The 61,325-nt window shown below is 44.8% G+C and overlaps 2 long non-coding RNA genes across 5 annotated transcripts; both read right to left on the reverse strand.

The window, feature by feature from the left end:
* Positions 1-26,252: 26,252 nt before the first annotated feature.
* LOC110343637 lies at positions 26,253-55,906 on the reverse strand. 4 transcript variants are annotated; one of them, XR_005870406.1, is made up of 10 exons: positions 54,430-55,906; positions 53,203-53,479; positions 52,521-52,602; positions 51,918-52,041; positions 50,507-50,658; positions 46,197-46,267; positions 32,409-33,884; positions 31,779-31,901; positions 31,416-31,491; positions 26,253-26,659 (listed from the first exon to the last, which is right to left on the reverse strand). It is a non-coding gene; the product is annotated as an uncharacterized LOC110343637 (long non-coding RNA). The 4 variants fall into 4 exon arrangements; XR_005870408.1 differs by having other exon boundaries at positions 52,521-52,729; XR_005870407.1 differs by lacking the exon at positions 52,521-52,602.
* A 140-nt stretch (positions 55,907-56,046) lies between these two features.
* Positions 56,047-60,623, reverse strand: LOC106022372. Its single transcript, XR_001197370.3, has 3 exons — positions 60,408-60,623; positions 57,748-57,835; positions 56,047-56,841 (listed from the first exon to the last, which is right to left on the reverse strand). It is a non-coding gene; the product is annotated as an uncharacterized LOC106022372 (long non-coding RNA).
* Between the last annotated feature and the right edge of the window lie 702 nt (positions 60,624-61,325).

The following is a 61,325-nucleotide window of genomic DNA, read 5'->3' on the forward strand; positions in this document are numbered from 1 at the left end:
CCAATATTTATTGGACCTCTTCCATTGGCGTGCATTTGCTAAACACTTGTGCATATATTATCTCACTTTATCTTCATGGCAAGCCTCTGCAGGAACAAGTATCAAGACCCACTCCACAGATAAGGAAATTAAGATCCAACAAAGCAAGATTAAGTAACTCACTGACTATCACATACAGTGCTTTCTCCACACAATCCTCCTAGAAAACGGGCTCCTTTGCGCTCCCAGCACACAATGAGGGGTGGTCCCCGGCACCCCGAATGGATAGCAGCACCATACTGCAAGCCTGGGAAGGAAGAGAGAGCAAGGGGAAGAGAGAAAGTAGGACAGTTCACAGGAGACTGGCCGTCCCTTGGCGATGGACTGGGCACTGTGCTGGTGAGTTTTCACTGTCAACTTGACACAACCTAAAATCACCTAAGCAGGGAGTCTCAGCTGAGGAAGTATCTAGATCAGGTTGGGCTGTGGGCATGTCTATGGGGGATTGTGATGATTATTAATTGATGCTAATTGAATGTGGGTGGTACCATCAAAGGTGAAGGAGGACAGCTGAGCACAGCACTGTTTGTCCAGTAAACATTTATACTCGTCTCTACTCTTGACTGTGAATGTAGCATGGCTAGCTACTTGAGTTCTTGCCTTGACTTCCCCCAAAATAATGGCGTAGGACTTGGCATCGTAAGCAAGAAAAGCCCCTTCCTTCCTAAAGTTGATTTTGGTCAGAATATTTCCTCACAGGAACAGAAATAAAACTGGGGCAAAGAGTTCACTTGCAAGACAGTGAGCGGACAACGCAAGAGGAGCAATGGAGGCTGAACAAAGTACAGTAAAGGGTCATACTCAGGATCCGAGCCATTAAAGGGTCACACTCAGGATCGGAGCCATTAAAGGGTCACACTCAGGTTCGGAGCCATTAAAGGGTCACACTCAGGTTCGGAGCCATTAAAGGGGTCACACTCAGGTTCGGAGTCATTAAAGGGTCACACTCAGGTTCGGAGCCATTAAAGGGGTCACACTCGGGATCGGAGCCATTAAAGGGGTCACACTCAAGATCGGAGCCATTAAAGGGGTCACACTCAGGTTCGGAGCCATTAAAGGGGTCACACTCGGGATCGGAGCCATTAAAGGGGTCACGCTCAGGATCGGAGCCATTCGGGGGGATGAAACAGCTGGTGACACACCACAGAGTTTGTGAGAGCGAGGAACGGTTACAACCACAGATGTGACGTGCATGGGCAAGATGATCATCGGGCCTCGAACAAACTGGAGCTTACACTGAAGGAGAGGGCTGCTGCAGCTGACTGGCGGCACTTGGCAGATGAAAGCCCTCTGTGGCGGTTTGAATAGGTGTGGCCCCCATAGACCCACGTGTTTGAACGCGTGGCCCGTAGGGAGTGGCACTATTAGGAAGTGTGGTCTTGTTGGAGGAAGTGTGGTTTGGCTAGAGGAAATGTCTCACTGTGGGGGTGGGCTTTGAGGTCTCCCATGCTCAAGCTTTCCCTGATGTGGAAGACAGTTTACTTCCTATTGCCTGCAGATCAAGATGTAGAACTCTCAGCCCCTTGTCCAGCACTGAGTCTGCCTGCACACTGCCATGTTTCCCATCATGAAGACAATAGACTAAACCTCCGAAGCTATAAGTCAGCCTCAATTAAATGTTTTCCTTTATAAGAGCTGTCGTGGTCATGGTGTCTCTTCACAACAATAGAAACCCTAAGATAGCGTCCTAAGATTCATATTCTCCTGCCTATGACATACTAAGTAGAGTCTACCCCTGTCACCAAAAGACCAGGAAAAAAGAAGCAAGACAGAAAACACTGTGCATGAACTCATGTGCTCCAACAAAACACCAATGAGCAGTGGTTCTCAATCTGTGGATTGCAATCTTAAAAGACGCTCGCACAGGGGTGGCATATCCGGTATCCTGACCATCAGATATTTACATTATGACTCATAACAGTAGCAAAACTACATTTTTGAAGCAGCAATGAAAATCATTTTACAGTTTGGGGTCACCACAACATGACGTACTATATTAAAAGGTTGCAGCTTTAGAAAAAGAAAAAATGTGGTCCTACCCATTCATGCCAGCAGAGGGCACCTGAGAGGCTAGTAGCACCCACCCATGGAAGCCTGTACTGAGCCATGCCAACCACCACCTGAAACTAAGGTGTTGTTAGAGATGACTGGATAGGAGCCAGGAGTTTCCTCTGCTCCAAAAGAGTTGCATAGATAGCCCTTGGCCTCCCTGAAGTGTTGAGAGGGGACGGGGACACATGGATGTCCTCTTCCTTGCTGGTAGTTATGATGGGAATGGTGTTCCCAAAAGTTCATATGCTAAAGTAGCAATGCCTTGTGCCTCAGAATGCGATTTTGTCTGAAGAGAGAATTTCCGAATAGGAAGTTATGGTGAAATGAAGGCATGAGGTCGGGTCCTAATATGTACAACTAATGCTCTCGTGAGAAGATTTAGACACAGATACATGCACAGAAGAGAAGTAAATGCACACACAAACAAAATCCTGCTTATAAACATAATACAGAGAAGTCACCCAACAGACAACCATAGCCCTCAATAAGTAACAAAACCAAACCTGGAGATGTTGAAGCTTATTTCCATGTTTACCACATTAAAATATTTATGGCACAGATTTTTTGTTTTTTAGCAATCAAACAAAAACCAGTATGCAAACAGATAAAAGCAAATTGTGACTATACAAACACGGAAGAAAACTTAGGGAAACTATTCCCAAGAAAGGCCCAATATCGGATATGCTGCACAAAGACGTTAAAATCTAATATGATTTTTTTTTTAAAGAAAACAGCTTGAGGAAATCATGTACCAAAAAAAATTTAAGAGGCTCAGCATGGCAGTGGATGCCTGAGATCAGCACTTCCAAAGCTGAAGTAGGAGATTTGGGGCCAGCCTGGGCTACATAGTGAGACTCTATCTCAGAGAGAAAAAGAGTGTTGGAGAGGCCGTGCGGAGAGAAGGATTCTAACACATTGTGGTGGAAATGTAAATTAGTTCAGCCTGATTATCCTGTTTGGAATATGGAGATTTCTCACAGGGAGCTAGAAATAGAGCTACCAGATTGTCTGACAATCCCTAGTATATCCACAGAAAATGAACACTACAGCACTGCTCCCAGCAGCCAAGATAAGGAGCCAATCAGAGCTTACATCATACGTGTCAGCTTTCCACTGCTGTGACAAAACACCTGAAGTGAACAGCTCAGGAAAAAGACAATTTGACTGTGGCTCGGGATCTCAGAAATTTCAGTCCACGGTGCTTTGGATGGGAAGCCAGATTTGACAGCACAGAGAACCCGGAAGAGCACGGCACAGTGGCCAGGCAGAGAAGAGAACAGGAACAAGACGTAGTCCCCAAAGTCATATCCCCAAGGACTCATTCCCTCCAGTTAAGTCTCACCTCTTAAATACTCTTCAACTCCCAATAGCATGCCAAATCATGAACGCTTCTGTGAATTATCATACCTATGCGTCAGAGGTCTTATGATAGAATTACTCCTCCAGAGCCCTACCTCAGAACATTAGCGCATTGAAGAACACTGTGTTCTGATGGGGGAAGTCCTGTACATTTGTTAATAAAGCACTGCTGGCCAATAGGAATCTAGATAGGTGGGACTAGGAGTCCAGGAGGATGCTGGGAAGGAGAAACACAAAGAGTCAACATGTAACTGCCATGGGGTAGGAGCCCAGAACTATTCTCCGGTAAGAGACATACTTAGATTAACAATTATGGGGTAATTACTTAAAGCAGAGCTAGCCAGTAAGAGACAAGCAAGGCCAACAGCTTCATAATTAATATAGCCTCCTGTGTGTTTATTTGGGACTGATGCGGCTCTGGAATCAGGCTGGCGGGAAAGCTTCTCACAAGAAAAAGCTTCCCTTAACAGTGTTCAACAGATGAAGCTTTAGGAAACATTCCTGGTCCAAAACAGAGAGAACGGGTATGCAGATAAAGAAACTGCAGTGCACACAAACAATGAAATACTACTCAGCCATGAAAAAGATGATGAAATCCTGCCATAGCATCAACCCAAGTGGAACTGGAAGTCATTATATTAAGTGAAACAAGACACAAGGGCGAAGGCAAATATCACTCGTTCTTGCTCATTTACAGAAGCTAAAAAGCTAACATCAAAGAAGAATAGAGAGGAGCAGTGGTCCATAGAGTTGGAGAAGGACCAAGGAGAAGGGTGATATTCTATATGGTCTAGAGAAAGATGTGTCATAGCTGAGCTTTCCATTTTAGATGTGTACCTTTTTACAACAGAAAACAAACAAAAGTAAAACAATAAAAAATGAGTAGCTGGTATATAGAAAAACACCAACAAATTAGACACACACAATATCAAGCAGAGATTACTGGAGTAGCTCCCCTGAGAGAACAAATAACAGGTAACATTATCAAACCAGGACCTACAAACATCCATCAGACAGACATCAACTGCAGAAGCCCTAGTGAGGCAGCCAGTAGTGGTTCCTGATCAAGTGTCCCCAGGTAAACCAGGAGGTGGTGGTACATGCCTTTAATCCCAGTACTCGGGAGGTGACAGCCAGCCTGGTCTACAGAGGGAGTTCCAGAAGTAGAGTGTCCTCTCCAGTGAGGCTTCCAAGTGAAAGAACAAATAACAGCAAAAATATAATGCCATCAAACTAAGTGCTTACCACCATCCAGCCTTCTCATTCCAGTAGACTGAGTTTTCTGTTCAGCCTGGTCCTGCCTCCCTTCAGCCCCAAATAAACACAGAGACATATTAATTATAAACTGTTTGGGGGATGGCTTAGACTTCATATTGGCTGTCTCTTAATTATTAACCCATTTTTTATTAATCTAACTATTTCCACATGGTTTTATCTTACCAGAGAATATTACTCCTTCCTTGGCTACATGGTGTCTCCCTCCAGCTCCTCTCTGCTTCCTCTCCCCAACATTCTCCTAGTTTGGTAGCCCCACCTATACTTCCTGTCTGGCTACTAGCCAATCAGTGTTTTATTCATCAACCAATAGAAGAAACATATATACAGAAGGACATCCCCCATCACATTCCCACCATAGGCATTTTTATATTATGAGATAAACAACAGTACCCTCCATTCAAAATAGTTTATCTTTTAGCCATTCTCAAGGACACAGTGTTTCTTGGGCCATCTTGCCTCTCTTCTCTAGCCTCAGACAGAGCCAGGAGGTCAGACCATGCATTCTCAGACAAAAAGGTCTTGAAGGACATTTGAAATAAACATCCTGGGTCAAGGTCAGAATCCTCACTCTCAGAACCACTGCTGCTCTGGTTTGAATGTGAAATGGCCCCCGTAGGTTCATGTGTCTGCACACTTGCTCCTCGGATGATGGTGTCATTAGGAAAATTATGGAGCTTTGGAGGAGTCCAGGCTTGCTGGAAGAAGCGCATCTGGGAGCAGGACTTTAGGCTTTGCAGCCTGGTCCTGCTTCCTGTTCTCTGTTTCCTAGCTGCTGATGCAGGATGACCAGCCAGCCTCGTGCTTCTGATGCCATGCTCTCCCCCTCATGATGGACTGCAGGCCCTTGGCATTGGAAGACAAAATAAACTCTTTCTCCCTTAAGCTGGTTTTGTCAGGGCGTTTTGTCACAGCAGCAGAAAAGTAACTATGCCACCATTCAACAAGCTCAAACAACACACGACTACTTAAAATACAATGTACGTTTCAGGTGAACAGAAAGAGGTTGACCCACAACACTGATGCAGAGGAAAAAATACTATCAGTTTTATATGTCACAATAGGGGAATTAGTGCCTGGGGCACTATATGGTGTAATTCGAAATAATTAAAAAAGAGAGTACAGAAATTACCAACATAGAAGTGATTAATATTTAAAAATATGCTTATTATCCTGAATTGATCATGTCTTATCAGTTAAGTATACTGAATTGTCATGACTGTGCCCCACAAATATGTACAAATCCTCTGTCTCAATAAAGAAAAAAAATTACAGTAGCTTACATGAAAACTTTAGTAAATGATTCAATAGCGGACCTACGCAGGCTGGAGGGGAAACTAGGAGAGAGGTCAATTCATCCTGTCCCACTGGAGGAGGAAAAAGGGAAAACAGCCCGTCAAGTGGCCAGAGCACCCGTGGCCTGGGAAGCAGCACATCTAGAATCTCAGAGGCAAAGGAAAACAGAAGAACTGCCAGAGCGTACCCAGAGAAACAGCGGCTGAAAGGTCCCGAATGTAATGGAAGACACAAGTCTACACATCCAGAAAGCTCCACAGACTCCAAGTAAACGCGGAGCTGCATCCCAAGGCACAGTGTACAAAAAGACTAGTGAGGAGTCTTGAAAGCAGCAAGAGAAAAGATAGGACAGGTAGGACCACCACGTGGGGACGAACGGCAAACAAACCCTAGGAGCTGAACCCATCACCCATTAGAAGTGCATTTCATGCAGCTTTGTCTTGAAGTGCATTTCATGCAGCTTTGTCTTGAAGTGCATTTCATGCAGCTTTGTCTTGAAGTGCATTTCATGCAGCTTTGTCTTGAAGTGCATTTCATGCAGCTTTGTCTTGAAGTGCATTTCATGCAGCTTTGTCTTGAAGTGCATTTCATGCAGCTTTGTCTTGAAGTGCATTTCATGCAGCTTTGTCTTGAAGTGCATTTCATGCAGCTTTGTCTTGAAGTGCATTTCATGCAGCTTTGTCTTGAAGTGCATTTCATGCAGCTTTGTCTTGAAGTGCATTTCATGCAGCTTTGTCTTGAAGCACCCGACAAGGCTCAAGGCGGAACTTTCTGTGGAATAGGAGTTTGATGTCTGTCTATCCCAAGCAAAAACTGGTAGGACTCAAAGGGGCCACACAGATGATAAGCAAAGACAATTGGGATTGTTAACGAGGAACAGCTTCATCCATAGACTTCTCAGTAAACTCCCAGAGTTGACTCAAATGTTAGATCACCTTTCTGAGAAAAGGCATAGCATTTGCTCTTATTTGAACCAAAAGTCACACGTATGATTGAACGATAAGTTATTACCTTCCTGCTAGATTTTTGGAGATAGAACTTCAGATGTGTGGGTTGTGACAATGGTTGCCTAGGTTACTTTGCAAAAACTTGAAGGCGTAGGCTACTCAGCAAAATCTGTTCTAAACCACCAGTTCCTCATTGGGACCCACAGACACCGGCAATGCCCAAAATGGGACAAAGGGCTCCATGTTGTATCACATGTGGAAGTAACTCAAGAGCTGAACATTTCCCAAAAGCAGATAATCCAATTAAATGAACTGGGGGAGTGGAAGGAACAGATTCTTCTCAGAAAACAGAGTATGTGCATCCAATAGATACGTGAAAAAACAATGTTCAGCATTTTTAGCCACCAGGGAAATGCAAATCAACCAAAAAGAAGAATGAAAGCATGCCATTTTCAGGAAAGGGGGTGGAGCTAGGGGTGGAGCTAGAGATCACTGCATAAGGTGAAATAAGCCAGGTTTAGATCTATGTCTCATGTAAGGAGTGTGTGAGAGTGTTAGTGTGAGTGTGTGAGAGTGTGAGTGTGTGCGAGTGTGTGTGAGTGTGTGTGTTGACACGTCCGTGACATGAAAACAGAAAATGGACTATGAGAGCCAAGGAAGAGAAACAAAGGGAGAAGGTAAAAGATGGTAACAGAGCCGGGTGGTGGTGTACACCTTTAATTCAGGAGGCAGAGGCAAGTGGATCTCTGTGAGTTTGAAGACAGCCTGATCTACAGAGTAAGTTCCATGATAGCCAGGGCTACACAGAGAAACCTGTCTCCAAAAAAAAGACATAATGGGATATATGAGGTATGAAAGCAGAAATAGAGAGTAACTGGGAAGGAAGGAGTTAGACAGGAAAAGAAAGAGACAGGAGAAAGGCAGTGGAAAAGGAGAATTAACAAAAACAAAGCATGATGACAGATATGTTTGGAAAATGCCATCAGAAAATCTATTACTCCATATACTGACGAGACTGATTTAGAAATAAGGGGTAGGATGGCTATACTGAGATTCTCTGTCGCCCATCAGAATGATTATAATTTCAAATAACAAATGCTGGGGACAACACAGAAACGAGAAAACTTTATACACTAAAAGTGGGACTAATACAAACCAGTGCAGTCACTCTGGAAATTGGTGTGGAGGTTCCTCAAAAAACTCAGAATAAGACAATATATGATTCAGCTGTACTATGATTGACTGTAGCCAATGGAATCTCAGACTAAGACAATATATGATTCAGCTGTACTACTGATTGAGTATAGCCAATGGAATCTCAGAATAAGACAATATAGGATTCAGCTGTACTATGATTGACTATAGTCAATGGAATCTAAGCAGAGTGTAGAGCCCCATGTTCATTCACATTTGCTATAGCACCATTCATAATAACCAAACAGTGGAGTCAGCCTCCTAAATATCCATCCACAGATACATGGACAAAGAAAACAGCACACACACACACACACACACACACACACACACGCGTGCGCGCGCGCGTGCCGGAGTCTAGTTTTCCTGTAAACAGTGACAGCACAGTGTCCTTCCAGGAAACAGGTGGATTTAGGAATCATTAAGCAAAATAAACCAGACCTAGAAAGAAAAAAAAGCACCACTTGTTTCTCTCATGGGTAGAACCTAGATTTTATTCTTGCTTGCATATACACATATGGCATGAAATTAGCAGGGGAGCTATTGAGGAAGAGTAAAGAAACTATTAGGAGGGGAGTAGGAAAGAGGAGGTAAGGGGACATAAATATGATCAAAGGACATGTGAAATCCATTGCTTTGTACAGTGAGTATCAAGGGGTTGGAAATCAATCTATTAAAGCCTTGTCTATGAGCAAAGCAAGCCAACCATACTGAGCCAGCCGAGAACATCAATAGAAGCCCACACTTCCCTTTGTTAATGAGTAAGTGATTGACACTCTGGTCACTGTTCATTCCTTTTTGCTTGACAACTGAAGTTCCAAGAAAGGAGCATTGACCGTACTGTCTGTAAATGAAAATTCCTACTATTTATTATAGTGTATATTGTTCTATACTATATATTTATTCCTACTATACATATTCATCCTATGCAATCTGACCATCTGTTATCAAAGAGACTTGTGACATGCAAGGGACCTTTGATAAGACTAGCAGCCTATCTCTCATCAGAAAGTAGTAAAGTTTCATACTCAAGATGCTGAGAGAACAGAAACGTACTGTCATGGGAGAACTCTATAACCAGAAAAAAACAGCTTTAACAACAATGTTAGCTATGTTCCCCATCCTTGTGACAAAGAACCTAGCAAAAGCAACTTCTAGGAGTAAGGATTTCTTTGGGCTCAGGCTCTGAGAGGATACAGTCTATGTGCAGGGAAGGTGTGGTATGACTCATGGCAGAGAGAGCCTGAGACTGAGATGCCTCATAGCTGGGTGGACCAGAAGCAGAGAGAGCACTCAGACAGGAAGTGGGCCCAGGCTCTAAGCATAAGACCCACCTGCAGCGACCCATGTCTTTCAGTGGAGCTCCACCTCCTGAGGTCCCCGCAATCTGCAGAAACAGAGCTACCGGCTAGGGAACAAGCATTCAGACACATGAGTCTGAGGGGACATTTTACTTCCAAACAATAACAATTATGAAGCAGAAGTTAGGTATTTACAGATACACGGAACCTGAAGGTGCTCGCTGCTACCAGGGAGTCCTCAGACTGAAATGAAAAAACACTGGATGGTTGCTCAAAGCCACAGACATGAATGACATCAAGAAAGATGACTATGTTTGCACGGATAAATATGAAAGTCAGTGTGATACTGAGATTGAAAGTCCTCTTTTGTAAAACATACTACTTCAAAGGCAAATGTGAAAATAGTAACAGCTGTTTGTATATAGTACACAATATAAAAAGGTGAATTGTGGGAGCTGGGGAGATGGCTCAGCAGTTAAGAGCATGTGCTCTTACAGCAGGCCAAGGATCAGTTCCCAGCACTCACATGGCAGTTCATAATCAACCCTAACTCTAGTTTCAGGGCATCAGAAGCACAGACATGTGCACATGGTGTATACATATAAATACAGGCTAAACACACATACACATAAAATAAGTAAATCTTTTTTCAAAAATGAATTGTGTGATGATAATAACATCAATGACGGGAGGGGGCGGGGAAGTACAGGAACCAAGTTTTGTGTACTTGTAAATGGGTACACTAAAGGCATACGAACATTAACGCAACTAGTTGGTTGTAAATGTGACATGTTAATTATAACTCTCATGTTTGTCACATTTGTCATTGTGACAAACACTTGAGAAAGCTTCTTACAGTGTTACAATATTACTTTGGCTCGTGGTTTCAGAGGTATCAGTCATGTTCCATTGATGAGGCAGATGGGCATGGCAGAGAGGAGCTGCCCATCCGATGGCAGTCTGGAAGCAGAGAGGATCAGAAAGCGGTCAGACATACTCCTTGGCAGCTTGTCCCTCAGGACCTGCTTTTTCCACTGGATAATATCTCATTTAACACAAACTTATCATCACATGAACCCATTAGTGAACCAGCTTCCTCGTGAATAAATCACTTGGGTTCCCAGCATGGAGCCAAGCCTGTCAACATGAGCCTTTTAAGGGCATATGTTATATTCTGCCCCATCCCCCAGAAGGCTTATGTCCATCATGATGCAAAATGGATTCAGTCCATCCCCAGGAGTCCCCAACATTTCTCAAAAGTCCAAGTTCAAAGTCACCTCTAAAACTTGGGGCAAACTCTTAAGCTGTGAACCAAGGTAAAATTCAAAAAGAAAATTATATGCTTTCATATACAGAGGTGGAACTGAATATTTCTATTCTAAAAGGGAGAAATATGGAAACAGCAAGGAAGATTGGTACAAAACACAACCCAGTAATACTAAATACTTCAGCTCCAGATCTGGTGTCTGGAAATGCAATGTTGTGATGTGAGCATCACAGCACCCAGACGGCAGACACCCTGCAGGCCAGATACATTCCTCTCAGGCTCTCTCAGCTCAAAGCCAGAAACTCTCCTCAGCGTGTGTTCCACATTCTAGGCATCCAAGCTTCAGGCAGGAGTTGGGAGGGAGGCTGGGAGACTCCATTGTATACATGGCTTCTCTCTCACAGCTCCTGCATCGCCATCTCTGTGACTGCTCACGGGAGTTCCGAGGCTGGCTGGAATTTCCTGGCCTCCCAGGAGTGCCTTTGGAGTCTGAGTGGAAGGCATAACTCTTGCATGTACAAGCCTATACAGTGAGCAGCATGTGGAAGATGCCAAGATCTGCTACCAGCTAACACAGTAGCCAGGTTCCCTTGGACCTGAAATGGTCTCATAGTGCCTGAATGGGTGAACTTAGGGGGGAAGCTTCCCTAGACAACCCTCTGACACCTGGGTATTCTGACTTTATGCATGGGGAAAGCAATTCCTTCCTCATCACAATTACCTTGAAGGTAAGTTAATGATACTGTTTATGGTTATTTGATCCACTTTGGTGGGGGCTGGTTTCTCCAGGAGGCTGCATGCTGTGAATGGATCAATGGATGGTGCTGTTTCTCCCACAGCTCAGAGTCACATGTCCAGAAGTCAAGAGTCTGATGGGAGAGTGGGAGTCCACCCTTACTCCTCAGCTAGACTAGAAGGAATGTAATCTTCCCTACATTACTCTCTCCTGGCCTACAATTATACATTGTGACATCACTATACTGCACTATGACATCACATTATACATTGTGACATCACTATACTGCACTTTAACATCACAATTATTCATTGTGACAACACTCTACTGCACAGTAACATCACAATTACACATTGTGACATCACTATACTGCACTATGGCATCACAATTATACATTGTAACATCACTATACTGCACTGTAACAATTATACATTGTGACATCACCATACTGCACTCTAACATCAAAATCATACATTGTGACATCAATATTCTGTACTATAACATCACATTTATACTTTGTGACATCACTATACTGCACAATAACATCACATTTATACTTTGTGACATCACTATACTGCACTATAACATCACAATCATACATTGTGACATCACTAATCTGCACTATAACATCACATTTATACATTGTGACAACCCTCTACTGCATAGTAATATCACAATTATACATTGTGACATCACTATACTTCATTATAACATTACAATTATACATTGTAACATCACTAAACTGCACTATTACATCACAATTATACATTGCGACTTCACTACACCGCACTATGAAATCACAATTATACATTGTGACATCACTACACTTCACTATAACATCACAATTATACATTGTGACATTACTATACTGCACTACTACATCAAAATTATACATTGTGACATCACAATACTGCACTATAACATAACTAAGATACATTGCAACGCAACAATACTGCACTATACATCACAATCATACATTGTGACATCACTATACTACACTATGACATCACAATTATACATTGTGACATCACTTTAACGCACTATGACATCACAATTATAAACTGTGACATCACTATACTGCACTGTAAATATTATACATTGTGACATCACTATACTGAACTATGACAACACAATTATACATTGTGACATCACGGTACTGCACTGTAACATCACAATTATACATTGTGACATCACTATACTGCACTGTAGCATCACAATTATACATTGTGACATCACTATACTGCACTATGAAAACACTATTATACATTGTGACATCATTATGCTGTACTATCACATCACAATTATACATTGTGACATGACTGCACCGCACTATGACATCACAATTATACACTGTGACATCACTATACGGCACTGTAACAATTATACATTGTGACATCGCTATCCTGACTATAAAATCACAATTATACATTGTGAAATCACTATACTGCACTATGACATCACAATTATACACTGACATCACTATACTGCACTGTAGCAATTATAAATTGTGACTTTACTACACTGCACTATGACATCACAATTATACATTGTGGCATCACTATACTGAACTGTAACATCACAATTTTACATTGTGACATCACTACTGCATGACTACAACAAAATTATACATTGAGACATCACAATACTGCACTATGACATTACAATTATACATTGTGACATCACTATACTGCACTATAACATCACAATTGTACATTGCGACATCACTACACCACACTATGACATCACAATTTTTACATGGTGACATCACTACACTGCACTGCAACATCACAATTTTACATTGTGACATCACTATACTGCACTGTAACATCACAATTATACATTGAGACATCACTATACTGTACTATGAAAACACTTTATACATTGAGACATCACAATACTGCACTATGTCATCACAATTATACATTGTGACATCACTATACTGCACTATAGCATCACAATTATACATTGTGACATCACTACACCGCACTATGACATCACAATTGTACATTCTGACATCACTATACTGCACGACTACAACAAAATTATACATTGAGACTCACAATACTGCACTATGACATCACAATTATACATTGTGACTTCACTATCCTGCACTATAAAATCACAATTATACATTGTGATATCACTATACTACACTATGAAAACACTATTATAGATTGTGACATCACTATACTGCACTATGACATCACAATTATACACTGTGACATCACTATACTGCACTGTAACAAATATACATTGTGACATCACTATACTGCACTATGGCATCACAATTATACATTGTGACATCACTATACTGCACTGTGACTTCACAATTATGCATTATGATATCACTGTACTGCACTATGACATCACAATTATACATTGTGACACCACTATACTGCACTGTAGCAATTATAAATTGTGACTTTACTACACTGCACTATGACATCACAATTATACATTGTGACATTACTATACTGCACTACTACATCAAAATTATACATTGTGACATCACAATACTGCACTATAACATAACTATCATACATTGTGACGTCACAATACTGTACTATACATCACAATTATACATTGTGTCATCACTATACTGCACTATGACATCACAATTTTACATTGTGACATCACTATACTGAACTATAAAATCACAATTATACATTGTGACAACACTTTACCTCACTATGACATCACAATTGTAAACTGTGACATCACTATACTGCACTGTAACATTATACATTGTGACATCACTATACTACACTACAGCATCACAATTATACATTGTGACATCACTGTACTGCACTATGACATCACAATTATACATTGTGACATACCTATGCTGCATTATGAAAACACTATTATACATTGTGACATCACTTTCTGCAGTATAACATGACAATTAAACATTTTGACATCACTATACTTTACTATGACAACACAATTATACATTGTGACATCACTATACTGCACTATAATATCAAAATACTAAATTGTGACATCAATATACTGCACTATAACATCACATTTATACACTGTGGCAACACTATACTGTAATACGGCATCACTATTATACATGGTGGCATCACTATACTGCACTATAACATCACAATTAAACATTGTGACATCACTATACTGCACTATGGCATCACATTTATACATTGTGACATCACTATCCTGCACTACCACAATTATACATTGTGATGTCATTATACTGCACTATAGCAACACAATTATACATTGTGACATCACCATACTACACTATGACATCACAATTATACATTGTGATATCACTATACTGCCCTAATATATTCCAATCATATATTGTGACATCACTATACTGCATAATAATGTCACAGTTATACATTGTGACATCACTATACTGCACTATAACATCACAATTATACATTGTGACATCACTATACTGCACAATAATATCACAATTATACATTGTGACATCACTATACTGCACTATAGTATCACAATTATACATTGTGACATCATTATACTGCACTGTAACTCACAATTATACATTGTGACATCACTATACTGCACTATAACATCACAATTGTACATTGTGACATAACTATCCTGCAATACAACAATTATACATTGTGACATCACTATACTGCAATACAACAATTATACATTGTGACATCACTATACTGCACTGTAGCATCACAATTAAACATTGCAACTTTAAATTCAGTTTCTGAGTAAAAAACACACAAACAGCAACAACAAATGTATGGTGTCTGTCCACCCAGCTCCAGCTTATTTTGGTTAATACAGTGATTTCCAGTTGCATCAATCTTCCTGAAAATATATATATTTTCCAATTTTGGGAGAATATAAGTTTCAAAGTATTTCCCTAATGATTCTCTTTTCTTTATTAGACTCTGTAGTAACCTTCCCTTTTCATTTCTCTTTTCATTATTCTGTCCCTATTTCTTTTTGCTACTTTAATTTTGTTAATCATATTTTTTCCAAGTTTTGTTTGCTCAATAATACGCATTGTAATTTTAGTCTTTGCTTCAATCATTTCTGCCCAGATCGTCCTCTCTTGCCACCTGCTGTTTTGGAGTTTTGGTTGCTGTGTTTTAGGGTATTTATTTAACATCTTTCTTTATATGCAAGCTCACAGCTGCAGACTCTCCTTTCAGAAATAACCTTCGCTCTATCCCAAGGGCTCCAGAAAGTCATGTTCATTTTCATTTGATTCTAGGTCATTTTAATTTCCTCCCTGATTTCTCAATGAGTGGTCATTAAAATGCACTGTTCAATCTTCATGTAGTTTCTGTAGTTGTTCTTGATATTGATCCCTAGTTTTGTTGCACTATGGACTGAAACAATACAAGAGAATCAGTGCTTTTGTATTTGGTATGTCTTGATTTGTGGCTTATAATACTGTCTGTTTTAGAGAAGGGTCCATGAACTTCTGAAAAGAACGCTGTAATGGTTCAGTAATGGGAAAAAAAAACATGTTTGCTGACCTGACCTCAAGCTAAAATTGAAGTCTGCCTTACTCTCAGGAATGCACAGTACTTACATGAACTCATCTGCCATCGTTCTGCTTCCTTAATCACGAGGTTTTCTGCCCCCTCCCTGATCAAACAGTGATGCCATGGTAACACAGCTATGTCCCATTTTTGTGAAAAGCCCATATCCTCTCATGCTTGCCAAATGCCACCTCACCCAAGTCAATGGAAAATGCCCAACTTGTGGCTTTTGCCTTAATTAACCCCTTGCTTTACCAACTTGGATCACCTCTTTAGACCTAGTCACAGGAGTGTGTGCTGCTGGCCAGGTCTGTGTAGCTCAATAACACTTAAAGTCTATAAAGAGCTCACCATAATCTCCTTCTCTTGGATGGGAACAGCCCAGCTACAATAAGTATGAGGACTAAGTAGAGTTATATTTAAGGAATATATATATATATATATATATGTATATAGATATGCATGTAACAATTAATGAAAAAGGAGGACATGAATTTGAAAGAGAGCAAAGAAAAATATATGGGTGTGTTTGGAGAGAGGAAAGGGATGAGAGGAAAGGAGAGTTATAACCTAACAAGGGGGTGCTGATCTGGGTGACAGCTGTATGGATTGGTCTGTTTGTGGGGCCCCTAGCAGTGGGCCCAGGATTTGTCCCTGATACGTGAGCTGGATTTTTGTACACTATTCCCTATGGTGGGATGCCTTGCTCAGCCTTGATACAGGGTAGAGTGTAGCCATACATTCGTCTCCTGCCCATCAGTTCCTGAGTAACCACTCATTAATTATAAATATTTGATGGGTGGCTCAGGCTCTTACTATCTAGCTCTTACTGCTTAAATCAACCCATTTCTATCACATTTTGTTTCCCTGGCGGCTGTGGTGTCTTCCAGACTCTGCCTACTTTTTCCTTGTATCTGTGTTTGGATTTCCTGCCTGGCTCTATTCTGCCTTGCTATTGGCCAAATCAGTTTCTTTATTAACCAATGGAAAAAAACACATATTCATAGTGCCGGGGAGTGGGAGAGGGTGCATGTCTTTAGTAGCAGCACTCGGGAGGCAGAGGCAGGTGAATCTCTCTGAGTTCAAGGCCTGCCTGTTCTACAGAGCAAGTGCCAGGACAGGCTCAAAAGATACACAGAGAAACTCTGTCTTGAAAAACCAAAAAACAAAACAGAACAAAACAAAACCATATTCATAGCATACAGAAAGACATCCCAGGGCAAGGGAGGAGCTTGGACCTGCCCCAACTTGAAATGCCATGCTTTGGTGACTCCCATAGGATGCCTTACCCCTTCTGGATGGAGATGGAGGAGGAGTAGGTTAATCAGGATAAAAGGGAGGCGGGAGAGGGATTGGAGGAGAGGAGGGAGGGGAAACCATGGGCAGTACATAAATTTTTTAAAGTTCCATACAATAAAGGGGGGAGGAATACTGAAGAGATGTTTCGATGGTTAAGAGCACTGGCTGCTCTTCCAGAGGACCCAAGTTCAATTCTCAGAGCACATGTGGTACCTCACAACTGTCTGTAATTCCAGTTCCAGGGCATCTGACACAAATGTGCATGCAGGCAAAACACCATTGCACATAAAATAAAAACAAATCAATAGAAACAATCTGTAGGTTTTTGTAGAGGCATGACTACTCCCTGTGGTGGTTGGTATCATCAACTTAACAGGATCCAACGTCACCAGAGTTGAGTCTCTGGGTGTCTGTGAGGGATTGCTTAAGTAAAGGTAATCGAAGTAAGATGACACACCCTAAAAGTAAGTGACACAATTTCTGGGGGTCCAGGAGAAACGGAGCTAAGCGTGATGGTTAGTGTTCTAAACTGGGCAGGATTCAGAAACGCTAGGAGACCGACCTCTGGGCATGCTGCGAGAGGTTATCTTGATAGCTCTAGGCAGGTGAGAAGACTAACTCTAAAGGAAGGTGGTGCTGTTCAATGGGCTTGGGCCCTGGGGTTCATTGAGAAGAGGAAGCTAGCTGAGCACAAGCAGATGCAATGGGATAGGTGGTGACCTATCCCAAGTTCTGCCCCAAGGATGTCCCTGTCATGATTGTCTGTATCCTTGAAATTCAAGTGGACCTGGACCCTTCATTTCTCCCCTAAGCTGCTTTTCTTCTGTTTTTTATCATAATAGAAGTAACCAAAATGCTGAGTGTTCCTCTCTCTGCTTCCTGTGGTACTATCAATTGCTTCCCTCCTTCGGCAGCTTGGGCAGTATCTTCTTGTACCATGGATGCTAGACTGCAGGGAGGAGGCTTTAAGATTAGATCCAGCTCAAGTCATCTGAATCCTGTGTTCTAAGTGTGGTGCTTTCTGCAATAGAGGCTCACCTTCAACCTCTGAGAGGCAACAAGAGCTCCCTCAATGGTCTGTATTGTGTGGGGAATCATCTGGACTCCCCTGAACAATCATGGGGAAGGAGGATTCTCATGTCTGATACTGGGCTTTCTGTTACTCTGTGGTTCTTATGGGGAGCATCATCCCACCCAAGTGGCATGTCTTCCTTTAAGATGTATACAGTCTGTCTTGATGTCTGTTGAGCCCCCTAGATCTTACATGTAAATCCCTGGAAAACAGAGACATGACACCAATGAAAACAGTGCCAAGTTCCAAGCATGCAGACAAAACTTGGATTGGCCTCAAGTGTCTTGAATTTATTAAATGTCCATTGTTGAGCAAGTTAGAATTCAAGATTGAACCGAGTTTCATAAAGCATCTTGTAAACACAATATGTGAATCTTATCAACTGATATAAAGAAAAAATAATCAAAATGTCATCACCCCTTCCTAACAAAAATGAAACCAGAAGACATGAGAATTCCATACCCAATTGGAGGACTTCACCAGCCCCACACAGATAAGTACCCAGGACTTCACCAGCCCCACACAGATAAGTACCCAGGACCAAATAGCCATTGTCATCCCTGAGGATAGCCCTAACTCGTTTGGAATAAACAAGGGCTTCTTTTTCTTTTTCTTTTCTCCTCATAATTTTTTCCTGTTTTTTATTTAAGTTAGAAACAAGCTTGTTTCACAAGTCAATCCCATTCCTTCTCCCTCCTCTCCTCCCCTGCCCTCCCCATGAGGTCCCCCAGTTCCCCACCCAATCTCCACTCCAATCCCCAGGGAGGGTGAGGCCCTCCATGGAGGATCTCCAGAGTCTGTCATTTCATCCAGGGCAGGGCCTAGGCCCTCCCACAAGAGTCCAGGCTGCGAGAGCATCCCTCATTGTGGGATGGACACCCAAAGTCTATTTGTATTCCAGGGATAAATACTACCCAAGGTCCCAGAGGTCTCCTCACTGACATCCACATTCAGGGGGGTCTGGGTCAGTCCCATGTTTTCCACACAGCCATCAATCTGGGATCCAAGAGCTCCCCTTGTTCAGTTAACTGTTTCTATGGGTTAAACCAACCCAGTATTAACTCCTTTGCTCATCAGTTCTCCCTCTCTGTCACTGGATTCCAGGAGTTCAGTTCAGTGTTTAGCTGTAGGTGTCTGCCTCTGCTTCTATCAGTCATTGACTGAAGGTTCTGTTCCCCAGACTCTCTGACTGTGGGATTGTATGCTGGCACTTCCCTGATCCATGTCTAAAAATCCATATATGAGTGAGTACATACCATGTTTGTCTTTTTGTGACTGGGTTACCTCACTCAGGATGGTTTCTTCTAGAGCCATCCATTTGCCTGAAATTTCAAGATTCCATTGTTTTTACTGCTGAATAGTACTCCATTATATAAATGTACCACATTTTCTTTATCTACTCTTCAGTTAAGGGGCATCTAGGTTGCTTCCAGGTTCTGGCAATTACAAATAATGCTGCTATGAACATAGTGGAACAAACATCCTTGTTGTATGAATTTGCATCTTTTCGGGATACACCTAAGAATGGAATTGCTAGGTCTTGTGGTAGACTGATTCCCATTTTCCTGGGGAATCTCCATACTAATTTCCAAAGTGGCTGTATCAGTTGGCACTCCAACCAGCAGTGAAGAAGTATTCCCCTTTATCCACATCCTCTCCAGCATAAACTGTCATTGGAGTTTCTGATTTTGGCCATTCTGACAGGAGTAAGATGATATCTCAGAGTTGTTTTGATTTGCATTTCCTGGATGGCTAAGGATGTTGAACACTTTCTCAAGTGTCTCTTGGCCATTTTAGGCTCCTCTTTTGAGAATTCTCTTTAGTTCTGTACCCCACTTTTTAATTGGAACCTTTGGTGTTTTGGACACTTGCTTCTTGAGTTCTTTGTAAATTTTGGAGATCGTCCCTCTGTCAGATGTGGAGTTAGTGAATATCTTTTCCCAATCTGTGGGTTGCCTTTTTGTCTTGCTGTGTCCTTTGCCTTACAGAAGCTTCTCAGTTCAGGAGGTCCCATTTATTAGTTGTCAATCTTAGTGTCTGTGCTACTAGAGTTATGTTCAAGAAGCGGTCTCCTGTACCAATTCGTTCAAGGGTACCTCCCACTTTCTCTTCTAAGAGGTTCAATGTGGCTGGATTTATGTTGAGGTCTTTGATCCATTTGGATTTAAGTTTTGTGCATGGCAATGGACATGGATCTATCTGCTGTCTTATACATGTCAGCCTCCAGTTATGCCAGTACTATTTGTTGGAGATGCTTTCTTTTTTCCATTGTATAATTTTAGCTTCTTTGTCAAAGATCAAGTGTTCATACATGTATGGGTTAATGTCAGGATGTTCAATTCAATTCCATTGGTCTATCTATTTTTGTGACAATACCAAGCTGTTTCCAGGACTATAGTTCAGTAATACAGCTTAAAGTCAGGGATGGTGATACCTCCGCATGTTTCCTTATTGAACAGGGTTGTTTTGGCTATCCTGGGTCTCTTGTCTTTCCATATAAAGTTGAGGATTGTCCTTTCCAGGACGGTGAAAAATTGTTCTGGTATTTTGATAGGGATTGCATTGAATCTATAGACTGCTTTTGGTAAGATTGCCATTTTTACCAAGTTGATCCTATGTATCCAAGAGCAGGGGAGATCTATCCATTTTCTGGTGTCCCCTTTAATTTCTTTCTTTAAAGACTCAAAGTTCTTGTGATACAGGTCTTTCAGAGTTTCTACCAGAGAACTCTTACAGCTGATAAATACCTTCAGCAATGTGGCAGGATATAAGATCAACTCAAGAAAATCAGCAGCTCTACTATATACAGACAATAAAAGGGCTTAGAAAGAAATCAGAGAAACATCACCCTTTACCATAGCCACAAACAACATAAAATACATTGGGGTAACTCTAACCAGAGTTTTTTGGGTCACTTATGTAAACTATCATATCATCTGCAAATAGTGAAAGTTTGACCTCTTCCTTTCAAATTTGTATCCCCTTGATTTCCTTTTGTTGTCTTATTGCTCTAGCTAGAACTTCAAGGACAATATTGAAAAGATATAGAGAGAGTGGACAGCCTTGTCTTGTTCCTGATTTTAGCGGAATTGCATTGAGTTTCTGTCCATTTAGTTTGATGTTGGCTGTTCGTTTGCTGTATATAGCTTTTACTATGTTAAGGTAAGTCCCTGTTATCCCGGATCTCTCCAAGACCTTTATCATGATTTTGTCAAAGGCTTTTCAGAATCATGTGATTTTTTTCTCATCTTGTTTATGTGGTTGATTACATTGATGGATTTTCATATGTTTAACCATCCGTATATCCCTGGAATGAAGCCTACTTGATCATGGTGGATGAGTTTTCTGATACGTTCTTGGACCAATTTGCCCGTATTTTATTGAGTATTTTTGCGTCAATGTTCATGTGGGATATTGGTCTGAAGTTCTCTTTCTTAGTTGTGTCTTTGTGTGACTTGGGTATCAAGGTTATTGAAGCCTTGTAGATAGAGTTTGACAAAGACCCTTCTGCTTCTATTGCATGGAATACTTTGAGGAGAATTGGTATAACCTGTTCTTTGAATTTCTGGTAGAATTCTCTACTGAGGCCATCTTGCCCTGGGCTTTTTTTTGGTTGGGACTACTTCTACTTCCTTAGGTGTTATAGGTCTATTTAAATTGCTTGTCTGTTCTTGATTTAATTTTAGCAAGTGATATCTATTCAGAAAATTGTCCATTTCCTTTACATTTTCAAATTTTGTGGAGTACAGGTTTTCAAAGTATGACCTGATGATTCTTTGGATTTCCTCAGTGTCCATTGTTGTCCCCTTTCCATTTCTGATTTTGTTAATTTGCATGTTCACACTCTGCTATTTCTTAAGTTTAGATAAAGATTTGTCTATTTTGTTGATTTTCTCAAAGAACCAACTCTTCATTACACTGATTCTTTGTATTGTTTTCCCTCAATTTGATTATTTCCTAGCATCTACTCCTCCTGGGTGAGTTTGCTTCTTTGTGTTCTAGAACTTTCAGTTGTGCTATTAATTCTCAAGTGTGACTATTCTCCAGTTTCTTCATCTGGGCACTTAGTGCTATGAACTTCCCTCATAGCACTGCTTTCAAAGTGTCCCATAGTTTTAGGTATGTTGTGTCTTCATTATCATTGAATTCTAGGAAGTCTTTAATTTTGTTTTTTATTTTTTCATTGACCCAGGAATGGTGCAATTGTGCATTATTCAATTTCCATGAGTTTGTAGGTGTGGGGATCACAGACCCTAGCCAGAAACCCACCCCTCCATCAGCCTGGGAGCAGGCAGCTGCCAGACAATGTTTACTGAAAACATGTTTACTGAAAACAATTCAGTGCCATAAGCTCCTGATAAGGGCTCACTCACTGACTTTGATCTTCCAGGTGGCTAGCCACTCCCTGCTGTTTTCTGATTCTGGGGCCAGAGATTTAACCACCAGCCAGGAAGGAGGAGTGGTCTGTGTGAGAGGTGTGTAAGAGGGCGGTTGGAGATTTGTGTGTGTATGGATGGCAGAAGTATTTTCTGAAGGGAAGCGTTTTTTCTTGGGAAGTTCTCCTAAGCCGATTTGGGGAGCATAAGGTTTTCTTAACGCAACCGACCGGTCTCTGTGTCATGGATCCTCGCCACATTCTCAGATACAGGCTGCGCAGCAGGCGTGGCATGTAGGGCTTCTGCAATTTGTGTTGTTGTTGAATTCTAATTTTAATGCATGGTGGTCTGATAAGGTGCATGGAGTTATTCCAACTTTTTTGTACCTGTTGAGGTTTGATATGTTGCCAAGTATGCGGTCAATTTTTGAGGTTCCATGTGGCACTGAGAAGAAGGTGTATTCTTTTTTTATTTGGATGGAATGTTCTATAGATGTCTGTTAATCTCAATTGGGTCAAAACTTATATTAGTTTCTTTGCTTCTTTGTTAAGTTTCTGTCTGATAGTCCTGTCTAGTGGTGAAAGTGGGGTGTTGAAGTCTCCCACTATAAGTGTGTGGGGCTTTATATGTGATTTGAATTTTAGTAATGTTTCTTTTATGAACGTGACTGCCTTTGTATTTGGGGCATAGATGTTCAGAATTGAAACTTCATCTCGGTGGATTTCTCCTGTGATGAGTATGAAATGCCCTCCTTCATCTCTTTTGATTGATTTTATTTTAAAATCTAATTTGTTAGTTATTAGGATTGCTACCCCGCTTGTTTCTTGGATCCATTTGATTGGAAGATCTTTTCCCATCCCTTAACTCTGAGGTAATGTCTGTCTTTGAGGCTGAGGGGTGTTTCTTGTATACAGCAGAAGGATGGATTCTGTCTTTGAGTCCATTCTGTTAGCCTGCGTCTTTTTATGGGTGAGTTAAGACCATTGATATTCAGGGATATTAATGACCATTGATTGCTCATTCTTGTTTGTTTTGGAATGGTTCATGGTGGTGGAATTATGTGTGGATTTCCACCTCTTTTTTTCTTTTGGCTGTTGGTAAATTGGGATTATCTACTTCCTATGTTTTTCTGGTTGTAGTTAACATCCTTGGGTTTGGGTTTTTCTTCCAAACTTTCTGTAGGGCTGGATTAGTGAACACGTATTGTTTAAATCTGGTTTTGTTATGGAATATCTTGTTTTCTCTATCTATAGTGAGTGAAAGCTTTGCTGGGTATAGGAGTCTGGGATGGCATCCGTGGTGTATTAGTGTTGGTAGAATATCTATCCAGGACCTTCTGGCTTTCAGAGTTTCCATGCGGAAGTCAGGTGTGATTCTGATAGGTTTGCCTTTGTATGTTACTTGGCTTTTTTCCTTAATATTCTTTGTTTATTCTGTATTTTCAGTGTTTTTAACTATTATGTGGAAAGGGGACTTCCTTTTGTGGTCCACTCTATTTGGTGTTCTGTAGGCCTCTTGTACTTTCATTGACATGTCTTTCTTTAGGTTGGGAAAGTTTTCTTCTATGATTTTGTTGAATATGTTTTCTGCCCCTTTGAGGTGGTTTTCTTCACCTTCTTCTATACCTATTATTCTTAGGTTTGGTCTTTTCATGGTGTCCCTTATTTCTTAGATATTTTATGTTAGGCATTTGTTTGACTTAAAATTTTCTTTGGTTAATGAATCTATTTCCCCTAGTGTATCTTCAATACCTGAAATTCTCTCTTCCATCTCTTGTATTCTGTTGGTTATGCTTGTATCTGTAGTACCTGACCATTTTCCCAGCTTTTCTGTTTCCAGCCTTCCTTCAGACTGTGGTTATTTTTATTGTCTCTATTTCAGCTTTCAACCCTTGCACTATTTGAATTGTTTCTTGCAATTTTTTGCTTTGTCTTTTCCTCTCTTTCTTGCATCTGTTGGATTTTTTTGGTTTGTTTTTTCTTCCATTTTTTTGCATTTTTAGTTTGTTTTTTCTTTTATTTCTTTAAGGGATTGTCTTGTATCCTCTTTGAGGGCTCTCTATCATTTTCATGAAGTGGTTTTTAAGGTCTTTCTCATGTTTCATCTGCAATGGACTGTTCAGGTCTTGACAGTGTAGAGTCTTTATTCTCTGGAAGTGTCATATTGGCTTTTCTGTTGCTGGGTGTGCTTTTATATTTTCTTCCCATCATTTCATTCTGTGGGTGCAGGAGTCTCTTCCTCTCCTGGTGGATTTGTGACCATGGTTCCTTTCCAGTGGGCGTGAGCAGGTCCAATACCCTGGTGTTTTTCCTCTTGTGTGGATGGAGGCCGTCCTAGTATCAGGGCCTTAGCAATCTCTGGGTAGGCTGGACCCTCGCCTGTACTGTCGGTGGAGAATGGGACTTGGATGCTGGCAGTCTCTGAGCGGGCTGAATCCCGTCAGGCTGGGATCAGCTGTGTGCAGTCATCAGGTCTCCGGTGGTTCTGCTCAGGGCAGAGGGTTTCTTTTTCTGCATCCTCTCTACCCTCCATACAATCAGCTCCTTGCTCAAGGGAGGACAAGGTGTACAAACAATCCCTGTACACTTCTGTCTCCTTCCTTTGGCCTCTGTCCATAGCAGTGGCGTCTGGAAACACTCTGCCATCTCAGTTGTCAGCCCATCTCCATCTGGGACACTGCCAGGCCTTCTTACAATGCTGTGGCCTTGGGGAAGAGACTGTGATAGACTGGACTCTTAGAGGGTCTGACTAGGCCTCTAGGGACATCCTGCCCTTTAGCCATCAAAGGCTCCAGAGTTGAACCTTCTTTGTACCCAAAGCATCAGCCTAGATTTAGTTGTCGGAGAGCAGATAATTGGGTTCATAACAGGCTGAGACCTGGAAGGTGAGATTGGAGAATTGTTGTGGGCGAGCAGAGACCTGTTAATGAGGTGGGATTGGAGGATCACTCACTTCCCTATATGTCTCTATCACAGAATGAGATAGAGTGTATTGTTAGCCTATAGCAACATTGAAAGCACTAGCTGGGAGTGGCAGGGAAGCCCTGTAATCCTACCACTTGGGAAGTTTAAAACCATCTTGGCCTGTGCAGTGGGCTCAAGGACAGCCTGAGATAAATAGCAAGACCTTGTCTCAGAAAAAAAAATTAATTCTTTAAACAAATTAAAGGTTTTTGTTACAGCAACCGCTGGAGAATGTCAGTTTGGGTCCAGTAAAATGTGTAAATGCAACCAAGCTTTGTCTTGTTCGTGGAGATTTAGAATCTGACATTTATAGTTCTATTAATCATGGAGGCCAATTGCCACTTTTCACACTTCCCTTTCAAAACATTTTTACACATGTTATCTCCCTGACTGGAGAAAATAACTACTGAGACAGCTTCAACCTTCTTTCGTCCCACTTTAGCGCACGTTTGGGCTGAAACTAACCCCAGGGCAGGCTGGCTAAGCAGGGCTGAGATGGACGCTTGCCTTCACTACTTCCCTGGAACAGGAATGGAGAAGGGGATGCAAAGAGGACTTTGAAAGCAGAAAATAATTCATTTCAGCTTGATTTACTTCATCACTACATTTCTCTTAATCTGGGGTAAAAACACACAGCAGTGGGTTTCATTGTGACGTTTTCATACATATGCTTCAGTACAGTTTGTCCTTTGTCCTCCATTCTTACATTCTTTCAATGTCACTTTCCCAGCTCCGGAGAAAACCAGGGTAACAGTGGGAAAGACACTGTGTACTCTCTCTCCTGTGGCTCCTTTCCCGTCATGTTTCTGGTCATGGAAATAACCACAAATAACTTGCTGAGCCCATCCCGCCGGGAAGGGGAGAGGCCAGGGACCCATGCAAGGGACAAGTCAGCGACCCTGGAAGGTGCATTCCCTTGTTCTTCTAACATCTTCCCATAATCATCCATGCTCAGTGCGGACCAGCCTGCTCCAGGCGGTGCTGTAGGGACAGAAACAAGCCAAATTAAAGTCTGTCCTCGATAAACTTCACTTTGAAGTGGGAGCCATGGGGTCTTCCAGGGAGAAGGGGACAAAAAGCAGGTGGCTTCAAGGGGGAATGGAGCAGGAAGGGGTTAAGTTGAGGGTGAAGGGTGGGGGGTAGAATGGAGGGTGGAGCGTGGGGAAGGGTAATTAACACTAAAGACCTTTGAAAAAGCCACATGGAAATGCGCTACTGTAGAAGCTTCCATAGCGCGTGCGCGCACGCACACACGTATGTACGTACATTTGAAATGAAGTTACACTGTAAGTGGATGGTGGGGGTGGGGGGGTGTCAGTACCTCTTCTAAATGCCACAGGCTATCCAGTAAAAAGTCCAGTACCAGACATGGGGCACCTCTTTTCCAGGTGTTGGCCAGTGGAATCCCATAGAATCCCCCTCTAAAAAACATTAGCGACTACTTCCGTTGCTCTTGGTGACCCGGCCCCCTCCCTCAGAACCTGATGGTAAGACCCTCTGCTGCTGATGCCACCCTTTGAAGAACAGAAATAGGACAAAAATCACAGCCCGAGGATGAGTACTCAGGTACTGTTCAACATGTGTTCCCCACTAACTCAGCCTTGGCCACAGCACAGTGAGATGCTGTTTGTAATGCCTTTGTTTGCAGATAAAAGTTGTTTACAAACGAGGCCAAGGAACCTACCTAAGTTCACACTTTAAACATAAAATTCTTAACCCCAGCAGGAAGCCTCCACACTGTTGTAGGGTGCCACCTTCTGACATATCACTCAAAAATAAATAAATAAAAAAATTCGGCTCCGAATCCACCTCTTAAAGCAAATTCATAGGTTTAATGCAGTATTAGTTAATACTGATGATCATACGACTGACCTCCACAAGCCATGTTGAAACTCATCTAGGACAGTGGTTCTCAACCTTCCTTATGCTGTGACCCTTTACTGCCGTTCCTAATGCTGTGGGTCCCCCACCATAAAATCATTTTCACTGCCACTTCATACCTAATTTTGCTACTGCTATGAATCATAATGTAAATGGCTGATATGCAGGATATATTTTCATTGTTACAAATTGAAAACAACTAAAGCATAGTGATTAATCACAAAACAATATGTAATTATATATTGTGAAATATTTATTTCTAATTACAAACAAATGAAATTTTATCTTGAAGCATGGTAGAGCATTGGCTAGCAGTCTTATAAACTACATTGCTACATTTTGCGACAGTGTAGAGTAAAAACCCAACTGTCAAGCGCACCAAATGGAGCAATTGTTGTGTCAAGAGGTTTGCTAAAAAGACACTCATCTTTAAAGTCCCCATCCCTATTGCACCTCCCGTAAAGCAGTAACTGAACAGTTTGCAGCGTCCTAGGACTCGTCAAGTTGAATACTAAATATTGGAAGCAGAGCAGATTTAATTTCCTGGATTACCTGATCGACAGTATCAGCAGACAGCACCATTAGATAAGGAAAGTGCACTCAACCACATTACAGATTTGTCTCTAATCATAACTCGGTGTCTTTGGCCACTGGCAACAGTAAATGCCCAGCAATGCTGTGAGGTTTCATAGCGATTCTGAGTGCCACCAAGTATGAACTTTCAGTGGCTGCTACGTTTTCTTTGTGACACTTGCCACCATTGTCAAGTCTGGCTCTAAGGTCCACCAGTCTTGCTTCTAACAGAGCTGGTATCCAAGCTGGGGTGCTTGTTATCTAAATGGAATTTTAGTTTGCTTGACTCCATAGATTCTGCTGATAGAGCTTCACAATAATTAACACAGTGCAGTCTCTCAATCCTTGATGTACTTATTGAGATAAAAAGATACCATTAAAAAATCTATGCTTTCTTTTCTTAACATTCTTCTCTATACCATCCATTGATGGTTTCCTAATATCAGTAGCTTTAATAAGATGATAGCTTATATGTGTGTGCATGTGTTCATATACATGTTCATAGTTCAGTCAACTTGGTTCATTGAGCTTTCCTGTATTTACCATTCTGTTTTTTGTTTTTTTGGTTTGTTTGTTTGTTTTTGTTTTTACATACTTGTTACCGTCACAAGTATTCACATTGACACAGTTGACTACAAAAAGACCAGTAATCATCCAGATTAAGTTCCCATGGTGCAGATAATTTTTTTGCAGCCATTGATGATCTTACAGTATATCATCTTACATTTACCCAGCATTTATAATACATTGTCATTTTACCTCCTTCACGGCTGCTTGAAACACAGTAGCTGTCCTCTGTACATGCGTGACTAGTCTGCCTAAGCATGTCATGGTGACAACCCTATCACATACACCTGTATTTGTGCGGGGTGCACGTGATGGGGTTGGCACAATGGTGTATGCAGTCACACTGGGCACTCGTATATGGACTGTCTTCATGTGGGTGGACCCATCTGGAGATGAGAGGACAGATATCTCAGAAATAAATGTTTTCTAATGGCCTCAGGTGATCTCCTACTCATTCTACTCCAAAGGGATCGTGTCTCACATATTGAGAAAAACCAAATCTAGGTGAATAGTCAAGTAACAGTCTAGGTGAATAGTCGAGTAACACATTAGGTCATTTTTAAATCATCTTGTAATATCACATTTCAAATAGTCACTTGACTGCCATCAATTTCTGCATTGAGGGGTTGGAGAGATGGCTCAGAGGTTAAGAGCACTGGCTACTCTTCCAGAGGTCCTGAGTTCAATTCCCAGCAACCACATGGTGGCTCACAACCATCTGTAATGAGATCTGGTGCCCTCTTCTGGCGTGCAGGCAGAACACTATACACATAATAATTTTTTAAAATAAAACTTCTACACTGTTTAGAAATAACTGAAAACACACATGCCGGTGATGTTCTGTGGACTGCACAGGTTGTATTTAGGAATATATACACATACACATGCAACAGCAATGCAGCCGGGAAAGCAGAGTTGGGGGGTTAGAGGGAGGAAAGGGAAGGGAGAAATGTAATTATAATCTTAAACCTTTTTAATATAAAAAAATGAACAAACAAAACAACCACAGAAACATGGGGCTCCAGAGACAACTCAGCAGTTAGTTAAGAGGACTTCCTGCTTCCAGAGGACCCTTCAGTTCCCAGCCCTCCCTGTAACACCAGCTCCAAGGAATCAATCCACCTCCCTCTTCTGGCCTCCATAGGTATCGTGTTCATATGCATGAAAAATAAATCATAAGACCAAAACAACAGCCGGGTGGTAGTGGTGCACACCTTTAATCCCAGCAGTTGAGAGGCAGAGGCACACAGATCTCTGTGAATTTGAAGCCAGCCTGGTCTATAAGAGCTAGTTCCAGTACAGCCAGGGCTACACAGAGAAACCCCGTCTTAAAAAAAAAACAAAAACAAAAACAAAAACAAGGGCCTGGAGTGGTGGCTCAGAAGTTAAGAGCACTGGCTGCTGCTTTTCCAGAGGACCTGAGTTCAATTCCTGGCAACCACATGGCAGTTTACAATCATCTATAATGAGATCTGTGGCCCTAGTCTGGCTTGGAGGTGTACATGCAGACAGAATACTCTATACATAATAAATAATAAATTTTTAAAAACAAAACAAACAAAAGATGGAAGTGCGGGCTAGAGAGATGGCTCAGCAGCTAAGAGTACTTGCTGTTCTTGCAGAGAACCCAGGTTCAGTTTCCAATGCCCACATGGTGGCAACCATCTGTACCTCCAGTTTCAGGGGACCTAATTCTCTCTTCTGAGCTCTGAGGACAGCAGACATACACACATTCATGAAAGAAAAACAATAAACCTTGAAAAATGTAAGCCTAATTAGTGGTGCCAAACAGAAATTCTAGAAATGATGATATGGACTGAATGTGTTGCCCCAAAATCCATGTGTTGCAACGTTATCCCCAATGAAATGGCTTTTGGAGGTGGAGCCTTTGAGAGGTAATTAGGTGATGTGGATGAAGCCCTTGCGAATGGGATTGGCATCCCTATAAGAGATCATGCTGGTACCTGATCTCAGACTTCCACCCTCCAAAACTTTGATAAACGTCTCATTATTTATAAGTGGCTGGGTCTACAGTATCCATAACAGCATCTGAGCTGACTAAGACAGATGGATTCAATTTTTCCTACGTCCTTGATTTCCAGTAACTTGATAATGGGCAGTGCTGAGCACTGGTGTTTTTCGGCCAAGACTCTCCCACCTGCAGAAACGCCTGGCTCTAACCACATAATTTCTGGACTTTCCCTACTAGAATCTGCAGTCTTCTTTCAAGTCTTTGGGCTAGGGAGACTGTTAAGTAGGTAAAGTGCTTGCTTCCAAGCTTGAGAAGAGTTCAGATGTGCAGCAGCCAGATTTTAAAAAAAATCAGAATTGGTATCATGTGCCTGTAATACCAGCACTGGGTGGTGGCAAGAGGAAGATTCCAGAGGTTTGCTGGCCAGGAGTCTGGCCAATCAGTAAGCTCCAGGTTCAGCGAGAGACCCTGTCTCAAATAAGGTGGACACCAACAGAGAAAGACATATGACATTAGCTTTAAAGACCCTCCTGCAGTCATAGCCATTGGTCACCAAGGTCTCTCTGAGGCAGGAAGTCTGTGTCCAGTGGAGATGGGCATCTCAGGCCTGAGAAAGGCTCTCCATCCTGTTCCTCTGACATCGTAACCTCTTGGGTGGGCTCTCCCGGACACTTCCATTCTCATCCACTATGACAAGGGGCTCACACACACACTCCCGCCCGCCCCCAACCCCCAAAATCTTACCTCTTATCTCTTGCTTCTGTCTCTATTTTTGCCAAGTTTTCTCAATCATCCAATCCCATACATCTTAGAAGATATCCTGAGGTCATGAGGAAAGAAGAAAGAGCCATCATAGGTCATTTTGCCCTTTCTAGCTTAATCAGGTTCCTAAAAGAAAATCACATTCATCCTTCTCCACCTGGGACCTCCTGTCCGGGGAACCAGCAGCCAGGAATGCATCTGACAGCTGCTGTCCAGTAGCTGAGAACAATGCAGCACCCTGGACCCCGGGGGGCTTGCAGGGTCACTTCCTGTCCTCGCGCATGGCAGCTGGCAGCCTTCCCTCCCCTCCTGACTTCACCTCACAGGATATATGAGCCATCTCACCTTTCAAAGCCTCCTTGAAGACACATATGGGTGGAGAAGCAGGGAGCGGAGCCTCAGGGAAGCCGCTGCTGTGCTTTGAAATTGGCGCCTTCTCACAGGACAGCTGCTGTGTCCTAGCTGCAACTGTGGGTTCAGAAAGAAAAAAAAGGTCTCTCTCTTACCTAGCAGGGGTTTGTCATCCCTTTTGGGGGTAGGGAGTCATTTCCAAAAACAATGCCCCTCGGGCTGATAACCAGCAATTGGAAGAATAACCCAAATCTTAGTCTTCATCAATAGTGGGTCTCCTCAGGAACTTGGTGGCCAAGCTTTCTGTTTCTTTCTAATAAAACCTCTCTGCTCACCCTTCTTCTTCATCATCATCGTCATCATCATCATCATCATCATCCCACCACTCTCCTCTCATCCCCTACTTGCACTAGATTAAGAGTCTAGTGCTCTCAGTACATTCCCAGTTCTTTAGCACCTTCTGCCAATGTCTATCCATGCACACCTTCCGCCCCTTCCCATCTTAAGCTCCATCTACTTCAGAAAACACTGCGTGAAAAACTTGCCCTGCTTAATACAAAAAGAGCTCAGACCTGGTGACCCCCAATTTCCCCAGACCTCAGCCATCTGGACCTTAGTTCTCACCTGGATACCAGTGCCTTGCTTCATCTTCCAGGGCAGCAGGTTGGAGGGGGGGGTCCTAGATTCCCCTTTTCACCTATTGGTTGTAGGGATGAAAGGAAACTCTGTAGTACTATGCCAAAGTTTCACAATGTGCGTTGCCCCTTCATGATGCTCCTCCAGGAATCAGGAAGAGCCTTTCTCAGTGGCCTCGGACATCCCTCCTGGGTGCCTCGTCTTTCTTCACAGACTGGATTCACCTCAGAGTTCTGAAGAATGTACTTCCCTAGCAAAAAGGCCAGCCTTGGAGCCTATCCTTGGCCAGATTCCATCTTTAGGTGCAGAGGGTGGGTGAGCTGCTGGGCAGCTGACAGAGAAGCTGACGTGGAGGCTAGCAGCCTTCTAAATGCGATCCAGACACCACCTCTGGAGATTGCTCTCCCAGGTCATGGTTCGCTCTTTCCAAGAGAAAACATCATGCAGTAAGTCTTCCAGTGTCTTCCCTTCCGGCACTGACCGTGACTGAAGACTTCTTGTATTGACTACTGAACTGTATACCAGAGTCACCAGCTCCATCACTCTGAATGCCCAGTGGCTAAAGTTTCCTTTAATTCTAGGTGCCAACCTCATCCAACAGGGTGATCACACAGTAACGTCTACAGCAGCCACTAAGGCAGAAAAGGTGGCTGTGGGTGCTCCCTCGGCAGACCCTCTTGGTAGAGTTCCTAGGAGGATCTTCCAGGATTTTTGACTTCTGGAGACCTTGGTCACTAAAGCTCAGTGTCCCCAAGTGGGCATTTACAGTTCTAAAAGTCTGTGTTCATGTTCAAACAATAAAATACTTATGGCTGGGTCAAGTCCATTCTGAGTCCATGGAGTGAGTGTTACCATCCCTTAATACTGGACAAATGTGAGGCCCAGGTGCAACAAAGTGAACTGGAGGGAAGGGGCCTCAAGCCTGCAATAGAATTGTATTTTTTGTTCCAGTGACAAATGGCCTAGGGCTCAGGGGAATTTTCCTCTCCTGTGGAGCCAACAGTTGGAATTCACATAAACTGTCTGAGATCAAGTTTCCTCAAGTATAGGTATTGAACAAGGATGCTGACACTACAATGACTATTGGGAGCCTCACTCGTGGTCAAAGAATGCTTCCATGTCTCTCCCCTCAGATCCTGTGATTATGTTATCATCAAGGGAGAACTGAAGTTGTTGGTAGAATTTCAGTTGCCTGTCTGTTAGCCTTGAGAACAGGCGGTTATCTGGATGGACCGGGTTAAGCACGTTGTCATTCATTATGAGAGTCTCTGAAGGCAGGGAAGGCTAAACAGGGCTAGTCAGAAATCAAAGACAAATCTGAAGTACTGGCTCTGAAGAGGAATGAAAGGGCCAGGAACCAAAGATGCAGGTAGCCTCTAAAAATGTGTCTCTTGAAGGGATACAGCGTGGCTCACATTTGGATATTGTCCCGAGAAGATCATCTCATGCCTCTGGCCTCCGGAACTGGAAGATAGTAAATTGCTACTGTTTCCATTCATTTACTTTATGGCCACTTGTTCTGGCTGACATGAGAAACAAGTTTGCCATCTTCCTTGAGAAACTGTTTCACTTCCTTCTAAGATTTCCCTCCTGGAAGCAGGAGAGAGGCTCACGAGACCAGGAAGGTAGAGAAACTCACAAGGTTCAGCAAGTTCATAAAATTTATAAGGCTTAGGGAAGTCATACATTATAAAATCCACAGGGCCCTCCCCAAGGCAATAGTGCAGTATGGGTGCTGCAGAGTGAAGACATCCTCCATCAGCGGTACACACAAGTCAGGCAGATGGCTTTCATAGCTCGGTACCCAAGCTGGGATGGGCTTTCTGGTGAGGCAGCTGCCTTTGAGTAACTTCTCTCCATAACCTCATTAAATATAATAATATAGACTTGGGTAGGATCGTTTTAGTTTTGATGCTTTATCAGTGGCGAAGAGATGTGTGCTCCCATCTCCCCACCCAGCATCCTTCCATCCATTCTACACCTCCGATCAGCATTAGTGCTTCTCACCCATCACTCCGTCTCCTCTGACTTTGAGACATGGGGAGCCCTTGCTACTAACCCCACTGTGGAGTCAGAATCCTCATATCAAATACTAGTATGCACTCAAGAAAAAATGGTTGCCTGGTGTCCTGTTTAGAGGGAGCTGGCTATTTGCCTGCCATTCCAAACAAAACTATTTTTCCAGTGTTCTTACACCCCAGCCACTGAGCAGCTACCCAGAGATAGGATGCTTCATCTTTTCCATCCAGGGATGCACTATCTAATCGGAAAAGGAAACAGAGACACCAGAATCCTTGTTTCAGAAGTGAGGCTAAGAGCTGGGGAGACCCAGCCGGACTACTTCAGTGACAGCCACTTCAAGCCTTGGACCTTTGGAGCAATGACAGCAGGCCATCTGTTAACTCATGCAGTGTGAGGGTTTTTTGGCCCTCATTCTGAGTCACACCAAGAACATGGAGTCTTTGAAAGACCTTTGTCTTCTACTTGTGTTGCATGTTCTTTGTACTTTTGTTAAAGAGGGAAGGTTCCGGTGATAGGAACGGGGGGGGGGGGGGGGGGGTTGCTGCTCAAGGGCAGAACCACCAGCAGGGGGCCCTTCTCCAGTTTCCTGTGCCTCCTGAGTCTCAAGGCATTTCACAGTCTTGTGTGTTCTTTATGGGGAATACGGCTGGGACAAGCTCAAACTCAAGCCGATCCCTTTGTTTTCATCGTTTAACCTGAACATGGCAGCCACTAGGACCCGGAGACAAATACATAGCAAGACTGGCCTATGGACAGGAAACCTCACCTAGTAGACTTCTTACATACAGCACTGACTGTATGTAAGATCAGCAGGCAACTGCTGTGGGTTTTAGATGAAAATATGATTTTTAATTGGTGTCCAGGGTCACCTGTCCGTACCATAATCCAAGAAGTTGAAAGCAGGCATGCAAAGTTCTTTCAAGTTGATGAAATCAAAAGCATCATATAAGCTGCCCATACACTATCTGGGGAGGTAAGCAGTTTTACCTGGGTGTTTGCCTTAGCCTGGGTTTCTACATCCAGTTCATAAAACCATTCCTAAGACCTGGCAAGGACGGCTCCAATAGCGCCAAAGGTTTCAAGATCCTCACACATACTGAGAGCTAGCAAAAAGGCACTAAGAGCAATCCTGAAAGGAAAAAAATGTTGTTGGACAGGGTTTGTAGCTGGGGGTGCCGCACTTTCTCAGCATGTTCCAGGACAGGGCGCTGGGCTGGATCCCAACACTGCACAGAAAACCCTCTGTTACTTGCAAGTTTTCAGAGCATGTATCTGAGCTGATATTGACAGGCGTTGATGTCCTTCAGGTTATGACTCCTCCTCTTTCACTGCCTTGGTCCTAACTCTAGCTGCCATTGTTGCTAAGGATCACATGGGGGGATGGGCAGTGGTTTCCCCACAGAGACGCTTTCCCTACTACACCCAGTGACTCTTGGCTTCCAATCTCTTATGATTCAAATGCTGTGGCCAAATCCAGGGACCTAAGAAAGTATAACAAATAGGCTTCGGGCAAAATGTAGACCCTATTTGGAACATCGCCCCAAAGGAGGAATGGGACAGAGTATGTCAACAGTCAGAGCAGCATGCAAATGTTCTCCTGAGAAAGATATGACTTAGTATTCAAGGAAAGCATCTAAGCAGCAGAATGTGGGGTGGGAGTCCATGATCCAAACACCAAATTCCATGATACGGGAGGCCTTTCCCATGAACCCGGAGGGTATGTATACAAGCATAAAGACACATGGTCAAAGACATCATTGGGACCAGACTATGGTGAGTCTCCTAAAACTGAGCTAGAGCGGTAGAACTCTATTCTGTCAGCACTGGGAGCCTTTGAAGGCTTTGGGAGCAAGGGTGACAAGTGCTTGCTAAGTGAGGTCTGAGGAATACAACAGCTGACTCTGTGGGTGAAGTGGCTAGATGGGAGAAATCTGAAGGCAGAAAAGGCTACAAAGGTCTCAAGAGCAACCCCTCGAAAGAGTCGTGTTCCCCAGGGTTTTGTTTGGAAAGTGGGTCATTACAGTTATAATTAAGCTAGATGGAGAAGACATCTGGATCGGGTTGGATGCAAAACCTACTTGTTGGTGTCCATAACAGAGGCACACAAAGACAAATACAGAGAGAGGCGAGCACTGTGTGCGGTGGGGGCAGATTGAAGCAATTTGTGTGCAGAAGAAGGGACTGCTATTGCTGGCAGCTCCCGAAAGCTGGAAAGGAGACCTGGCATGGACCCTCCTTTCAAAGATCCTAGAAGGCACTAGCCTGGCCAGTACCTTGATTTTGGACTTCTGGTCTCCAGAACCAGGAGAGAAGAATTATGCTGTGTAGAGCTGTCCAGTTTGTAGAGACATGCTGGCAGCAAGCTTAGGATACTAATACAGAAACAAATGAAGAACCAAGCTGGAGCTGGGGCCTGGAAATGACACCTGAGGCAAATCTGTGTTTTAAGTCCCAAAAAGAACAATATTTGAAAATTGGAAATAACTGGAGATCGAGCCAGCTGTAGCAACAAGCTACAACTCACAAATTCAACTACAACTTACAAATTCAATTCCCGTCTCACTCTGAAACCAGCTAAGCTGTAAGCTTCAGGGACAAGATGGTCCTTGGGGGTGCTCGTGGACAAGGAGCTTGACCTCCCAGACTTAGGTTGGCAAGCATCACAGAGCCCCCTGGCAATGTTAACCCAAACAAGAAATGTCATGCAACAAGCCAAAACCTCTTGACTGTCTTTCACTGTCCCATGTTCTTTAGGGAAGAGACTCTCCCTCACAGACTAGCCCTGACTCCACCATAGCATGAAAAAGGAAGCTCCCCACCAATCAGTCAGCCGGCAGCAGGAATTTTTAAGGTGAATGCAAAGGGGAAAGAATCTACCCCTGCCAGCGCTAAAGCCTACCTGGAAATAAGACAGTGGCATCTTCCTGTGGCTCCCACTCCTTCCCTCTCACAGGGACGTGAGGAAGCAACTCTTGGCTTCTCTTTGCCATCAGGACTCAAGCAGTCCTACTTCAGAGGGCGCCAGGGTGCAAGCTCCCTTCCCCAGACACTGAGCAAGGCACAAAGTCTATAACAGTTGGAGTTACCTACCTAGATCAATCCCACGATCGCTGCATAGTGCCAGAAAAGGAACCCTCTTCAAGAGGAAAAAGCCAACAAACAATAATCCGGTCTGTGGTCGCCACCCCCCCCACTCCCACCCTCCCTCCTCCAGGACCACAGGCAGGGGCATCTGAAAATTTTTTTAGAAAGCCTTGTCCCCTAGTTCTGCGTTTCCTGGTGGTGCCCCCACCTCTAACCACAGAGCTGTCACCTTATCTATGCTCCCCCAGGAAGTGGTGCTCCCTTGAGTCAGCACTTTCCATCTCCTACCCCCCAATACCACCTCCACCACCCCCAAAGGTGGCACTTATATCACCTAAAGACAACTCATGGGTAATGATTGGAGGTGGACCCCCCCCCCACTGAGTTGGGCACCATTGGAGGCTTTTGATGACGGATGGAGGGCAGGATTGGGGCATGAGCAGCCTTGAGTGTGCCATTTGATAAACTTCCTCAGAAGGAAAATATGACCTTGGGAGTTTTCTTTCCCAGAAACGGCTGCTTCTAGAAATGTCTTTTGAGAAAATCTGGTGTGTGCACCAAGATTTGACTACAAGGATAGTTGCAGTAGTCTCATACACAACAATAAAATTAGGCCTCGCATCTAAATATACAACGTGGCCGGTCATTTTTTTAGTCATTTCTGCATTATTTCTGTACCAGGACTTCCTCTTTTAAAGTCCCGGAAAGGAAGTCTGGCGGCCCTGAAGCAGGAGCTGTAGAGGAGCCTTTCCCAGAACTCTCTGGAAGACACTGCATTTTTTGAACCACCTGGCTCAGGTACGAAGGAGATGGGTAAAACTTAAGAGAATCTAGAAATGTTCTCAAGAAACTATATCAAGTGAGAAACATAACGTTGTGAAATAAGTGACCACGTTCCTACCCACAAAAATCTAAGGAAAGGGGAAGAAATTAACCAAGGCTTAGCAGTATCAGGTGTGTCCAATGCGCTACCCAAGGGCCACATGCGCCCCAGGATATGAAAGAAGCCGGGCACCATGACAGGGATAACAGGCAATCTCTATTGCTCTCTTAGTCACAGGTACTTATCTACTTCCTCTCCAAGGAACATGCAGTGCTGCCGGGGGGCGGGTGGGGGGGTCAATAAACATCCATTTTCATTCTTTAAACGTGCGTGCGCCAGCCTTAAGGCTTCAGCTCTCTGCAATCTCCCCTGTCCTGCTGTGGATAAACTTCTACAAGAAGCAGAGAAGGCTGGCTCAGACTCCCTTCGTCCCCACCGTACTCAGCTCTGCCCCAAATCCTGCCTCCTCCCTCCAAGCCCCTCCTCCCTCTAACCACTCATTCTTTTCCCAAAACCTGTCTGACCCGGGACTCAACATTTCATCCCAAATCCACCTGGCGGCCTCCTCTTACCACCCACCCTGCTACATCTGTGTTCAGACATTAATTTAGCATCCACTGTGTGAGAGAGGCATACTGTTGGGCATCCTGGGAGACAAGGAGCTTGTGCACATATTGACAGGAGAGAGAGCACGGGGACTGGCCCTTCTGAAGCCCATGGAGGTCAGTTCTCTCATGGGGGACCATGCTCCCTTAGGTTCCCTGCCAAGCTCCCTACACCTCCCCCAACCCCCCTCTGCTTCTGGTCTTGACTCAGCTGCCACCACCCCATCCATGTATCCCCAGGAATCTGTACTTGCCCTTGCCATCTTGTTAGGGAAAACCCCTGGATACAGAGATCCACTCAAACCCAGCCTGGCCTGAGGAGAACAATGCCTCCATGGCCGTCTCCTTTGAGGTCACAAGAGACATGTGTCAATTCTGATCCCCACCTGTCAACTCAGTTCCGATTTTTTTTTTAGATGCTAGCACCTAGCTCCCACCTCCCTCTGCACGCACACAATCTCTCCTTGAGGCTTCTCTTCTTGCTTTCTCCACTGTCAATGCCTTCCTTCTCATTTGTCCCCCTCTGTCCCCTGCAGACCACACCCACCTAGTCCTTCTTCCTGCCCAGGTGCGTGCTCACCAGAGTCTGCGGGATAAAATCCAGGGTGAAATAATTCCCCGTTACCTCCCCTCCTGGTTTCCTCTGCAAACATTCCCTCCCTTGTTTCCCACATCTGCCGCCTCTGCTAACTCACATCTCTCTGCCTACACCTAATCCAGGTCCCCAAGCTAGCTGCTGGGTCCTCTCCTCCCAACCCAGGTCTGGCTGTGTCTTTTCTTCTCTCCAGGATCTGACTTGGGCCCTGCATAGATAGCCTTCTGTCATTCTGTCGCAGTCAGAGGAGAGTGATCATTCCCTTATATTCAAGTGACAAACTGCACCTGGGCTTTTCTTCCAAATCAACTCGCTGGCTGGGGCGGGGGCAGGGGTGTAGGGAGGGAGCTAGCCATTCTGAGCAGATTGTCACCTTAGCATGTGCTCTTAGAATGAAGCTTGGCCTATGCAAGTATTTCGTGCCATGAACCTGCAGCCGTCATCACCAGAATAGGAAAGCTGCACAAAGATAGTTCCACCGATGGAGCTTTCTTAGACCTGAACACATTTCAGTGGAAAGATTGTGTAGAAGCCTCTTCACTCATGTTATAACTTCCCAGAAGATGATAGATAGTCCCTCACTTAGAGACAGCTGCTCCTGTGTGTCCCTTTGCCTGCACGTCAGCCCACGCCAGCAAAGAGACCTAGTCCCCAAAGTCACAAAATAGTCTGTAAGGGCTTGATCTACCAGGAGAGAGGGGAGGTGAGACTCTGGCAGGAGACCCCTCCAAAAGTGCCCAGACCTGACATGTGGGTGTAGTGACTAGCACAGGTGAGCCCTGTGTCCTGAACCTCATTCCCAGAGTACCTTGAGCAAAAGGTTTTTTTTTCTTTTTTCAAAAATTCGATCTCCAAATGAGGCCTTACGAAGCCACTGTATTTTTATGTGTGCTTTTTAAAAAGAAGGGCCACTGTCTCTAAGATGCCCTCTGCAGGTCTTGATATAGGTTAAGTGACATGACAAGTGCTCCTAGTGGTGTCAAAGGCCATGGCAGCCTCTTCTCCAGCCCTCCCCTGGGATGCTCCCCCACCCCAGCACACGGGAGTGAAGCAATAAGACAGAAGAAGCCAGCAGCCCTGCAAAGGAGAGCCACTGTCTGCTAGTGGCCTGCTCCCCAGAGGGGAGGGATGGGGGCACCTCAGTCTCTGGGACATCAGTCTCTTTGCCTTGTTGTTGGGCAAAGGGGAACACGTTTATTAAATTTAGCACTGAAATCCCCATAGAGCCCTACCCCTTCTCTGTAGGCAGCAGGCATTCAGCTATCTGTCCAGAAGTAGATGAGCCATGGCAAAGAGTGAGCAAAGGCAGGGTGGGGGGAAGGACTGTGTCAAGGCCAAAGTCCAAAAGTCAAAGACCTCCACTGCCTGGCACACTAGGATTCCCATATCAAACTTTTCTTTAGTTAGACTCTTGATAAGGCAGTGACCACCGGGTCTCGTGTGGAGCTGAGACCACCCTGAAGCCTGTAATGGGAACTGCATAAAGCAGGTTGAGCATTTCCAGTGACCCAGCTGTTGGACCCTCACTAAATGATCTGGACCACAACCCTTGGGATCTAAGATTCCACCTGGCTATAGAACCAGGATGCCAACTGCTGAGAATTTTGAGAACATTCCAATGGCAGTTGAAAACAACTGTCACACAGCGCAGCTCCAAGAGAGCAGAAGCCACAATCTAGGCGAGGTACGGGTGTGTATTTGGGGGAAGTGATGGAGCGAAGAGGTAGGCAGGCATTCTCCTGGCCCCGGGGCCCACAAGGAAGAAGAGGTCAAGCATCAGGAAGACAGGAGGCCACTTGTTATCTCAGGGACTCAGAGGCAAATCTGGTTTGTCATCCATTCTGTGAACCAGCTCTTTTGTAACCCAACAAACAGGCCTAAGAGCTATCTCTGAAGCTGAATTATAAGTAAATACTGTAAATCAAGATGAAGTTCATGCCAAGCCTGCAACATCAGAAAAAAAAAGCAATGGTGGGCTCAAAGAAGCTGAGCAAAAACAAGACTGAATGGGAAGAGACATACATGGCTGTATATCCATCCCTCTGTGTACATGCTGATGGTATACTAGATGCAGGAGTCTGTGGGACAGTCTTAGTTCAAGCTACTGTGTCACTGGAGGCTTGCCATGTCTCCAGGCTAATGAAAACAGTCCCCTCCATGACCCGATAATGTAGGGTCTGACAAATGTCGCTGAGGTCCATATGCAATTTCATTATTATTCTGGGGCCCTCCTATGAGTTTGAGGCACCTCATTACAGATTTTAAAGATGCCAAACCATTGACTTGGATTTGTGGGGGACAGGGTGTCTTTTGGGGACCTTCTAGCGGAGTGACACAGATATGACGTCTCAAACCTTTGTGAGATAAGATGTTTTTTATAAAAAGCAACTGTGTTGATGACATGGATTCTGAGTCAGTTGCTTTATTTCTCCAGCTCAAGATTCCCTGCCCTCTTTGGGAAAAAAAAGTTCATGTGGAGTAGCTTAGTCAACTAAAGGCTGGTGAACATAGAAGCATCTAGAGGGACACTCCCTCCAAAGGCCTCTGAATTTCTCCCCATGCACCCAGAAGTTTAAGCTGCAAGCCCCCCCCCCAATTTTAAAGCAATGACAGGAGCGACATCTTGTTGCAGGTGCTCCGGTGTGTTCTCATATCCCCAGCTTGGGTACAATGCTAACCAGTGGAGCAGGCACTATACAGATACTTGTGAAAGGAAGACCGGGGGAAACAGGCAATGCCCGAAAGTCCCTTCTATTTCATGAGTTCAGTAGCGAATCCCTTGCTTGGAATCACTTCTTATTTCTCAGATAGGTGCGAACTGAATGAAGGTTAAGTCTGGGAAGTAGCCAAGACCAGCAGCTTAGCTGTAGGGATAAATTAAAATATGTGTACCTCCTCTTTGGTTCATTTTTCTGCCTTCTTAGTGTACTGAATGCCAGGGAGACTGTAGTCGTGGATCAGGGAGCAGAATGGTCTTGAAGGGACAAGGGGAATGGAAATTGGAGAAAGGGATTTTTGAAAGAAGCAAATTAACAGGGAACACCAACGTGCATTGCAATAGTTGAGTCCCCAGTTCATTTTTAATCAAATGCTGCCTAAACTCAGAAGCATCTTTGATTAGCCCTCTGGTGTCCACCATAACTCACACACACAATTCTGTATCTTTGCTAAAGTCAGTCTTCTGGCTAAAGTTAAGCATATGGCAACATTCAAATCAGTATTTACGGTACCTAAGTAACTTTAGTGAAGTATGTCACCACTCTGGGTCACTTCTCTGCCTACGTGAATACATGCCACAATTGTGTTCCTTCTCACTCAGCTGCTTCACACTAACCTCGGGATCTGTAGCCCATCCCAACAGTAAATGGCATGCTCTTGTCTGTTTTGTTGGGGTTTTTTTTTCTTTCTCAGATGCAGTCCAGGGCTAGCAGAATCTACTGCATTGATCGAAGAATCCCGGGGAACCCATCTCCTTTCCCAGCACCTTGAGCTGTTTGTAATGGCCTTTTTCTTGGACACTTTGCCTTTATTCTGCTGGGAGGGTCCCAAACCTTGGCACCTCTCACTCCCCCAGGTGCTCCCTGGGTTTCATGCTTTCAAAGGGCCTGTTGCTACCTCTCCAGTCCACCTGCTGGCTCTCTGACCCAACCGCAAGATCAACATCAGTATGGCTCAGGAGGCCATGGGCATCTGCCAAAATTTTTCTGTTTTCCCATTCTGCTTCACTATTCTCTGGTTCCGTGGGCTCCCTTTTTTTTTTCCAGTTTGGAGACCTCCAAAGCTAACATCACACACACACACACACACACACACACACACACACACACACACGAAGCAAGGAAGAGCCACAGAATGTAAACAACTAGAATTCCTTTCCAAAGACTCACTGAAGGTAGTCACCTGATCCCAGGAAGGACCCACAGTCTATTTAAGTCCATGAGACTAAAAAAGACTGTGTAACTCACTTCTGACTCCCCTACCCCCACACCAGGGGGCTTGCTCCTGCTCACTCTTCCCAAACCAGCTGGGCACAGAGGACAGTATCTTATTTGGGTTGGATTTAAAAAAAAATTAAAAGCAGAGTCAAGAGTTTATGAAAATAAATATCGGTATAGATTGTAAGCACAAGAGAAAGGGGTGCTGAAGAAAAAACGTGTCCAGAGCATGAATGTAGGCTTCTGAAAGGGAAGCCACCTCAAGTTCTTTTTAGTTATTTTTTCTTAAACAGAAACATATATACTTAACATTGCCACCCATGCGGGTGCTTGGATATAACACAGGCATGTGTGTAAGTGCACACACAGATAGGTAATTGGCCTTGGGGGGGGGGTGGGGGTGGGGAAGGCATTCCAATGCTCTTTATAATACTGAAATCTTTATCTTCATTTCCCAATGCTGGCTGTAAGCCACTAAATTGATTTCACAACCCACTAATGGTTCGTGCCCTACAGTATAAACAACACTGCAGTATGAGATAGGTGGTGTGTGCTTTATCGGGCCCTGCCCCCTGGGCAGCCCTTTTATTCTCCAAGGGAGATGGAGGAGAGCTCCAAGCCTGAAATGATCCACGATACCATCTCTCTCCACGTCAGGGCCTTTGGGAGTAGGGGTGCTCTGTCATGCAGGGGATTCTTGTGCCCAACAGAGGCTCACAGAGGGCTCGGGCTGCATCCTCCCGCTCCACGGCGCTCTCTCCTCCTCCCATCCAGCTCCTCCCATTGATGGAAATTGTTAGGTGACTGGGGCCTGACAGGGTAGAGAAGAGAAGTGGGTAGGCAGGAAAAAAGTCAGTGCATGGTGAAGGAAGGCCAGCCCTTCTCAGTTTCCATTTGAAGCTGGTACTGTTCTCCAGCCTCGGGATGAGGGCTGACTGGCACCACCGCCCAGGCAGGCCTGGGCATAGCCTCTCCTCATCTTCCCACTGTCATGCAAGGGAACCATCTTGCAAATCACATACCACTTTTTCCCACCCAGAAAACTCCTGTCCAAAAGAGGGACTACCCTTGGCCCTGAGAATCCAGTGAGAGGTGGGCTGCCACCTTCACCCTGAAGGACTGAAGTTAAGTACAGGCACTGGGAACTACTGAAGAAGGAAAATCTGTACTTGTTCTGGTCTGCCCTGGCACCCTGCTGCCATCTGGGTAAGCAGAATAGGAGAGGGCTAGCCCCCTCTCCCCTGCCCCCCCCACTTCCCAAAGCTGTCCAGGCACAGGCGCTCATGCACACACATACTTTCTTCCCTCTGTCCCGATCTGGAGAATGGAAGTCCCTGTATTATTGCGCAACAGTCACTCCACTTAAATGTGTGGCATTTGTCTTGTGTATTCCTTTCTTCTTTCCAGATGACCTGCAACTGGGTTCTCTGGCCACTCACGATATCCTTAAAACTGGAGTGTCGGAGATTCCACAGGCCACTCTAGGTCCAGCATATTTACCCTGGTATTCCTTGATCTTTGGGTCCAGACGTTCCCCGCAGAGCAAAAGGGTCCACACACCCCCTCACTCTCTCCTCCCCTCTCTCGGCATCTCTGCGCTCACATCCTCTCGGCCAGCTGTTTCTCCAGTGCAGAGGTGACCTGTGTGGGACTGTGCCTGGATTGTTAGGATTCCCCCAGGTCTGCGGCTGAAGTTCATGGGAGCACAGGCTCCAGACCCTCTGTTCAAAGCTAAAGCTTCAAAGAACTGTGAAACACAAGCCATGCCCACAAGGAATTTACAGTGTCTTTGGAGAGAAGGGTGGACAGAAGCAGGCAAGATTGCAAGGGAGGAAACAGACCGGGGTTCGTGAGTCTGGGAAGGCAGTCACTGGCCTGTGGGAGGAATCTGAGCAAAATGCCAGAAGCATTACTTCTGGCAATAGAGATAACATTCCAAAGTATATAATAGGAGGCGAGAATGTACAGGAAGGGCTCAGAACCAACTGCAGACACTTCCAGACAGGGAACGGAAGGTGTCTGGGGAAGAAGATGGGAGGCCCAAAGCACAAGGAAAATGGGTATAGCCCTTCACCGCAAGAAAGAGAGTCTGGACTTGAATCTGTGAGCAATGGGAAGCAATTTAGAGACTTCCTAAGCAGGGAGAGAATGGATACTAAGTGGTGGGCCGCCAAGGGGAGAATGGATTGTCAGGTCCATGGAAAGGACTGGAAGGGTTGAGCCTGGAGGCTGAGGTGAGTCAGAACTCGGCTCAAGAGAGGGACTTGCTTTGTTGAATAAGGGTCATGTTAGGGTCAAAGGTGACACTCAGGTTTCCCAGGTTGGGAGAACTGAATACCACATTGCAATGAGGGAGAGGGCAGTATTTGAAAGTGGAACCCAAAGAGGTTCTTTGCATGACTCTTCACCGTGTCATTTAGCTGAAGTCCTAGCCAAAGATTGATGAGTGCATCTACTGTTTACCCACCACCCACACTCAACTAACTCCCCGTCTGTTTAGGCATCAGAGAATCTGCTTCCGGGACCTGAGCGTCATTCTTCCCTTTCCTGATGGGTTCTTCCAGGCCACCTAAGTACTAGTGTGGGGTCTACGCCGTAGCCTGCAAGAGGTTCTCAAGGCAGCTGTAGACCAGCTGGCCATGAGCTGACTTTGTTCTTGGAGAATTCCATCTCCCACTCCCCCTCCTCTCCCATGAGAGGCAGGAAACCTACTGGCTTTTCTTCTCTGGGTTTAGCTTGAACTCCTTACTGGTCGGGACACTGGGAGCATCATTGGGAGATGGCTGCAAAAAAAAAAAAAAAAAAAAAGTATGTGTCCAGGAAAAAGGCCAGCCATGTTTGTCTAATCTATTTACTTTTAGCCCCTTTTCACCTTCAAAGCCAGTCTACCTTTTTCCAGAGACCTAGATGTTTCTCTTGGTACCTGAACCCAGCCATTTGCCCCTGGGGTTCAATTCTTGTTCACAAAGTGAGGTTCTTTCCTGCCTCTCCTCTTGACACTGCCAGAGCACCCAAGGGCCTCCCGCTTCTGGAGTGGCACCCAAGCTAAGCAGCGAGGATTCCTGTCTGGAACTCTGGGTCCTGGTGCCACCTCTGCGGGGGACTAGGCTTTGGGGTCCCTGGCAGGTGTGAGAAAGCACATGGAATGAGCAGCTCTAGAAGCTGACCCTGGAGATGTCAAACTCGACCTGTGGGGCTCCCCCAGCCAGCCAGCCAGCCGAGTGGGAGGCAGCCCAGCAGGAAGTAAGCCCAGAGCCAGGACATGGGCTTTTGTTTGGTCTTGATAGCAGTCCCCAAGCTATAAAGATTGACTTCCCTGTTGGTGATACTATGACTCAAGTCCCTTCTGCCAGGGGCTTCTCTGTTGAAAGTCACTTTTCCTAGCCATTGTAGACTAGGACAAACAGGGCACAAGGATTAACACCTGGGATAGATGTTCACTGGACCTGATCTCAGCAGGCCAGAGGCACTGGCGATGGACCGCAGAGGCCCCTGAAGGCCTCGGCTGCTTGGGATATAAAACCATGATCTTTGGATAGGGTGGGCTGCAGATGACTGTTGAGCTCTTGTGAGCCATCCCCTGAAGACTGTCAGCTTTTTCTTCTTGCAACACTTGTCCTATGTCCTAAGTGCCAAGCTTCAGTGCAGCCCAGCTCCAGCATCCTGAGTGGCAGCGAGGGCACACGCTTAGAGAGCTCAGTGTTTCTAATGGCTATATGGTCCTGACAAAAGGAACAAATTGCAGGGCCCACTGTCAGACACGGAGTAGTTGGAGGGATATAGGCACAGAAGCAACAGCCTAAAGTATGTGGCATTCCCGCCTGGGCTGGAACCAAGTCCAGGTCGATGCCTTTTCCCCTCATCAGCATAAACTGATACACTTGAATCTACCCTCAAACTCAGTGGGGAGAGAAAACAATGTCTTGGTTCAACCCCATCTGGTCCTATGTTAGCTTTCCATTGCTGTGACAAAATGCCCAAGAAAAACAGGTTAAAGGAAAACAGGTTTAATCGGCTCACGGTTTCCAAGGTTTTGGTCTATGGTCACTTGGCCCCATCCCTGTGGGCTTGTGGTGAGGCAGAACATTATGGCACACAATATGTAGAAGAATGAAGCTACTCAACTCATAGTATCCAGGGAGCAGAAAAAGAGGAGCTGGGGTCAACACGTGGACTTTCCCAGGGCATGCCCCCGAGGACCTTCAAATAGGTCCTGCCATCCAAGCACTTAGCAATAGCCCACCAACTTATGGGCCCATCAGTAGAGTAATCCATTGAATCAGAACCCAAAGCCCATCAGTTGGTCACAAGCCTACACATGGCCTTTGAGGGACATTTTAGATCCAAACCCTAACACACCACGCCCTTCTGGCTTGCATTGGTTGCTCTATAGAGTCCTCTGTGTGTGTGTGTTTATGGTTTTTTTTTTTTTGGATTCAAGATGATTGGAGAATATATTCAGGGAATTAACAGCGCATGCTGTTTTATGATGGACAGTGTATATTGGCTCCAACCTTATCTGAGCATCTCTCCCCTGTCGATGTAAGCGGTGGGGCACACCACGCTGTGAAGACTAGGGGAAGACATGAGAGGCAGTGTCAGAAGTGTCTGTTGATTGGTGCTGGCCCTCGCCCCGAGTCTCCTGGCCGGTGTCAGTCTCTCCCAAGCTTTTCTCTTTGCCGTTCTCATCTCATCCAGCTCCCATCTGTGGGGGATCTTTATAAGTCACTCAGCGCCACTCACCCAAGGCTCAGGCAACCCTCTCATCCCTTCCTCCTGATGGACCTCAGCCAACCAATAATAACAGAGGATACATGGAAACAATGTAAAACCAGCCAAGAATGTGGGTCTTGGCCCAGGGTTGGTAGAAGCTTCCAAAAATGGAAAAACTATACACACATTTTACTTCTGGCGTGAGTTTTCCCAGAGTCCCTTTTCACCAGGTATGGTCCCAAAGGGAAGAGAGGTTAAGTCCTCCCCAAGAGTTAAGTCCCATGCTGTGTCCAGTTGGCAATCTGGGTACCCTTATTTGTGATTTCAACTGAAAACAGCCAAACTTAATTGTAGGCTAAATAAACACAGGGTAGATCTAAATGGGCTTTGACTCCAGGTTACCCTCAGCCAAATCTGGCTCTGCAAGCAAGCACCCACCTCTCCCAGGATGCAGAAAGATGCATCTCTGGGCACGGTTCTGGCTTTGCACTGAACACACCTTCCCCAGGGAGAGTTCTCGAGAAGTCCCTCATTTGACCACAAAGTTTGACTGCCAGGAGTTTGATTCAAACAAGCCTTGATTTGGGTGGGCTCCTCCCTGTGAGGAAGGACCAAGGTTCTGGCAGATACTCTCTTGCTATTGGGCTTTAATCTGCCACGTGGTGGCGCTGTTGAGCACTGATCGCCGCCCCGCCCCATCCCCCCACCCCCAGGTCCGCCGACTCCCTTGCTGGCCTTGTTTCATAAAAAAAAGAAAAAGAAAAAGGAAGGCCCACAGGGACAAAGGCAGTGGGTACTCCACACACAGCTCCAGAGCGAATTCAAGATCCACACGTGTGTCGTGTGCATGAGCCAGGAGTTGCTTTCCACCCCCTCCACACACACTCTGTATAGGAGCCTCATTCATGCTTACATTCCAGAAGACTCCATCCTTCCATTGTGAGGTACTGCTCTGCGCCTTAATTTGGTCCACTCCTGACCCACCTCAGAAAGCCAAGGTTGGTCACTGGCAGCTAGCTCCTGTGCCATTAGGCTCGCTCCTAGCATTTGTGTAATTAATTGGTTTGGCTTGCCGACGACTTGAGGCAGGTCAGACTAGGTTCTGGAACGTCCATGAGCGCTTACACGCTACTTAAGAAGAGTGAATTGTTTAAGGGAGGCAGGGAGGGGACTAGCTTCTCAGTTTTTTGTTTTTTGTTTTTTAACTAAAACCAGTGGTACTTATTCCTTCTGTATTTGCTTGGGGGCCATGATTCCTGCTTGGGGAATATGGTCACCCTATGATGATCTTCAGTTTAGCCTGCATATTTCACTAAGGGGTTATCAAGCCAAATCTAACCAGACTTCTGTGAGATTTTACCAATGCAGCGAAGCCCTCCATGTTTGGAGTTTGGAAGAATACTTTCCCCTGGACTGCTATTCTAGAAACAGAATCTCAACAGAAACTCCATCAACCTTCAACCCTCTAATTCATAAGTAGCAATTGTAATGTTCGATGTGGCATACATAGTATAAGAAAATACTAACCTCATTCCTACCCTGGGGCCAGGATCATATAGATCATCTCAAGTTTGCCCCTGTTCATCACTTTCTTGCATGTTTGCAGTATGTAATTGGGATAGTTAGAAGTTTAGATAGATCTAGCTGTACTGGCCCATATTCCTTCATGGCAGACCCTCAACCGAAATCTCCAGACTTCTTCCCTAGCTGCCCAACAAGTCGTTGGTTCTTCTAATCACACTTCTTACAGCTGAGTTCTGGAGAACTGTTGAGTTACCAGTCTTCAGTCAAAAGAAAAAAAAAAGACCTCTGTTAAAGGCCACTTCTTATCAGGTTATTATCTATAAATTTCTCTTAGCCATAAAAGCAAGTCTTTGTTGAAGAACAAGGGTTTATTGCATTAGACCTGGTTGAGATAATTTGGGGAGGATAGAAGAGGGGGCACTGGCCAGTTGACACTTTCATGGTTTAAAGCCTACTCATTTGACATGAACAGTTATTTTCCAACTTTAGCAAGTCCAAAATTTCAAAGGTATAAGAAATGACTTTTCTTGGTTACACTTAAACAAAACAGAGCTGTCTTGGCTGATGTCATACACTGGAAACCAAGGGGAGTTTTTTGGGGACACCATCAGGCTGAGTCACTTATATTGCATGTCAATGGTCTGAGTTGCTTATATTGAGTTAGACATGCTTTGAAACATGCTGAAAAAATTGGCTCAAGTCCCTTTCTCAGGGTATGTAGGAAATCTCTATCCTAACAAAACAAGATACACAGGCATTGTCTTTCAGCAGATAAGAATACCTACTGCATAAATGTGAGTGCACTCTGATAGCCATTCATGTCTGCTTGCAACACTTTTAGACAAGGCTGGTACACAGAGAATTTATAGCCCCTTCTGTGCTGGTGTGGTAGGTTCCCCATATCTGCAGGAACATGTTCCAAGATTCCCAGTGATGCCTGAAAATGGAAATAGTATCAGACCTTAAGTAAGAGTGCATATTTCTTATATATACAATAAACTCTAGCTTGAAATTAGGCACAGTAAGAGATGAACAAGTGAGTATAACAATTTCTTGTGATATGTCAGTATCAACAGTGTCATGTCTTCTGACTGCCACCAACGTGAGAGTTACCTGAACTCAAGCAATAGGCTGTCAGTAGCTTATTGCAATGACCGTGGATCTGAAGAACAAGACACAGTACTGACTACTAGCAGGAGGGACAAAGTGATGACTGACAGTCAGGACAACTGGAGGACTGCAGTACAAGATTTTATCGTACTACTCAGAATAGTACATCATAAACTTGTTCAGAGACTGCTCAGTTAATATTTTAGGGTGGCCAGTTGACCTCTGTGACCTGGGGCACATGGAAAGGAAAACCATAAACGGGGAACGGAACAGTGTGGCATGACTTCACTGCCATGATCATGATGCACTTGAGTGGGCAAGACGCTACTTCTAACATAAGTCAGCTGCTACGCCCGTACCTCAGCTGCTACGCCCATACCTCAGCTGCTACGCCCATACCTCAGCTGCTATGCCCATAGCGTGTACTGGCGGTTATTTACTAGGGTGACATTTTGGAAATAATGTGTTTTTTGAAGGACCCAGGAAACCACTTTTCAGGGTGATTTTTAGAAATGTAGGCTGGGAAGACATCTGGCTAGGCCCGTTTTTCCAAATGATCCAGGCTAGAAGAAAAAGCATAGTCAGCAAGTATGTTGGGGTTTGCGCAGGGGACGTTGAGATGTTGTGCTGGGTTTGGAGGGTTTGGGTAGAAATTTTAAATACAGATTATATATATTCATGAGGTACATGGTGCCACTATAATATGTATATTGTTGGTTGAAACTGAACTATGTCTGCTTCAAAATTGGCAGACCAGGTATGGCAGTAATGTCTAGAATGGAGTGCCATAGCATTCCCACGGCTGGGCAGCCAGTCAGTCCTCAGAGAAGTTCCAGACCAGTTGAGGCTACACAGCAAGACCCTGTCTCAAAAAAAAAATGACTGCTTTCACAGTATGCTTTCAATTACAGAAATTTGTACTCCCCAAAGGACATATTTTCATAATCTTATGTCATATTTCTAGATAATAAAGGATTGTTCCACAATCGTGCTTACAACACACTGCTCAAAGAAAGTTTTAACCCTGGCTTTGCTGAAATACTTGTTCATTTGCCCTTTGAACACTATTCTTGAGGCCCCAGAGACCTTTTTCAAGGGAAGATTTTGAGGCAGGGAGACGATTTGCAGTCCTCTTGTCGTGTCCTCTTCCTGCATCATGGCCTCCCCACTAAGGGCTGCCCTGGCGTCTTCCTGTTTCCAGCCACTAAGTCTGTTATAGAACAAAAGCAAGTAAGACCAAAAGAGTGAGTGGGAGCTGTGGCAGCTGACACTGAGCCACTGAGAGTCTGGTCCTGAAGATGCTGAGAGCATCCCTGGACCATCCGGCCCATCTCACAGAACCCCCACGCTTTGCTTTAAAGGTGATTGCTTTTAAATGCTCAAGATGCTTGAACACAGATCCCCTTTTATTCATCCCTCCACGTGTCTCAGAAGGTTTATGCACCCCAACCAGCAGCTAGGAACCATCTCCTAGATGAAAGGTACTGTGACAGTGATGTTGAAAAGTTGCACAAGGGTTTGTTTTTAGTGATTTCCTACCAAGGTTCCAGAAGTATGGGCCCTACCTGCCTATGTATGCTTTTCTTTGCCCCGGGCTCTAGCAACCCATGTCCTTGCTGCTATTCCAATAGGGCTTCCTGCTCCAGTGCTACGCATTGGGATGACTGTTCTCAGCTACCACGGACTCACTGGGCACAGAAGAGTAGAACACTCCAGGTCGTCCTAGGCATCTGGTGCTCCAAAGTGGCAGTTGAAACTTCTCAGCCCCGTTCTTAATTTGAGAAGTAAAGGAAAAAGGACTTGGAAATCCTCTAAAGCTGTGTGAGATTTTCATGTTCAACCCAACTACTCAAAAAGTGTTGAAAGAATGGGGCCACACACTAACTTGCTTTGAAATTCTGTAAGAGGAAAAAAAGTATGTGATATCTGCAGACATGCCACAGGTTTGCCGATAAGCGGGATTAATAAGGGATTACAAACTGAGCCTGGAGACTCACATCTGTAATCACAGCACTCAGATGGCAGAGGCAGGAAGCAGAGCAAGAGGCAGCCTGGGCTATAGAGAAAGACTCTGTCTCAGAAGGAAGGAAGGAAGAAAGGAAGGAAGGAAGGAAGGAAGGAAGGAAGGAAGGAAGGAAGGAAGGAAAAATAAAGGAAGAAAAAAGAGGTGTGACAAGAGAGAAAGAGAAGGGGAGAGAGAATTAGAAATAGGAATATGGTCAGATACAAAATAAACATCAAAATCTCCAAAATCAGTATTTTAATTTTATATATATATGAGAGAGAGAGGTGCGTATGCACTCCTACATATATAAATACAACCAGCTCAGTCTGTATAATGCTAATGTATGTATATGATTTCAGGCCTTACCACTTGGCTGTCTGTAGTCCTTTGTGTAGTGCTGAGGCCATCATAGCTGTCGGTGTTGTCCTTGTTTGGGTCTTGTCTAGGCAGCCATGTTGATGAGACTCCATGGGTGTAGCTTGTCTAACATTTGTAGGTGACACGGTCTCAAGGCAAACTCCCTGGCCTCCTGGCTCTCACAGTCTCCCTGGCCCCTCTTCCACGAGGATCCTGAGCTGTCATAGACTTATCAGTTGGCACTAGGCACTAGTTTTGTTTGTTTCTGTAGCTGTGATAAGATGCCCTTTCAAAAAGAGAAAAAAATTGGACAAACGATTCATTCTGACTGACAGTTCGAGGGTACAATCATCATCGGAAGGCAGTCCTGGCAGCTGGAGCACCAAGCAGCTGGTCCCATTGCCATCATGAAGCAGAGTGTAGATGCTGGTGCTCAGCTAGCTTCCCCTTTTACACAGCCTAAGACGCAATCTCAGGGGATGGTGCTGCCCTCCTTTTGGGTAGGCTTTCCCACTTAGCTAATTAATCAATCAAAATAATCCCTCCCAGAGGCTAATGTAATCTAAATCATCCCTCCTATATGATTCTAGACCCTGTCACACTGAAAACCCACACTAGCTATCACAATCTTGAAGTGTTTCTCCGCCTTTTCCTCTAACAGTTTCAAAGTTTTGGAAGTGAGAACATGTTATAGCTAGTAGTTACATATTCATGGCTGACCAGCTGAAGTGGGATGGCCACTGGGAAGGAGGAACTTGTGGCCCAGAGAAGCAGGCTTGTCTTATAGCTCCAACCAGACTTTAGCATCATCCAAATCCTCAGCCAGCCCGCCCTTGCTCCACTAAGAATGCCTCTTCCAAAACGGGTGCTCTGGGGACTCACTCACCATGTCAAACACTTAGAGTGACACAGCTAGGAAGAGTCCCCACCCCATCCTTTCCTCTGCTCCCTCATCTGGGTCTCTCACTAGCGTGTCCCTACATCCATCCCCTGTGACAGTCAGATACAGCCATGCTCCCAGCCTGCCCATGGGGACATAAAAGAGCAAACCATTTGGGAAGCTATAAATAATGGAGTTATGATGCTCCATCATGCAGTAGAATGTTGGTGTGGTCTGGGAAGAGACTCAGCTAGGAAAACACAGGAATTACAATCTTAAGTAGATGATGAGAGACAAATGCATCAGTGGTATGGCGTCCATTTTTACAAACTATCAAATAAAATAGATATACACACGGGGGGGGGAAGGATGAACAGATGTTCCATCAAGGTTTGTAGAATGACTGTCTCTCTCCTTCAATAGAATAATGGGTTTATTTTCTCCATTTTTCATGCTCTCTGCAAAAGAAAAATGTATATTTTTCCTCCTCAAATGTTGGGGGGGGAGTTAAAATCTAAGACACAATTTGTTGCCACAAGAAGCAGAAGCACAGAGAAAGTCCAGTGTAGACAGAGGTGGCCTTAATGGGCTGGGAGAGGACAGAGACAGCCCCACCTGGATTGGAGGGCAAGAGAGTGGTGAGGGGACAGGACGGGAACTGGTACACACAGGGCATGAGCTGAAGAGGAGGAAGGGCTGCGAGAAAAGTCAGAGAACAGCAAAGTGGAAGAGTGGAGAGCCTCAGTGCCCAATCACAGTCCGTAAGAGACGGTGAAGCTTGAGAAGCGCCTGCGTTCTCTATGGACTCTGATTCCTGAGGTCAATGTTCACCCAGAGAAATGCTCACACACCTTGCCAGCCAGTACTCTGGATCTTAGCTGCCCTGTAACCTTCCCACACGGACATCTGCCAGAGAGCTTCAGTGGCCAAGGGTCCCAGCAAACACAGCCACAGCCACCGCACCATCCCCAGCCCTTCTGATCCAGGAAAAGCAGGTGTCCTTTAGAGTAGCTACCGCTTTGGGTATATAGCTCTTTTCTTTTGAGCCACCTAGTTCCCCATTCTAAAGGGAGACGTTTGGGAAAGGTCCTGCTTGCTTGGTCTATACATAGGTTACTTGTTCCAAGAAGGTAATGTATACCAAATATTCAGTGATGCTCAGGTGTCCTGGGACACAGGAACCATGAGACACGTCTTTGGTTGGGGGGTCGAGTTGTGATGGAGTTTATGCAGATGTGGCCCTTCATGGGAGTCTCTTTGGTTACAAGCACACCTCACTCTCAAGCCAGAGAGGGACCTGTCCCTGTCCCTCCCCATCAGTTCTTGCTGTGAACTGGAGAGACCTCTGCTACCAAGGATGAACACATTAAAAAAAAAAAAAAAAAGGAAAGGAAACCCAAAAAAAAATCTCCCCTGCCCTTAAAAAAGATGGAAAGGGGTACTTTTGGGCATAAACCCAGGCATGTTAGCTTTGGGAAACTATGACATTCTAAAGATGTTACCATTGGAAGAACAACAAAGAAGCCCTGGAGTTTAGACACAGAAGGAGGGCCCTCCATGCTACCAGGTCTCCCCCGAGTTGCTGTTTGGATTCTTAGGGATTTCAGAAAAGCCCATCTCCCTCATATTTCCTTTTTTACTTCTGTAACTTAAAGCAAATCACACCGGCCACTCTTGGACACAAGTCACATGAAACCATACGACTCCAGCTGCTATTCCAGGGGACACCCCCACTTCTTCAGTAAACACCAGCCTCCTGAGGTCCTCTTGACGAAGTCTTCTGGCCAATGAGAAGCTAGCTGTCCTGCCAAGAAGAGCATCGGAGATAGTGGATTTGGGTCTCTCTCTCTCTCTCTCTCTCTGTCTGTCTGTCTGTCTGTCTCTCTCTCTCTCTCTCTCTCTCTCTCTCTCTCTCTCTCTCTCTCTCTCATCCACCCTGTCCTGCCCAACCCAGTCTCCCTCACATCCTGACTGGTTGAGGGTGTTGGGGAAAGCAGCCTGGAAAGGCAAAGTGTTGGACACAGGATGATAGGCGCAGGCTCTCACTCATCTTTCTTCTTCCTGACTGAGGCAGGCGTGGCTTCTTCCAGTCTCAGGGGTCCTCAGAGATGGGGGAGGGGCGGTGCAAGGGCAGTCTTATGCATCTCATTCACACTTAAATGAGTAAACTGCCCAAAGGTCAGTCTTCTCAGGTGCCTTTTATCAAAGGATCTACTGCAAAAACTAGGTCAGAGCACATAGGTCAGCTCTGGAACCCAGAATCTGGGTCAAAAAAGCTCGAACTTCAAGGAGTTGAGGAGTCCATGTACATCCAGTAGAAGCAGGGACAAAAAGGTTCAACCTCTTTTTCCCACATCACCCAGCATCACTCCAGGACTACTTGGGATCTACCAGATGCTCTGGTAGAATCAAGTTTTTTAAAACTGAACATCATTATTTAAAAATAATAATAAAAGCATGTTGTGTGAGTGCATCATGTACCCTTGGCATGCCTAGAGATTAAAAAAAACACAAATGGGAGTTTCCCCAGGCAGGACTTCATCTACCGTGTGTACTATCACCCTAGCGTTGCCCGAGACCCACTAAATGATCTGACACAGCTTGCCTGTGGAAGGACAGGAGTGGTGGTCCTTGGGTGACCCAGTGCCCTGGCAGTCTCTTCTTAGGTGTTAGAAATCACCTGAGGTGGCATAGGCTCATGAAGGACTTCCCTCCAGCTGGTTCTCTGTGCTGGATCATAACAAACACCCAGAACTCTGGCAGAAGCCCTATAGAAACAGAGCCAAACGTGGACAACCTTGTGCTGGCATGGAGACTGGCCAGACCCAGGCTGAGCGGTCTCAGCAGAGCCCACCCTACAGGCATCACTCCAGAAGCTCACCGTCATCTCCCTACCACTCACCTCTGCATACTTTCTGTCACTTTTTAGGTAGAGGCCAAATGTTAAGGTCTCTGGTCAAAGGGTGTGGGCAGTGGTGCTCATGGCAAAGATGATGAGGGGGGAGTTTCCAGGGCAAATTGTTACAGGAAAAGCAGACACTTTTCTCATCCCTGGATCTCATCTATGTCCAAAGCCAAATTGCCCAGTACGAACTGTACCGTTGAAGCCTCTCCCATGAAACCCTTTGTCTTCTTGCTGAATAAACACATTTTAGCCCCCACAGGTCAGTCAATCAAGGAGACCTAAGATCCCACAGGTCACTACATTTCAAACTGAAGAGGGCTCCTGAGGCATTTCTTGTGGGGCTGGAATTGACGGGTAGCTGGGAGTCCTTTCAGTCCCAGCTCGCAGAGGGCAAAGCTGAGATCCTCTGATGCCCAAGAACTAGGGGACCCCCGTACCCAGCCCACCCTCTACCTTTCCCAAGACAAGTCTGGAAACTTCCAAAGGCATGAAGCTGGGGGAGTTGGGGCCCTGAGCTCTTCATTTGCCTTGCCTCACCTTGCCTGGTTGTTTGTTCCAGGTTGTTCTATTGACTGAGCCAAGTGTTTCCAGGAATATCACCGCAGGCTCCTAGCACTCTGGCATTGCCAGACTCTGAGCGGTCCTGGTACTGCTGGTTCCAGGTCTGGAACCCTTTCTTTTCTTGTTTCCTTGTTCTCTCCTCTTGCCCCTTTTGTTCCAAACTACCTGCGACACATGCAGGACATGGATTTTATCAGTCTGTACTCACCAAGTAATACATTCGCCCACATCTCAGGCTCAAAACACCACAGCCCCCTGGGTTCACATAAGGCCACCATCTACAGATGTGTTCAGGTCTGGGAGGAAAACAGGAGAAGCAAACGGGATTAAACAGGCACATTACCCATCACGTACAAAAGCCCCAGTGTCTCACTGGGTAGACATGAGTAATTGGGGAAAATACACACAACAATCCAAGCAATGGATAAGCACCTACAAGATGAAGTGGGTATCTGGAATGAGCTCCACAGGCAGATGGAATGATAGGTCCAATGGCAGTGGCAGGAGTATACAAGTTAAAGAGACCTAAGATACCAGAAGGTCAGACAGAAAGACTGGAACAAGAAAGGGGAGGAGGAGATGTGGGGAAGTTGGTCCAGCCAAACCACGGAAAAAACAAAAAAGACAGTTCATGAAACAGGCAATTAAGGTTCATGGAGGCCTTCTAAAAACATGTATGGATTGATGCTGGCTTTTCTCCGAAATCACACACACCACACAATGCTTCTAGAAATGCAAATGTTACAAGCAGCAATAGTGACTAGAGTGGAGACCCTGTCATGCTGTTGGTGACATTGGTGACGCAGCTCAGCTTCGTATGGCTGAGAAGAACGAAGACCTGCAGGTGGCGCCACCCCTGCTTCCTGCAGCCACAGAGAACAGACAGCCTCCGCACCCCTGCTCCCTGCCTTCTCAGTCTTTGTCAAAGGAAAAACAGAGTGTGCTTAGAAGACGGGGGTGGGGGGGTTGGGGGGGGCGGCGCTGACGTTTAGCTCGTTCCCAGATCAAAGAGACAGCTGAGACACCAAGTGGGCAGGAAGCGCACAGCACTGAAGAAACCAGCACCCTGTACTGTGTTGGGCTTGAAGAAACACCTAAGCGCTCTCTTTTCAACTCAAATTTACCCTCTTTCCCAAGGCTTTTAGGTGTGTGTGTGACCGGCTACTAGTCACTCTCATTCAGTGGCAGAGTGGGGGAGTGCAGCTACCTTCTCAATAAGGTGAATGCCATTTCCAGGTGGCCATAAAATCTTCTGCTTCCCTATATGTCCTGTGAGCTGGAACGATGGTGACAGTAATCTTAACTACCGTGGAAGCCAATTGTTGAACGGGGCAGAACCATATCAGCCCAGTCCCTGGTGGCCAACATAGGGTAGCACATCCTCCCCTGCTTCAACCTCAAAAAATTGGAATAGCTCTCTGGACTGTGCGTTGAGAAAGAAATAAGCAGCTGTTGTGTCTGGATGATAATCTTTTGTATCTACTTGCTGCATCAGCTTAGCCCGACCTAAGGTGATCTCAAAGAACCCCATCTTCCCTAACCATTAGACTGTATAACTGGCTACTCAACAGTTCTTACCTATGCAACTTGACAACTAGATAGACATTTAAATGAAAGGTTACATAATCACAAACTTTTGGAGGCGTCAGGCTCTGCTAAGCTGGCCCTCCATTTGAAATTAAAGGCCAATGTGGAAATTCACTCCACAAAAGTTTGCCCATCGAGGACCTCCTGAAATAGACCAACTACTTAAAAAAAAAAAGAAACTATGAAGAGAAAAGGTGAATGCTGTCCTTGTCCTGGAGCATGGAGCATGCAGCAGAGAGCTAGCAAACTGTATCTTTGAACAACACCCTATCATCCGAGCAGCTCAGTTGAGATCTCTGAGCACCCCTGTTTAATTCTGACTAAAGCTGTTATCAGAAACTGGCTGAGCTTGGAACAGGGCTTCCAGGTGCTTGGCCCTGAGCAGTCCTTGATGCTGTACTCACCACAGAGCCAAGGATATGCTTCAGGTGGCCTTCTAAGAGCAATAGTATTTTGTATTGGGCTTTAAAAAAATCAATTGAACTCAGTGACCAAACAGGTTCTTGCCCACAAAGCTCCTTGGGAAATGGCGATGTGGTACTGTTGGACGGGCAAGAAAGCAAAGCTTAGACACGGGATGAGGAATCATGCTACTTCCTACTCTTAGAGTATGCTTCCCAGGTTCCTGCAATGTCTAAGTTAAGTGACATGGCTAACAGAGAAATGACAGAAAATTCTGTGGGTAGAAATGCTAGGAGGAACCTAGACTAGGGAAGACTAACCCTCAGCTAGGTGCAAAGACAATGAATCCTCGAGGATGTCCTCAAAGATTCCACCAGAACACACATGTAGAGTCTGTGTTGGCATGTGGCATGGGTGATCTTGATGTGTAGTCTCTTCTCCCAGTTCCCAATGGAATGTTCCTTGACAGTGCCTCTTCCCAACATTTTTTTTACTGCTTTTCTCATGGTGGCCAGTGGAGAAGCATGGCTTTCCTCCAACAGAGGACATCTTGCCTAATTAAAGCACATCCCTGCCCCCCATCCAAACTATCCCCATCTCTGTGACCCAGAAGCTTCACTAGACTAGAGGGGACTCTTCCCCTTTTCCTGGAAATTGTCTTAAGTGACAATAGGATAGTCTAGTTTCATCCTCACTGAGACTGTCTCCAAGACAACCAAGGGAGCTGCTACTATTGGACCCATAGACAGGTTTAGCAGGTAACTAGGCACGGCTATCCAACATCATTGTAAAGATATTCAAGATCTAGGGGTGTGAAGACATCGCCCTGGCAGCTCTCACCCTTTATGGCCCCCAGGTTCCAATCATAACTTTGATTACCTTGTCGAGAAGGTGGATTTGGTGAATTGAAGCATCCTGACTTTGCTGAGCTTCAGTAGTGGTTCAGGTGTGATAGTTTAAGGCAGAGGCCTGCATTGTTGTTCCTAACAAAGGGGAGAGAATCCTAGAGAGACAGAGGTGAGAGGAAGGCATGGTAGTAGTCAGAAGAGGAGCACAGGTGATATTTTGACACACGGGCCTACACACACACACACACACACACACACACACACACACACACACACACACGCACGCACGCACGCACGCACACACGCAAGCATGCACACACAGCTGAAACGATGATCAAGCATAGAACCCACTGTTTTACATGACTGGGATATCTGGGGAGAAGATGTGCGGCTGTGTTTCTCAATTCTAAACACATGGATCAGTAATTCTAGCAGAAGGCTAAAACCAGCAGACAGTAAGAGCCCCTTCCCTGATTTGGCCAGAATCCAAAGGTGTGCTTTGGCATTTGAAAATCTGTAATCTGGAGCAAAGGGATATGGTTCACCAGCCTCAGAAACCAAGTGCCAGGACTGGCAGGAGGGACTGGCTCAGGGGACCGAGAGTTTCCTGGGCAGCAGCTTCACTGATGACATTGTGTGGGCTCCTCCACGTAACTATTCTGGGAAGTGTTACATTGCAATAAAGCAAATACATTCAAAGCACATACTGGAAATGAGATGCAAATGAATGTCCAGAAGACACTGGGGCTGAATGAAGTCTTTCTCGGTGTCTGTACCCTGGTGAAATCAGACACCTGAGCCCTGAGATGTTAACTGGTCTCTCAGAACCTTTGTTGCACCTAGACTTTCCAGGCCATAAGCCAGGCTGCCTCTGCCTGTCCATCTGTCTGACAGCCCACCTCCTTGACTCTTCACAGCATTCTCCTCTTGATGAAAGATGGCTCTTGCT

The sequence above is a fragment of the Mesocricetus auratus genome, unplaced genomic scaffold (assembly GCF_017639785.1).
Source record: "Mesocricetus auratus isolate SY011 unplaced genomic scaffold, BCM_Maur_2.0 Super-Scaffold_4256, whole genome shotgun sequence".
NCBI classification, from domain to species: Eukaryota; Metazoa; Chordata; class Mammalia; order Rodentia; family Cricetidae; genus Mesocricetus; species Mesocricetus auratus.